Here is a 63,747-nt window from a genome sequence, read left to right on the forward strand (position 1 = left end):
CAGAGGCTGGTGGATTATCTTGTGACTCTCACTGTAAAGGCAAATTCACAAACCTGGTGCCCAGGCTGTGAACCTTACCACGCTGGGTTCTAAGAGCTGCGTCCCCTTCAGTTTGCTGAGGACATGGGCTGATCACCAGCATGTCCTCAGTACAAAGTGAAGGCCTTGCACACTCATCCACTGTAAGTGATGACAAGGGCTACTGTAGGTGATGACAAGGGCTCATTCACTGTAGGTGATGACAAGGGCTACTCTGTAATAAGCAAGGTGCAAAGTCAACTTGTTACAAAAAAAGCATATCAAGCTGAAGGCTAACAGGCATTTTAATTACGTAGGACATATTTAAAGCACAAAGTTTTGACCATATTAGTTTTATTTTATTGTGATTAATTTCCTAGACACCCACTGCCATTGAAAAAAATTCAACAAGGTCCTTGTGATCCCTCTTGGAAACAGCCCAATGCTCCTCAATATTACAGTCTTCCTCCCATCATCCCTGCCAAGCCTCCCCACATTTTCTTATGTATAAACTCTGCCCCAGGGAAGAGTTCTGTTCAAGGACAAATGTAATCCTCAAGGACAGGTCATAGGTCACAGTCATAAGGGTAGGGCTTCCTGTACTCCCAAGGAACAAAAATGTCCTCTTCTTTCATCTCTGTCCCCCAAGGGTAACAAGCATAGTTGGGCACTTCCTCTTCCATAGGAGGCTATCCAGTGATCTTACCTTTGGAAGATCAAGCAAGGCCAGTGCAGGACCAGAGGAAATAAAGTTCTGTAGTGGTTTGTTCTAGGAGAAAGAGGCCCTTTTTTCACTGCTTGGCACTTGATGATATAAAACAGGACTGGGGCTGCATTTTACTGGTAGGCCTCTCAGGCCTTGGAAAGTCAAAGAGAAATCAAATAGGAATAGAACATGCATATCTAGAGAACCTTAGCAGAGGCAGGTCAGAGATTTGCATTCTGGGCCACATATGAGACACAACCAATAGTAAATGAGGAGGCCAGAGGCAGGTATAAAAAGTCAGGGGTCAGGAACTATAGACATTCCTGACCTTCTGTTTTGGGTTGACCCTGTTCCTTCCTGTAGAGACAAAAAAGAAGACATTTACATTGTCAAAAAATTAAAAACAGTTGACAAATGGCGAACTTCTCAGAAGGGAGACTCTGCAAGTAGAGAATAAAGTGCAATAACATATTTGTGGAGTGTACTTTTTTCAGTGGAAAATAACAACACACAAACTTCCTCAGGAAAAACAGACTTAATATATCACAATTTAAATAGCTGGTTTCAGGGTGGTTAGTCAGCAATATCAGATTTCTAACCGTAATTATGGGAGGGTGGAGGGATGCATCTTCTCCAATGCTTTACTCATAACATACCTTAAGCCTTATGTTTGTTGATATAGTAAGCAGTTGGAAGGCATGTGTTATTAGTTTGAAGTGCCTCATCGTTCAGAATTGGCAAGAATTTTGGCTCCCGTTTTGCTCTTTCTCCTTTTTTATTGGGGAATTAAAGCAACTTTAATTTGCATGACTCTTAGTTCTCACGTCTCTCTCTTTCAAAATTCTAGCTGTCCACCCTTAGACAACTGGCCTTTTGTGATATATCCATTTTTGCTGAGATCTGACTTTGTAATCAAGTAGCCCGCTCTCCTGAAGGATGTAGAAAGAGGGATTTCATTTCACTCTGCACAGATGGAGTTACAGGTCAACTTGCCCAATGAAAACAAATCCTGAACCTGGTCTTTTTTCCAGCACTCCCACCCTCCTGACTGGGTTATTAATTCATTTGGGAAACTGAATATACATACACTGGTTCCATGAACCTAAGGTGCCATCTAACAATAGCATCCATAAAAATGCTAACATCCCTGGAACTCAGACACATCCTGGTCTCAGAATCTATCTGATTCATAAAAAAACAAAAACAGTAACACTTTGGTGGTTGTTTCCCACTGAAATGAAGATGCTTCCTTTCAACAGGGCAAATCCAAATAGTCTGTGGTGAAATGACTCATCTTTATGTACAAGGACTTTGAATTTACCCCATGATAGCTCAGAAAAGAGAAGACACAGGATACTAATTCTTCTTCCTTTCCTTTTTCTCACATGCGCTGAAGAAACAAAAGAGAAAAAAAAAAGAGGAATCTATTTCTGGCCTACCAATTTAGCTTTCAGGATGAAAAATCAGAATATTATGTAGGGCAACAATGATCCCAATTATACAAATATGAAATCTCTTATTTGTACTATCATCGAATGGTTAAGGTAACCATAGATATAAGAATTGCTTAATAATTTTCAGTAACAGAGCAGGAAATCTCATTAATAGTTTATAGGTGAGAAAACTAAGGCAAAGAAGAGTGGTGAGTTACATATATTTGTCCGAATTAACTTATAGTCACAAAAGTACTTCTCAGTCAGAGTCAAAATCAGCTCTTTGGAATGGGCAGGGCAGGCATTCACAGCAACAAGCCTGTCCCGTAGCTAAATAGCAGACACACCACCCCTCCTCACCTACTGGAGGGAACACAGGATGGAGCTGGCTGTCTCATTCAGAGTGAGGTTATTGTTCTCCCATCTCTTAGCCTCTGGTTTCGGAATCAAATATCACTCCATTTTCTCTCAAAAACATCTATGCTCTATTTGTGCCAGTTAAGCTTAAATAAAATCTTATAGATATTATAGCAGTGGTTCTCAATCAGGGACACTTTTGCTTTTTTCTGCGACTGGTAAAGGCTTGGGGTGCTGCTAACCACTCTAGGACAGCCCATACACAACAAAGAATTATCTGGCCCAATATGTCAACAGTGTCAAGTGTGAGAAACCCCGTATTAGAGGAAAGCTGACAAATGTCCCTTTTCCCCAATAAGTTTGTGAGATATTTCTACCGTCCAAATCATTCACCAAATATTTACTGACCATCCATTATGGCACTGTGAAGAAGAAAAACAAGGTCACTGCCTTCCTGAGCCATACAATTTAAAGAGAGGAAATAGGTAAATAAACAACTAACTAACTAAATAAACCCTGTAATTTCAGAGTGTGGTATAGATGATAAAGGAAATAAATGGATGACAATAGAGAATAACCAGAAGATGCTTTTGATAATATAGTCAAGGAAGACCTACCTTGCTGAGGAAATGAGGATGGTTTTAGCCGCGAATAACAGAAACTCCCAATTCAACCTGACTTAGTAAGGAGAAATATGGTTTCATTTAAATACAGAGGTAGGATGAGTCTCAGAATTGGGTTAATGCCTAGGCTCTAATTTCCATCCAAGTGTCTACATCCAGCTTCCTTTCTGGATGGCAGTTAGGTCGGTTGTAATCATGAGGTCTCATAACCTCACATAATGGGGCTTGAGGGAAGGCAAGGGAGATGGAATGGGGCACACAGGTAACAGTCACACCCCAGTGCTCTAAGCAATAGCACTGAGAATCACCTGATTGGACTGTGTAGGTCACGTGCCCACCCCTGAACCAATGACTGTGGCCAAGGGGAATAGAATGTGCTGGTGGGGTTAAGCCAAACAGTGCCCACCCTTGGCACGGGGTCAGGCATCAGCTTCTCCTTAACAACTAAGCAAACAGTGGGAAGAGTGAGGTACTGACTGGGTGACTTTCAGAAACTTTCTCTGTAGAAGATGAGATTCAAGTTGTGCCTTGGAGAATGAGAAGGAGCTGGTAGTGAGGGGCCCAAAGAAGAGCATGGGGATGGGGGAGGGACACAAAGGCTTTGAGATGGGGAAAGTGGTCCTCAGTAAGTTTGGAGGGGCAGATAGGAACATTATCCTCTAATTTGAGTTTTTGCTAACCACATTTGTTATAAAATATGGTGATCCTTTTTAGGTTGGAAAAAAAACAGTATTTCCTTCAGGATTTTTCCCTGCATTCCTACTTTTAAGTAATCGTTCTTTCTAATGGCACTTAAAATTAAGGCGAAGTAGGTTTTATCGGAACTAATTAACTTCCAAAGAGTAATTTTCAAGTTAATATATGAAAAGAAAAAAATCCTTTAGAAAGCAAATATTGAAAGAAACTCAAGTGGATGAGATTTCAGATATTTGAGCATTCAGATGCATGGGTATTCTAGAGAAGCTATACAAAACTCATCTTGATTTAGAACAAGTTTTACCTACCTCTGTAACCCCCGGCACCTGGCACCGTACTAAATGCAGAGGCGGCCACAATAATACTGATTCACACCAGAAGTTGAAGATCACGAGCACTTTCATGTTCATTATTCTACCTACATATCCACTGTTTTGACCATCTCTTCCTTCCTTGTAAGGAAGCCCATCACAACTTTTTTATATTGACTGCACATTATCTCTCTGAATGACACTCTGGTTTGGGCTTTTCTTCTTTTGTCTTTGCATTTTTGTTTTATTGTACTTTGGGAGCTGTTTCTGCTCCTGATTTTGATGACTCTGTCATTCTCCAAGACAAATATGAGGAAAAAATCCCCAGTAACTGCGCTGATAGCTGCTAGCAGATTTAGGATAAAGTCACCTTAACTTCTTGTTTACCTTTGACTCCATAATTACATAATAATGATGTGTTGGAATTATGTTTATCATTCTTAGTTTCATCCTCAAATTTCTTACACCATGACAAATAGTGTGAGAAATTATATGTATTAAAAATGTAATAAATAAAATGATAAAATCTGATAAAGTAATAAAAACAAGGATTCTAATTAGATAATACATGTAGCATCATCTAATTAGAAAATAAATGTGGCAGTTCATATTCCCTATTCACTTGTCTCAACAATTAATTAAGGTGATATAAAATGTTAAATAAGGTTAAATAAAAGGGGGCTATAAAAATGTACAACTCAGCATTCACAGCAGTGTGAGCTGAGATATAAGTTCTGGTACTGGCTTTTCTTGAATAATATTACTGTTGCTACAATATATTGAGTGCCTGCTACCGTATTAGATGTTTTATTTACATGCAATCCTTCCAAACTCCCAAGGAGATAGTATGATCTCCATTTTCACATATGAGGAAACCGGGGCCCAGATAAGAACTAGAAGATTACACAGCTATCACATAATAATGACATATGTTTGGTGGTTTATAGACATTTTCAGTCCTTATATACAACCTATCAGGCAGAATTCAAGAAAGCTTAATAATTACCTCAAGTTCTCACAGCTGGCAAATTAGTGAGTCTCTAGAGCCAGAATTAAAGCCCATGAAGTCTAACTCTGGGAGGCTGGTACTCTTAGAAGCTGTGCTATAAAATATCTTAGTATTGCCCAGGATTTGAACCTGTCTGCTTCTAAAGACCAAGAACTGTTCCTTTCTCCTTTCTGCAGAAGTTTCCTCATATACAAAATGTGAGAAGACCAAAAAATCTCCAAGATCTATTTCTGTTCAAAAATGCTACGATTCCATGGATTTTAATATAGAAAATTTTGTTATGCAAACAACATGGAGGCAAGAGATGCCTCTCATACAACCTTCTAAGAGTTGTCATACTCTTCAGAAGACAGATTTTTTTTTTTTAATCTTTGGGTCACCACTCCTAACTTATCCAGTTACACATCTTTGAACTGTGCTTGTATTTCTCTGTGCCTGAGGGAAAGTGAGCAGAAAGCTATCAGGAAAACTTGAAAGACACCCAAGTGTATGAAAGACCTGATGATAGCAGCAGAGTGCCAACTTTTTTTCTTTTCATATTTGTCTCTTTACTGAAAATAAGTTGATAGCAACATCACTGTTCAGGGAAAGAAACAAAAGCTGTTTTCTGATCAAAGAAGCAAAACTTAATATGGCTAGGAGAGGCAGGGTAGAACAAGGTCCGCTGAAGTTAAGACATCAAAAATAAGCAGCAAGTGATACCACAGCCTCCTGTATTATGCCACATCTAAAAAACGCTTGCCTTAAAAACAAATAACAAAAAACCTTTTACATTTTATTCCACAAAAGAATATCCTGCCGACCGACGAATACAAGAACATTTAACACACACCCTGTGCCTATTAGCGGCTTAAACGGAAATTCCCTCCTCTATTTCGTAATTCCCCAGTTGTGGGGTAATCTGTACAATAAAAAGAACACAAAACAAACAGCAAACAAAATGCCACTACTAAAGCACTAGAGGGAACCCAGCCTCCCCCGCGAGTCTTCCAAGACAAAGCCGGGTCCCGGCACGCACTGCGGCCGGGACCACACATCCCAGCATGCAAGGCGCACTCCATCTCCCAGCTGGACTACGGTTCCCGACATGCTCTGTTGACAGCTGGTCGGCCTCCTCGGGGTCTAGGGTCTCCGAAGAAGTGGGGTTTGTCTCCGCCCGATCAGCCTGTCAGGGCCGGATACCATCACCCAGTAGTAAATTGTGAAGATTACGATTTTCCATTCTTCATTGTCCGTTTTATCAGGACAGCAAAGAGCCTGTAGGTGGGTCAGCCTCGCTGGCTTGAGCCAATAGCGCCGGAGCGGCTTTTCTGCCACTATGGCAACCGCGGCCGTCCCCAGAGGGACCAGCCACCCATTGGGTAGAATCTTTCGAGAAGGCTCGAGAAGAAGGAAGCGGAAGTGGCACGTGGAGGGGCCGGTGGAGGCGCCGGTGAGTAAATGCCGCAGATTCTGGAAAGTTCTGATCAGTGCGATACATAAGGCTGAGGAATTGGGACCTCCCCTTCTGGGTCGGTAGTTCAGCGCCGCGCCGGTGAGCTCTGGGTGCAGATCGAGGCAGTCAGCCCGAGCTTGCGGAGCTACCTGCGGAGACCGATCGCCTCTTTACCCCGTGCTTAGTCGTCTGGGAGCTGCCACTGTCCCCAGGAAGCCGGAGGCGCCAGCCAGGCCGACTGTCCGTGTGTCCGTCCGAGTGACAGGGGAGCGGTCGGACTCCGCGGGAGCGGCGCGCGGCCGGGCAAGAAGCGGCTGCGGAAGGAGCGGGCGGGGGGCCGGAGGACGCAGACCCAGACCCAGAGCCCAGGCGGAGGCGGACCGCGAGCCGGCCATGTCGGTGGTGGGGCTGGATGTGGGCTCGCAGAGCTGCTACATTGCGGTGGCCCGGGCCGGGGGCATCGAGACCATCGCCAACGAGTTCAGCGACCGGTGCACCCCGTAAGTGGGAGCCTGCGGGGGCGCTAGGAGAGATTGTGGAGTGAGGAGAGAAAGCCGGCGGGGGCTGGGGAATGTGGGGACCCGGGGCTTGCGCGCTGGCTGCGGAGCGCCGGGCCGATCGGAAGGCGATGTGGGGAGCGGTACGCTCCTCCGTAGGGTCTGGGTACCGGCGGCCGGGTAGGGCAGGACGCTTGCCCAAGAGTAGGGGTGGGGGCTTGCCGCCAGGATTGGGGGGGAGGGGGTCTTGGCGATTCACGGGGCCAAGAGAAGTCCTAGAGTGGAGTGGCCCAGGGTCGTCGCTTCGGAGCGGGCTTCTTACTGGGGGCCGGGCTGCGCATAAGCCCGCGACTTCGTTCCTTTTCTTGGCAGGCCTCAGTTCGCTCTTTCCGCGGCCGCCCCCGTTTCCCCACGCGGCTTCTCCTGGCTGCCTGTGCCGCCCCCAGCTTGTCCGCCTCCCGCGGAGCATATCTTTGCGCACCGCAGTTGCGGGCTGCTGAGCTTTTTCTTCCGCATTGTGAATCTCGAAATGAACTGGAAGCTTCCAGAGCCTGTATGCTGCTGCTTGTCCAGTGAGCGGGCGGTCTGTTGTTAGCGACCGCAGAATGCCTCCTTTCATAGATACCTCTTCGTGCGCACTTTGGTTACTAATGCTGTCCGCCTTAGTGCCTGGGATCATTTGTGAAGGTGTAAACGTTCTTTTGCTCATTTTATGAGAGCTATTCAAGGGGAATCCTAAATCGTGTTCTATTAATTTTGCACAATTTAAAGGAGCTAAAATGAGAATTGCACAGTTTTGTGCTAGAACTCGGAGATGAATGTTGTCACTGAATTAAATATTCTACAGCGGCACAGGGTGGGCAAAGGTAACATTTTATTAAAGCAACTTTTTCGAGGGGCTTATTTTCTGAAGATAATACATGCAAACATGCCTGCATGCACATTAATGAAAACAATTGCTTCTCGGGAAAATTAATGTAGGTATTTATTTTTTAAATGCCTTAAACCCAAGATAAAAAGCGTTGAATGAGACATTAAGGCCCAAAGGTAGAATGACTGTGTATGTCACAATTTGAGTACGGATGGCCATTTACTAAAGTGAATGGAAAATCAGAAAATAAGCAAATACTTGACAACGAGTAGCCTTGGGAATACTTATTCCATGATTTTACATATTTGCAAATTTAGTCTGTTCTTTAGCTGTGTAGAGGGCTCTGTAATTGGAGTATAGTAAGAAAGACACTATGTCAGGCTTTCGTGCTTAGGTACGGTTTACATCTTTGTTCTCTTTGATCCAATAAAAGGAAGAAAAGCTGTTCAAATGAGAGTAGGAAAAAATGGGCATGTGGCTGTATTGACCACTGTGAAATAAAGACAACAGATATGTCTCTAAAAAGGGTAAACAGATGGTAGTTTTGGAATTCCCTTTAGTCTTTTGATCTAATAGATGTTTGTCTCATTTGCGTTGGCCAGTATTAATTTCAGTGTGGAAAATGAGTTAAGTCATTCTGCAAGTGAATAGTTACTCTGAGCCTAGAATGATACAGTGTTTTTGGAAGGTTCTAGCCTTTGCTTGAACACTCCTCTAGCTTTTAGGATGCTGTTTAGCACCTGCCAGATAATTTAGATTTAGGGTGTTTTCCTTACTAGCAAATTTAAAGTTGATTTAGCCTGATGTTTAATGCCCTAAGCATATTCCCATTTTGTTCATCTCACTATTACTCCTACCTGCTCTCTGATTGAAAACCTAATTTGCTTACCTCCTCCTGACAAGATTTTGAGTTTCTCTCTGCTCTGTGCTGCCATTCCATTTCTGTTGCTGAGAAGGCTATCTCACAGAAGTCATTTTTCATCTCTTCTGACTTAATGTAACTGATTACTCACTGCTTTCTCTCAACTCTGTTCTGCTGGGGTTCTTGCTCTGTGTCATTTTTAGTTGGCTTCATTAAGTAGAGTCTTCCATGTAAGACCCTCTCTTGTGCTTTTAAGCTCCAAAAACCTAACTTAGGCCCACTTGTTTGGGTTTATATAAACCCTTTGATCCTAAAGAGGCCGATGGTGTATCAGAACAGCAATGGGTATGACAGTGATACTCAGATTTGTACAGAGTTGCTAACTGAGAAGTGGAATTACACCATATATTTTGTTAATTATGTATATAAGGCCAAGTTAATGATACCTTTTATTCAAAGTATTTTCAGAGTTCATGTGCACTTCCTAATGATTGGGGATCTGGAGAATTATACTGGTACTTGAGGTATTGGAAAATGCCCCCTGACCCATGAGCAGACTTTTTTGGGTAAAATGGCCACCTAGATTGGATTCTCAGAGTAGAGATTAAGCAGACTTCCACTGAGTATCTGACCAAAGCTTTAGAGTCCAAAGTTGTGCTATAGTTATGGTGTCCTCCCACCCCCCCATGGGTAAGCAATTTATATTTTCTTGTCAGTTAAAGATGTCCGCACCTATGCCTTTTAACAGTTTTGAGACATGTGGTTTGTATATCTTCTAGATCAGTCATATCATTTGGATCAAAAAACAGAACAATTGGAGTTGCAGCCAAAAATCAGGTATGTTCTTTAAGAGAATTCTGGTCATTTTTAAGGGGGAGAATTTCAAGGTAAAATATCAAGGGCATACAAGAGTATGAAATATCTAAGCCTATATATTTTTGAATTTTAGAAGTGTAATGCGAGTATTTTTTATGAGCCCTTAGATGGCTATTTTTCCTTCTTTCCCGTTCTTCTTTTCCCAAGATCTACCTTAGTGTTCTAATCTTACAACCTTAATATTTAGTAATTTGCTACCTTCTAATTTATCTAATTTTTAAAAATTATAAATAAGACACTTGAAGTTCTTTCATGTGTAATTTCTTATACACGTTTAAGAGTTAAAGATTCCTTCTAGAAGTTCTGTATTTAAAAGCATTTTCAGGTTATTTAATAATTAAGATAAGACTGGGAGAACTTTCTGTATAGACCTGTGCTGTCTTATTAGGGTAGCCGTTAATACACTTGAAATGTACAAATGTGAAGTAAGTATGAAATACACATGAGATTTTGAAGTCTTAAAAGGAAATAAAGTATCTCCTTAGTATTTTATATTGAGTACATGTTGAAATGACAGTATTTTGGATCTATTAGGCTTCAAAATAAGTTACTGAAATTAATTTCGCCTGTTACTTAATGTGACTAGAAAATTTATGTATGCCCCTCCCACGTGGGCCTCACGTTGTAACTGGTGAGCCCTTAGGTTTGGGGAGGAAAAACTAAAGTAAAAGAACATGAAATATGAAATCTCTTCTGAGAGGCTTTTAAAGAGAGACTGAAAAAGTTCTTTCAAATACAGAAAACAGTATTGCTGAAACAGAAACAAAATTCTAAACCCTGGAAGGCTATAATAAGGCTAGTTGGAAGAGAGACAAGATAAAAGAAGAAAAAAAAACAGAAAAATAGCTGTGTACACTCAAAATAACATACTCAAAAGGAAAGAAACACATTAGTGAAGTAACTGTCTTCCGGAATATGGCCATTTAGAATACTGATAATTCCAGACCTAAAATTCTGTTGAATTTTTGGATATTATATGAGGAGAGTCAGTAGAGGCTCAGATCTAGCCTATAGGTTACTAGATCTACCTCAAGTCAGTTTCAGAATCAGAGGGAATTTTAGTATATAAACATACTTCAATTCTGTGTTGTTTGAAAAACTAGTAGTGCCAACTTGTAGTCCTCCCTTTAAAAGAAGTGGACCAGAGAAAACAGTAAATAGTAAACTGTTTTGGGATTTTCATTATTTCAGAAGTCTCAGTTTTTAGTCTTTGAATTATTTCTGTATTTTAAATAAAGTTCCCATTGCTGACTTCTGTGAGTGAAACATACTGTGGAGTGTGGGACTTTTCAATCCAGAGCCTACTCATCAAAAATATGCAGTTGAAAGCATTAGGTCACTTAGAAACTTCTTGAATTATCCTCGCCTCTTTTGCTTTTTGGTATAGATAATTAACATTCCATTATTGTCCCAATCCATGTATTTTGTGGCACAAAATGTTTACCACTTAGCAATTTATTAAACTGTAACCACTTTTTTTTTTAAATGTAATTTGCCCTGTAGTGCTTCTAGATCTCCTTATTCATTTATTCATTGGGTATAAAACTTACAAGTTTAGTGGGGGGTAAAAGGAATGAAATAAAGGGATGCAGTTCTTGGTTTGTTCAGGGCTTTAGTGGTAGTTTGACCATCTTTGATTTTATCTTGCAGATTTTGAAATCTTTTTAAAAGTCTGTGATGACAGTATTGCCTTCTGTTCCCTCTCACTGCCTACCTTCTGGTATTTCCCGGGGTTGCAGAGAAAGTTATTTATGTTCTTAATGGTTTGAGTTGTACAAGTAACTTTCTATAAAATTGTAATAGCCTGATAGATGTTCCAATTAGGAAAAAAAATTTTTCTAATTTCTTTTGCAGCAAATCACTCATGCAAACAATACAGTGTCTAACTTCAAAAGGTTTCATGGCCGAGCATTCAGTGACCCCTTCATTCAAAAGGAGAAGGAAAACTTAAGTTATGATTTGGTTCCAATGAAAAATGGTGGAGTTGGAATAAAGGTAATATAACTGAGCACCCTTAGAGTCCTTAGTAGGAAATGGAATTCACCTACAGAAAAAAAAAAACAAAACCCTTAATTCTTAAAAAACATTTAATTTAAAGTCCTTAATTAGATGAGATCTTTTTTTTTTTGGTCAAGTTCTTATAAACGGTAAGTATGTTTTAATGTCTAAAAATTATTCAAATGATATATACTGCTATAACTTAAATTGTCTCAACTTTTTTATAATTATTGAAATTTAGGTTTTCTTTAGGGGTGGTTAAAAAAACCTCAGTTGTGTTGTTTTTATCATACAAAAGCCATGACAACCCAGTTGCAGTTGTTTGGAGAGCAATAGTCTAATACAACCAGAAATCTGTTTTTAAACTAGCAGAAACGTTCCTGTCTTAGGATCTACACCAAATAATATTTGTCAGTGATTCATCTCCTCAGAGTGGAAATTCACTACTTTCTATAATGTTTTGACTAGTACTCTGGGTAGAGGAAAAATCTGCCTTAGCTTTTTTCCTTCTCTTCATCTCTAAAGAAAAGTTCTTTCTTCTTTTTTTTCCTACTCTTTCCTTTTTTCTTTTCTAACAACTGTAACAATAAAGGTTTTCTGGAAGAGAATACGTAATAATATTTGGAAGTTAGTGTTAGCATGTAGCTTTAAGTACTACAATGTTTAAAACATTTTCTTTTCTCAATATAGGTAATGTACATGGATGAAGAACATCTTTTTAGCGTGGAGCAGATAACAGCCATGCTGTTGACTAAGTTAAAGGAAACTGCTGAAAACAACCTCAAGAAACCAGTAACAGATTGTGTTATTTCAGTAAGTAGAATTCAGCAAGGCAGTGTGTTTTATTTTAATTTGCCTTTTTTCCTACTCTTAAGTATTAAATGTGTGAAAGCTGTTCTATTACTAGAGATCAAAATCCTACTGGACTACATTAGCATAGTGTTTGGGAGCATTTCAGAGTATGTTTGAGTGGTATTTTTAGCCACAAGTTGCAGAGGTTCTTGACTGGAGGTGCAAATCAGAATCTCCTGTGGGGCTCCTTGGAAAAAGAGACTGATTGGTTGAATGGGGGGATGTTCTAATACACTCAGTTAACCATATCCTGTTAGTTTGTATACTTAATGAGAAGGTTTCAGAATTCTGTCCGTTGAGAACCAGTTCATTAGAAGTTTACAATGTCACCTCCCAGTAGTGACAAAACCTAAGATGTTTTAAGATTTTATTTATTTACTTGAGAGACAGAGATAGAGCACAAGTGGGGAGAGAGGCAGAGGGAGAGGGAGAAGCAGACTCTCCGCTGAGCAGGGAGCCCGATGCAGGACTCGATCCCAGGACCCTGGGATCATGACCTGAGCCAAAGGCAGATGCTTAACTGACTAAGCCACCCAGGCGCCCCAAAACTTAAAATTTTTATGGACAGTTGGTAGGTTATCAAGGAGTATTTAAAATGGACAAAAGTCATCTTTTATTTGGACACCAAAAAGGCAGCTGGACATTCTCTCCCAAATGTCTAGGGTCTCTTTTTGATCATCTGTGATAATGCCCTGGACCAAGACAGTCTGTGATGGACTTACCTGCATCATTCATGGTCTTTGCATTATAACCATGGGCAGCATGGCCTGCTCAGACCATTCAGAAGCTTTTATGGCAGTGTGTCCTAGGATATGAAAGAATAGAGGCAGAGGCTTAAAATTTCTCCTATTGCCCTTACAAGACAGAAGGTGTTCTGAAAGAGTATCTGGCTGTCTCTTGGAAAAAAATCTTAATATCTGGTAAAATTAAAGAATTAGGTTATAAGTCAGTGGTTCTTCCTTTTTTTTTTTTAATAAGCAATATAGAAAACTGAGTGAAAGCAGTGTTCCTGATTTGAAAGGTGAGCAGAGACCCACTTTTGCTCTTGCCTGTCTTTCTGAAGCAGCTACAAATACTTTGGGGAAAAAATGAAAGCCGCTGTACTAAGTTTTCTCTTCAGTACTTTCTAGTTAAGTGATTCTATGGCTGTATTGTTAGATGCTCCTCCTGAAGAGTGTCCTAGTTAAAGTGATGTCCTAGAAAGCGATAAAAAGAATTAACCTAGCTGGAAGCATAAGTCAGCACCATAAGAGACTTCATCCCATCCCTTGAGCTTGTTTTTGCTTTTCTTTCTTTTAAGAATATCAACAGGCATTGCCTAAAAATGTTTTTGTAATCTTAACAGGTCTACAGAATTAGAAGGTCCCCCATCATCTATTAACGCTTAAATGCAATGAATAGCAAAACTATAGGGCAGTGGCATATGCTAGAATTAGCTCTGTATTATCTTTAAGTTCCTGAAGTATTTATCTGTAGTGCAATTATAATTGAACATTAAGTGTTGACTTAACGTGATCTCCAGCTGTCAGAAATCTAAGACTGGCTTAGAAATAGTATTCATACGCATAAAGCTTTCTGTTAGATAGAAGTAATTGTCATTGTATCTTAGTGAATACTCCTGATTTTTATTTTGGATTAAAATTTGGTTACAGTAAAGATTAAATTTTGGGGCAATTTTTTTTAAAATAGTTATTCTGAAAGTTAAGGAACTTGCTAGACATTAAGTCTAAAGTTCTATTTATGTTTATGACTTCACTAGGCACCTATTTATTTGAACTGTTGTTAATTCATTACAAGTGGTTGTGAGGAATTTGTATGTGTATATTCTAGACAAGTTAAAATTCTTTCCTTTCTTGTTGCTAGGTCCCCTCTTTCTTCACAGATGCTGAGAGGCGATCTGTATTAGATGCTGCACAAATAGTTGGCTTAAACTGCCTGCGACTTATGAATGACATGACAGCTGGTAAGGAAAAAAAAACTGTCTTCATGTAGAAGTGAATATACTATCAAAACTAGAGTTAAGACACATCAGGTATCATAACCGAACACTTTTTCATGTACTTGTAGAAACATAGCCTAGTATAAAAAGTAAGGGTTAGATTTGAAATTAAAGAATTCTAACTTTTCAGATGCTTATGTCTAATGAGAAATTGGCACTTTGTCAGGTTTATGATTCTGTTTTCATTAAATTCTTTTATGTATATATTTTAATCTTTTGAGTTATGTGTGTTGGTTTTGGTTTTTTATTTCCTTACGTAGTTTTAATAGTTAAGTTTTCTCAAAACCTTAAGATTTGGGGTTTCACAACTGCCCTGACTATTAAGCATTGATTAAAAGTTTTTCCCTTCTACATTTCCTGAATACATGCAGTTAGTCATTGATCATTCATCTTCTATCAAATATTGACTTAAACTGTATCATTTGCTAGGCCTTGTGTAGATACAGATATAGTGGTAAACAAAACAATCACTGTTCCTTCCTCCTAGAGCCTTTACTAGTTTTTTATGATTACAGGTGAACAAAAGGTCAGTTACAATTTAGTGTATTCAGACAAAGCAAGTAAGACTTTTTTCCAGTGTATATCTAATATACACGTGTTTTATATCTGATGCATATATGTCTTCCAAATCTAATACGTGTTTTAAAACTCCTAAAGTATTGATAAAGATGTGTTCTTAGGGTATATGTATTTAGAAATACAGTGGTTCCAAAGTTCAGAAAAGGCTAACAGTCTCTTTAAGGTAGATCAGTTATTTGCCTTGGACCTAAGAAGAAATTGGTAGGAACTGCAGTTGCTGTAGTTGTATATTAAATTCTTAATTTTTTTGGATAAGCAGTCTCCTGGCAGGTTGTGGTTCAAATGTAAGTATTGTGTGATGAGCCTGCTACTGTTTGTGGTTACATTTCATCGTATTCGCACCTTGTACATTTTCTCTGTCACATCTCTTCATACATTGAAAAGTGATAGAGCATTGTTCTAAAATCAGAAAGGGAAAAAGTTATTGATGCCATGGAAATTAGTTCGAAGTCAGGTATAAAAGGAACGTGTTCACCTTTAAGTGTTTGATATAGTCCAGTTTCCTGCATGTATAATTATTTTGGTAATGATGAAATTCCTAAGAAAATGTGAACCAAAGAATTAAAACAATTATTTTTTTGTAGTGGCTTTGAATTACGGAATTTATAAGCAGGATCTTCCAGGCCTGGATGAGAAACCTCGGATTGTGGTTTTTGTTGATATGGGACACTCAGCCTTTCAAGTCTCTGCCTGTGCCTTTAACAAGGGAAAATTGAAGGTAAAGTCATAAACTGGAACTCAATGACCAAAACCTATTAATAGTGTTGTATTTGTCATTACTTTAAGCAACTTTGCTTCTTGGCAATGAAGAGTTTTGGGTAACGATATTAATAAGGAATTATTCCCAAGGTTGCTCTCCATAATAATGATGTAATTATCTTAGCATACTCCTAAGTATTCTTGCTTAAGAAAGAGCAGCTTTTTAAGATTATCTTCTGTGTAATCATTAAAAGTAAATCAGAAATTTAGCATTTCGTTTGGCTTTGGTAGTAACATTTCTCTTAACTTGGATTTCATGTAGTATTTTAAGTAGAAGTCTTGATGTCTTTAGTTGTTTGAGTAGCAGTATTTAAGGTTTTAGTTAAAAATATGATGAAAATAACCAGATTATTTGTTTTAACTCAATTAGATACTGGGAACAGCCTTTGATCCTTTCTTAGGAGGAAAAAACTTTGATGAAAAGTTAGTGGAATATTTTTGTGCAGAATTTAAAACTAAGTACAAGTTGGATGCAAAATCCAAAATACGAGCACTTCTTCGTCTGTATCAAGAGTGTGAAAAGTTGAAAAAGCTAATGAGCTCTAACAGCACAGACCTACCACTGAATATCGAGTGCTTTATGAATGACAAAGATGTTTCGGGAAAGATGAACAGGTGCGTCTTGAATTCTGCTAGATTAAATAGAAGAAATTTCTTGCTGATGAAACTATAACCCAGATGTCAGTTTAGCTGTGGTGTTGAGAGTCTTGGCCCACATTTCAAGATTATATGCTACACACTAGGACTGTTCACACCATTAGAAACTAGGATCACTTCTGCAAAGAGGTTGTCTTTTATTTATTTGAGAGTGGGGGTAGGGGCAGAGTGGGAGAGAGAATCTTCAGCAGGCTCCATGCCCTGCAGGGAGCCCGATGTGGGGCTCAGTCCCACAATCCTGAGATCATGACCTGAGCCGAAATCAAGAGTTGGATGCTTAACCAACTGAGCCACCCAGGCGGCCCATGCGAAGAGGTTTTTTTAAAAAGATCTTTGCTAAGTGCCCTCATGATGGAGTTTTTTTGGTATTTATCATCTCTTAGTCTTTCTAGGCCAGTAATTGAATAATGGTTTCACAAAAACACTTTTAGGAAGAAAAGAGCAGTCTTTTTTTTTTTTTTTTTAATTAAAAGATTTTATTTATTTGACAGAGAGAGACACAGTGAGAGAGGGAACACAAGCAGGGGGAGTAGGAGAGGGAGAAGCAGGCCTCCTGCAGAGCAGGGAACCTGATGCAGGGCTCGATCCCAGGACTCTGGGATCATGACCTGAGCCAAAGGCAGATGCTTAACGACTGAGCCCCCCAGGTGCCCCTAAAACAGCAATCTTAATTTAAAAGTGATTTTTCCCCCCAGTAATGCCAGTAGAACTTTCTCCCCCATTTCTTTTCTGCACCTGTTTTGTATATTTATATATTTTTTAAAAGTTACAGATTACAGTACAGTTAAACTTGGCCCATGTGGAATCGAGGTTGTCGAAGGAAAAAGAAATTCATTGGATTAATATTATTTAAAAAAAAAAACAGGCAGGATATTGGCTTTAAGATAATGTTTCTAGAGATTTATAGTGTTCCTCTTACTTGGCAAGGGCACAATTTGAAGAACTCTGTGCTGACCTCCTGCAAAAGATAGAAGTTCCCCTACACTCTCTGATGGAACAAACTCAGCTCAGAGTTGAAGATGTGAGTGCTGTGGAAATAGTTGGAGGCACTACGCGAATTCCAGCCGTGAAAGAAAAAATTGCCAGATTCTTTGGAAAGGATGTTAGCACAACCCTCAACGCAGATGAAGCAGTAGCTAGAGGATGTGCACTACAGGTACTGTTTTCTCAGCCCTTCTTTCTCTTGGTGCTCGTTCCTTAAACCATTTCTGCCGTATTTCATTGTGGTGGGGTTATATAGTAAGCAAAGCCCTGTGTCTAATTAGCTATCACAAGGGAGTTCACTTCCAAACACATCCAGAAGGCTCTGGGGAAACAAGGATCTTCAGATCTGGAGCATCCAGGAAATTTTTGATGAAAGGAAATTTGCAGCTGATGTTTTTAAACCGCAGATCAGGAGCAGGCATGATTCTGAGGGGACACAGGAAACAACAGTGAAGCACGAATTAGTAATTCCAAAGCACTTAGAGGGGAATTAGAACGGCAGTGTGGTGTAATGAGGAAATGATTTGAGGGAAAATTTGCAGGGCTGACAGTATTAACAAGTGGTTTTAGAAAATAGCTCTTCTTCCTCCTCCAAATGGATTGTAACTTGCTCATCGAGTAAGAAGGCCACTCAGAGGCTTAAGTTTGGCAACGCGAAAGCACCAAAACTAGAAGTTATTGATAAGAGAATTAATCTTTATACTTAGGATAATATTATAGTCACCAAGTAGTTTTAACTAAAGTTTCAAGGTATCTGTGCTTAAATTTTAATCTAGTTAGCACAATTATTTTTAATACAAAACAGCAAGAGTTTCTGTACACAAAGATTTTTAGAAGGACTATATTTAATACTTTTTTTTTTTTAAGATTTTATTTATTTATTTGACAGAGAGCACAAGCAGACGGGGAGTGGCAGGCAGAGGGAGAGGGAGAAGCAGTCTCCCCATAGAGCAGGGGGAGCCTGATGTGGGACTCGATCCCAGGACTCCGGGATCATGACCTGAGCCGAAGGCAGTCGCTTAACCAACTGAGCCACCCAGGTGCCCTGGACTATACTTAATACTCTAAAAAGGAAGAATATGTGCTCATTATGGCTGATAATCCATTGTATCCATATGATGCATCATGGGGTTTTTAGTTTTGCTTTTTCCTTGATAATGGAGTGTACCTCCTTAACTAAGTCTCTAATTCCCCAAAACATTGGAAGTTGATCATTTTGTTAGAGAGGTAGAGCTTATTTTGGCCTCTCTCTTTTTTTTTTTTTTAAAGATTTTTATTTATTTGAGAGAGAGAATGAGAGAGAGAGAGCATGAGAGGGTCAGAGGGAGAGGCAGACTCCCCACTGAGCAGGGAGCCCGATGCGGGACTCGATCCAGGGACTCCAGGATCACGACCTGAGCCGAAGGCAGTCGCTTAACCAACTGAGCCACCCAGGCGCCCTTGGCCTCTCTTTTGAAGGATCCTGTGCTAATCAGAGATTGACCTTTAGTTTAGTCGTGTATTTAGTCAGTTTTATGTGACTAGTCTAAATCTACTTGTTGGTTGGGTGTTTTCCACCTCAAATTTGAATTTACCACTGCTTCCTTCATAAAATTACCTGAAAATAGGAACATTTTGGGTTTTATCCTTTTTCAGTTTCTTAGACATTTGAAAGGTGATGTGGACAGAGCTGTGTGTGGATATATACACAGATTCAAAAGTGATACAGCTTGTAATTGAAATTGCTATCAGGGCATTTCTGGCAGGGCCGGTATTTTTTTTTCCTAAGCTCCTATGAAACTTGTTACTAGTCAACAATTGTTGTCCTAAGATTCATTGTATTATCGGTCTATATTTAGCGATTGGCATAGTATTTAGATGTTAAATCCTTTGTACTTAAGAAGACGTATACTATAAGCAATTTTGATTTTGAATTTAAACTTACCATCCAATTTGAATTGAGTTTTATATTAAAAGGTGAGTGCAGTTATTCATGATCTTATGATAATCCTTTCTTTTTTTCTTTTAAAGTGTGCAATTCTTTCCCCGGCATTTAAAGTTAGAGAATTTTCCATCACAGATGCAGTCCCTTTTCCAATATCTCTGGTGTGGAACCATGATTCAGAAGATACTGAAGGGTATGTAGCAGAAGATAACTTTATTCAGATAACTATTTTAATATAAAGATGAAAAAATTAAATGACTTTTACATTTGAGGGTCTGATTAATTGGGATCTTTGAACAATCAAACCTTTCGAAATACTTCTCTCATTTTGGTGTTAATAAATGGTGAGATAGAATTGGTGGAGATTTCAGAGCATTTATTGCATTTTGTGTAGCATAGTAAGCTTAAGTGCTTGGAATACTGAATGCCTTTTCCTTTCCTCTAGGGTCCACGAAGTATTTAGTCGAAACCATGCTGCTCCTTTCTCCAAAGTTCTCACTTTCTTGAGAAGGGGACCTTTTGAGCTAGAAGCTTTCTATTCTGATCCTCAAGGAGTTCCATATCCAGAAGCAAAAATAGGTAAGCAATTAATTTTGTGGGTTTACGCTTTTAAAGACTTAGTGTACCAAAGTAAAAATTTTTCTTCTCAGTGACGTTGAGTAGAACATAATTCCATGTAAAGACACTGTCAATTTATAATAATGGTGATGAAGAAATCTCTTCCTTTTATTGATGAATAAATTGGCGTGTAGAGATGGAATGACTTGCTTAGTGCTGCTATGTCCACGTTATTTGTGTTTAGGAACATGTCAGTCTTTTTTCTCTGCTGATACAGTCTCTACTTAAAGGATTACCACCTGTTTTTAATGTTAACCTTTCTTCTATATGGAATGTTACTTCTAATTTAAAACCTGGCTTAGAAACCATTGCAGTAGCTTCTCAAATGTACCTTTCTATTGTAATCTCTCTCTCTTTTTTTTTTTACTTTTTATTTTATTATGTTAATCACCGTACATTGTAATCTCTTTTAAAAGTACATCTTTTTTGGTACGTTTTTCCTTGAGAGGTTTGGCACTATCCATCTGTTTTTACTCTTACTAACTGGAAATTTATGGGAGACCTACAGATCTCTTCCTGAGTGGCCTTGTGTCTTTCCCAGGCTGAGGGTAAAGTTTGCCAATATTACAAGATCTGTTCAGGACTCACTGTTGCCCCACACCTTTTCATAATGAAGTTGTTTGAAGAAGTCTAACCTGACCATTTGTGTTTTCTTTCTTACCACTTAAGACTAAAAATGTTTGACACAGAAGAGGTTTTTTTTGTTGTAGTTTTGTTTTGTTTTAAACAGTTTTTACGAATTTATTGCTAGGAAATTAGCTTGAGAAATTGTTGAATAGAGAGTGAAATTTTAATAGGTTGGATTCTATGCGTTAAATCCCCATTGTGCAAAGGATAAAATCCAAGCTTTTTAGTATGACATCAAATCCATATGTTATCACCAAAACTGAAAAGCTCGCACATACTTAAAGAACGAACTTACATCTCTCTCCGTCCTCTAACTCATCTCGGATACCCCACAGTAAATGCTGTTTCTTTAAATGGGTCTTACAGTAATCATTTCCTGAGCTCCAGTGATTTGATAATTATTGAACATCTACTCCAACATCTTTCACTGACCTGGTAATTAAATCTGTAACTTTCTGTGTTTGTGTAAACAGCACCTTAAATATAAAAATGTCAAATCCCATATAGTGCTTTACACATACTAGATTCAAAATACTTAATTTTGGTTTAGTGGCCTCTGGAATAAGAAGGCTGTTAGTGGAGATGATATAGCTAACACATAGCACTTGGTACTGCAGTTTTACATGCTCATTGTAAACACCAACTCAGTCCACAGAAGCATAGATAGCTGAAATAACTTGCAGTAGGTTACACGGCCAGGATTCAAGCCCAGAGACTGGGTCAGAGTCCATACTCTTAACTCCTACTCAGTAATGCTCTGGGACTGCTGTATTTTGCATAATAATTTCAGGCTTTGGTAAAAGGTTTTATCAAAACCTCTCCTATTTAAGACCTAGGAAAATGTTTTGATTATTCAGTCAGAAAAACACTATTCCCTAAAGACCCTGTAGGATTAAAATGCATCTGGTTCTTGGTATCATTTGAGAACTCTGCCTTATACTTGCTAACAGATTTTCATGTCTAGTTTGTGCTTACCCATCTGGAGAAATAGGGTAGGAGGAGGCAGGGACTTGTCGTCTTATCTTACAGTATCTGTGCTAAATAAAAACAATCACAAGAGTGCTTTGCCTTTGAAGGTTTTACAGCATATTAAGACTAATTCCAAGTATTGAAGTAATACCATACAACTAAGTTTATTTTATGTCAATAGTATATGTCTTAATTCAGTTAGTAGAGAAAATGGGAAGATTTGGGAACAGCAATACTGTGAAGCTATATTTCTTGGTCTTTGTCTTCTTTACAGACATTTAGATTCACTTCAAAAATTGTCAATTTCTTTTTGTTCTAGGCCGTTTCATAGTTCAGAATGTTTCTGCCCAGAAAGATGGAGAAAAATCTAGAGTGAAAGTCAAAGTGCGAGTCAATACGCATGGCATTTTCACCATCTCTACAGCATCTATGGTGGAGAAAATCCCCGCTGAGGAGAATGAAGGGTCTTCTGTTGAAGCAGACATGGAGTGTCCAAATCAGAGACCAGCAGAAAACTCGGACACTGATGTAAGTGTGTGAATAACAAGCCTTTGAGTTGGAATATATAGTTAACTCTATCGGAAAAGAGTAGGGTAGGGAAGGGTTCAAACACGGTTTTCTTAATTTTATTTAGAATTTTGGGGAATGGTGATAGCAGTTGCTAGATGATGATAACATATGGCCCAGAATTTGGTGAATTATGCTTAAATTCTATACAGTTAATTTGAACTGGCACGTTACAAAATAGTAAGAGTGTAATAACTTATTACAAAATAATAAATTGTTTTTTTTAAAGGCATTGACCACATATTGAGAAGGCAGTTTTGACTGATGATTAAGAAAAAAAGAAAAAGACTTAAAAATATTAATTTGGAACATATACCAACTATTAAAGCTGATTCTTAAATTACTGCAAAATTGGCTTGGGTATTTCAGGACTTAACTTGCTTTTATTTACATGATTTGTTATATTATGGGAGGGAAGGAAAAGAAGTATCTGCATGGAGTACAGAAAGAAAGTTGTTACTGTGTTCATGTTCTTCCAATTAGCATGAGTGCAGAAGAATTTTAAGAAACTTTAAAATAGATTAGCTGTTACAGTTTACTTCTGGATAATAAGCAGAAATAGCTTAAATGAAGAGGCGAGTGAACAGTGTTTTAGTCAAGATGTGAGAAAGTGTGGTATCCTGTGGTCAGACAACTGTTATCACTATTATTCCTAGAACATTTAAGGAATATTAATATCTGAGCCTTAGCTTTGTTATCATTTTTAAAAATTTCAAAATAATGTGTTAAATGACCAGTGCTGTATACTTTTCCACTTGGCTACGGACACCATTATTCTAATGCCTGTTTTATCAGTCTCTTAGTACCTTTTGGATCTGTTACATCATGAGTGCCTTGTTTCTGAATACTTCTGTGTCTGCCTTAGAATCTTGAAGCTCTGAAAGAAAAATTTGAGAGACTTCAGGGTGGACAGAAAGCAGTTAAATTAGAATGTTTCAGGCTTCTCCCAAAGATGGAAAAAGACTAGCGCAAGCACTGAATTATCGGGGATGGAGAGGTCTACTAACATGTAGCATATATTCTTTATCCTGCTGTCTTCTGAGGTGGAAATAGCTGGATCACAAAAAGGAGGTGGGGACAGGAGTCTTGGGTATCTGTAAGCTGAAATGATGAATCCCTGAACGGCTGACTGAGAGTTGGCTTTTTTATGCAATTGTTCAGGTCATTGAAATGGTGATATGTTGAGATGCTGATGGCTACTGGTGAATTTAAGTTTTGGAATCTTGTTTCTGGGAGAGAGGCCTGGACTAAACCTATTTCTTGTGCTTTTGAGAGTTAATAGCTGTACAAGGCTAGATCAAAATTTCTTAAAGGAGAGTTCTTGATTGTCATCACATCAATCAAAATGCCTACTGCTTGGTTATTTAACAATATTAACTGCTTTCATTGAAAGAATTTCTTACAGGTTTAAGATTTGTAAGGAGTTTTCAAATATTTTGTGTTTATTTTGCTTTTATCCATTATCTTTTCTCCCCCACCTATTAAGATTTCAAAAATGGAGTGTACTGTCTTTGGTGCCCTATAACCTTTTAAATTTATATAAGTACACCTGCTTTCTACATCCTTTGTGCCTGGGCTTTCATTTCAGAAAAATATCCAGCAAGACAACAGTGAAGCTGGAACACAGCCCCAGGTACAAACTGATGGTCAACAAACCTCACAGTCTCCCCCTTCACCTGAACTTACCTCAGAAGAAAACAAAATCCCAGATGCTGACAAAGTGAGTGACTCTTCTAGTTCATTCCTTTAGACAATGTTGCAACATGTGATCATTAATGATATCATTAAATCTGCAGTTTCAAGAGCAAGCACCAAGTTATCTTATTCTGTATAGGGTTTTTCTTTTAGTTTTTTGTGTTTTTCAATTAAAATTAGAGGTACTCAAGCTCAACTAAGAGAATTGAATATCCTGCTTTAGACATAAAAGCTTCTCTTGATTAACTGCTACTCCAAGCAACAAGAGGCAAATGCATGGCATTTCTTGTCTTCTGTAGTGCCGGAGGTGTCTGCTAATGTGAGGGGCAGAAATAGATACATCCCAGTGCTGTGTGATGAGTTTTCACTTGAATTAGTCTGATGATAAATACATGGGCTATAGGAGTTTAGTAAAACTTTCTCTCCTCTCAAATCACCTATCAAAATTAAGTTAATTATGATGGTCTGCTAATAATCAGATTGTACTTCAAAGTCATTTTTCTTTGCCATGCTTCCACAATATGTATTGGAAGCTTAATTAAATATTTGTGCTTTGTCCCTTGAAAAATGACAGCTTCTAATCAAACCTTTAAAATTCATGGTCAGATAGATATTGGGAAGTTTACATTGTTACCGTAGATCATTCTGTGCTTTTCAGAACTTCACTCTTTGTACACATTGCATGTAAGTTATTAACCTTTCATTAGTGGTTTGGTTTTTTCTTAGCTTTAGATGAATTGCAGAATTGTTCTTTGGCCAAAATACATTTTCCACTTGGTGGTAAAAGTTTCCAGTCCTGTGGGGATCCTAATATGAGCTTTAGTTCCTGACTCTGAAAGCTGCCTTTTTCTCCTCTTAAAAGAGTTCTGTGATGATCATGGTGGAGCAGCATGGCTTTCTTTGCGACAACAGCTCCTTAATGTCCCGCCCCTCCCCTCACTTAGTGTTGAGTATTAACAGGCTCGTGCTGTTAGTCTCAGTGCCTGTCTGGAACATGATATTGAGCACCATCTCATGTTCTTCATTGTAGGTGGGACTGCTAGCGTCAAGCCCTTTGGAACATTCTCACACACCCCTTTGGAGGGTTCTTCATCCATCCCTTGTCGAGTGCCATTTTGTGATATATCGATTTAGTCAGTAGTTGGTTTGATGTTGTACCGTCAGAGTCTTATTCTGACTTTAACTGTCACACGTGTACTGTCATCGATTTGTTTCCCAAATATCTGTTGTATTCCTGTGTTTTGCGAGGTGTGGGTGTCCTCTAATTCATTTTCCTTGTGGTCTGTGCCCCAAGAGCATGCACAGTATAATGGGGGGTTCTCGTGTGTGCTAGAGTGAAGAAGACATGGGGACTGCAGGCTGATTGACTAGATCCTTGCTGGTGAGACAGCTGGCTACACTTCTGAGACATCTTGACTTTTAGGAATCCTGAACTAGAAGTCTGGGAAGCATGAGTTCTAGTCCCATCTCTGTCTTTGTCATTTTAGGCAAGCCACTGAACCTTTTTCAAGTCCCAGTTTTTCTGTGAAGTGCCTGGATTTCTAACAACCTTTTAACTTCCCAGAATTACCCAGTGGCGGTGCTCATTGTACCGATGGGCTAGTCCTTCCTATCTGACCATCCCAGCCGGTCAGGGTATATGTTTTATTCCCTTGGTTATTTTCTAATCTGTTCTACAGCTGAGTTTCCTAAATTGTGTTCTTTGTCGTCTCAGCTAATAGGAACCTGTAGAAATGGAAATACATGGAAAAGTCTTGGAAAATTAAAGGCCATAGGAGATACTTACTTCTTTAGCCCTGTATTTACGTATTTTGAAAAACCTGCAGTAAGCTGTTAGCATTTGCTGTGTCATTTCATTTTCTATTTTAAGGTTCTTTTGTCTCTTTTTACCTTATGTTTGCTTTGAAAAGGGGTATGACTCAAAGGCAGATAGTAGGAGTAAGGATATTTATCTGCATATATACATACATGTACGTATGTGTGTATATACATAATCCCCAAATTCAGTAGGAAACTTTAAAAGGCACTCATCAGTATAGTGCTAATTGTAACTGAAGCAGGTATAATAGTGGGCTAGAGGGACTCACGTATAGAGGAGGAATAGAAAGAGATCCTAATGTGTTTAGCATTGGTCACAGTGTATTTTAGTTACTGTTAGATTCTAGACTGTTATTTAAAGATGTGGTAATTTAATAATAGTTTTGACTTTTTTTGGAGTCCTAGATATTGCTTACAGGGCTTAAAAATTAAAAGACCTATGAAGAAGAGTTTTAGCAGGAAGGATTGAATTTAAGTTTAATATGCAAAGAGAAAAATATTCTGGTGAATTCTTGAGAGAAAATATGACATGTTCAAGTTGTAATTGCAGCCCGGTTTAAAATGAGTGGGTGGGAAAATTAGATGATCTTCACTCCTCCAATTTAGGATTTTAGGGATTTTGTTTTTAGTAAGTATGGTAGGGAGATTTTGTTGTTGTTTTCAAGAATTGTTTAGGAATTTTTCCATTTCTTTTTTTACCCCTTCCTAAGGCAAATGAAAAGAAAGTTGACCAGCCTCCAGAAGCCAAAAAGCCCAAAATAAAGGTGGTGAATGTTGAGCTGCCTATTGAAGCCAACTTGGTCTGGCAATTAGGGAAAGACCTTCTTAACATGTATATTGAAACAGAGGTAAGTACTTCAGGTAATTATTTTCCATCCTGGAATGTATTTAGTTGGTTGGCCCTGTTACCCATACCTCTGATAGAGAAATAGCTGTACTTCTTTCCCATACCCCACATTTTATACAGTTTTAGGACTAGGATGAATCTTCAGTTTAATTTTTTTTAACAAGTTTTGTTTACATTTTTCTATCCTTATGAAAGAGATCTATACCCTAGATCATTCTGCTTGGTATATAATTGATTGCCCAAGGTCTTGGAAGAAATTAGATGCCACTATATCCTAGCACAGGGCACAATACAGTTGGTGTCTCAGGCAACACTAAATATTCCTGTTAAAATATATAGTGCTTCTTTGTAGTCTAGAATATGTGAAAAAATTTGAGATTCGGTTTTATTGTTTTTGTTTTATTGAGATGGCAACATTGTGTTTTGAAATTTAATAATAAATTATATCTCATTAATATTTCATAAGTAAGTGGATAAATAAGTTTACCTAAAGCCCTCGATTTCAAATACGGTTGCAGCATCCTATGATGATTATATATTGGCCAATATTAATCCCAATATGAGATAAGTGTAGTAAATGAAGAGCTTTGTAAGATTTGTTATAAGCTTTATGACGTATAAATTAGAACTGTTAACACTAATTTTTTTTTTTTTTTGTATAATTGTTGATTTTAACACTAGGGTCTAGTTGACATTTAGTTACAAGTAATAGAAGACCAAGACTGAAATTAATCTTTTCTGTTATCTGACAGGGTAAGATGATCATGCAGGATAAATTGGAAAAGGAAAGAAACGATGCTAAAAATGCAGTGGAGGAATATGTGTATGAATTCAGGGACAAGCTGTGTGGCCCATATGAAAAATTTATATGTGAGCAGGTATGTGTAGAGCTCTGTTTTTATTCAGATAATCTCATAAAGTGTTTCATATCAAATTTGACATTTAAGTCTCTACTAGATTATGTAACGAGCTTTTTGAAAACAGAAAACTTGAGGGGCGCCTGGGTGGCTCAGTCATTAAGCGTCTGCCTTCAGCTCAGGTCATGATCCCAGGGTCCTGGGATTGAGCCCTCCATCGGGCTCCCTGCTCAGCGGGAAGCCTGCTTCTCCCTCTCCCACTTCCCCTGCTTGTGTTCCCTCTCTCACTGTCTCTGTCAAATAAATAAATAAAATCTTAAAAAAAAGGAAGAAAACTTGAAATAGGAATTATATAAACAGAGTCCTGGAAAGAGGCTCATTAGTAATGTGCAGTTTTATTCTAACTTGTCCCAATGACTTTTTAGTTTTTACCATCCAGAAGAAAGAACCTATCAAACATTTATTTAGAGTCTATGACACTAAAGGTATGGGGGCTAGAAAGATAAATAAGAGAAGTCCTTGGTTTTAAAGACCTCGGACTTTTTGTTTTTTTTGTTGTTTTGTTATGACTCTGGTTCCCTTGGTTGCTCATGGTCATTGTTGTATCCCCTAAGACTTGTTCATCCAGTCATTCCAGAGTTTATCGGGTACGTTATTCCCCTTAGCCCTTTTCTAAGCTCCCAAAGTCAGTGTGGCTCTGAGTAAATCCCAGAAGCACAACTGTGAAAATGGGGCTTAGAAAACAATTGGCTAGATACAAATCTGGGATGGTTTCGGGATTAATTCTGAACTTAAAAGAATTGAAACTTAGGGGTCTATTTTAGTTCTAAGATCCCTGGACTACCTTGTAATAAGCATTAGTTTTTGGCTCTGCCCTGACATGTCCTGGATTTCTTATGGGTGGGATTCTGAAGGAGAGATAACCTAAGGAGGGTAGACCTCCTAAGGCTAGACTAGAAATACATTATGGGAACTGGTTCAGAATGGCTTATTTCAGGTTCAGTGATTGAATTGTCAACTTGTCTATTTCCCTTTGATAGTTGTGGGAGTGAATAGAAAGTTACTTCATGAAGACCTAATTGCTTTGGAGAGTGGAAAGATAATTGCTCTTCCGTAACCCCATTTCAGTGTATAGATTGTTCAAAACTGGACTTCTGAGATACATTATTGTTACGGCAGTAAGTGGTTTACCAAAACTTCTCACGTGTCCACATGTAAAAGAGAAGCCAAAGAATTACTGTTCATCTCTCATGTAAAATCTACTAGTGTTCATTATTCCTTGATACTTTACAGTAAAGAGAATCCAGCTAATCAGAGTGCCTTCCTAGAAATAAGATTGGTGACTTAGTGTTTAACACTTCTGAGGATGACTCTGTTTTGTTGTGAAAACTTTTAAAGTAAAATTGCCCCTGATAGTTTCTCTTGTTTCATATACAGGATCACCAGAATTTTTTGAGACTGCTCACGGAGACTGAAAACTGGCTCTATGAAGAAGGAGAGGACCAAGCTAAACAAGCATATGTTGACAAGTTGGAAGAATTAATGGTAGGTCCTTCTCTCCCCCTAGAAAGTGGTACATGTGTTTTAGACTACAAACTTTCGAAATGCAGTTAGACAAATGTTAATTTATTATGTCTTGTTTTAGAAAATTGGCACTCCAGTTAAAGTTCGGTTTCAAGAAGCTGAGGAACGACCAAAAATGTTTGAAGAACTGGGACAGGGACTGCAGCACTATGCCAAGATAGCTGCAGACTTCAGAAATAACGTAAGTCTGTTTGTATGTTGCGAGGAAGTTACCCTAGATTTTAATAAGCTGATACCAAGTTGAGGAACCTTCACTGTGAACACATCTTAAATGAGAAATTTGTTTTTGGTATTTGAGACCACAGATAGATTTGAATTTCATGGAAAATTCAGGCAGGTTAGAGGTTACTGTTAAATACTTTTTTTTTTTTTAAGACTTTATTTGAGAGTGAGCATGAGTGGGGGTAGGGCAGGGGGGGAGGGAGAAGCAGGCTCCCCACTGAGCAGGGAGCCTGAAGTGGGGCTCGATCCCAGGACCCTGAGATCATGACCTGAGCCAAAGGCAGTTGCTTCACCGACTGAGCCACCCAGGCGCCCCACTGTTAAACACTTACTTAAGTCTATGGAATGACCGTGCCTTTTTCCATTCAGGATGAGAAATATAATCATATTGATGAGTCTGAGATGAAAAAGGTTGAGAAATCTGTTAATGAAGTGATGGAGTGGATGAATAATATCATGAATGCTCAGGCTAAGAAGAGTCTTGATCAAGATCCAGTTGTACGTGCTCAGGAAATTAAAGCAAAAATAAAGGTAAGTATTACTGTCTGATGTTTGCTGCTGTGTTTTCTTAGGGACTCAAGTTGCAATCCTGTGAACCTTAAACATAGCTTTCTTTGATCAATCTTCTACCTCATCCTGATTGAGGCCAGATTTCTTAGTTCATTACTGATACTACAAAACACAGAAGACCTTATATGTTTCTCTTAAATTTCCATTTCTTCATTATTCATTCAGTTCAGCGAATACATTTGTTGAGTCCCTACCACGTGGCAGCCATTGTTCTCAGGTTAAACTCTGAGTGTACAAAGTCACTGTCCCTGTGGTAGTCACCTGCTGGTTTGAGGAAGGCTTGACAGCAAACAGAGAGGAGAGGAAGTGTATCAGATGGGGTCAGGTGCTGCGGGCAGAAATAAAGTAGTCATCAAAAGGGTTAGGGGATTCTGGGCACTGGAGAAGGGCCCAGATTGGTATTTTATCAAGGAAGGCCTTGCTGAGTGCTGTGAGGCTTTGAAGAAAGTTGAGACGAAAACCAAAGAATGTTTTCCCTCTGGAAGAATGTTGAAGCACAATGAAGGTTAAAGAACCGTGAGCCTTTTTTTTTTTTTTTTTTTTTTAATTTTTTTTTTTTTTTGGAGAGAGAGTAGGGGGGGGGGGAGGGGCAGAAGAAGAGGGGGAGAGAGCATCCCAAGCAGACTCCAAGGTGCGGAGCCCAGTGTGGGGGTCAGTCCCAGGACCCTGAGATCGTGACCTGAGCCAAAGAAGGCAAGAACTGGAAGCTCAACCAACCGAGTCACCCAGGTGCCCGAGAATTGTGAGCCTTTGAAGTCAGGGGGCTATAATCTTGAATCCCAGTTCTTCGCTCACTAGTTTTCCTGATCTTGAGGTTAAGTTAACCAACCTCTCTGAACCATCTTTCCTCTTTCCTAGGTGGGGATCATAATTTCTACCTTTTTAATATTGTTGTGAGGATTAAATGAGGTAGTAAGATGTGAGGACTTTTTTAAGTTCCTGACTCATCATAGAAGAATATTCACTGCTCTTTTTTGATTGGGCTTCAAGTCATCGTTTTGGGCAAGTGTCATGAGGAAATTGAATTCCTCGAGATATGTGTTATTGGAGTTGATAGAAAAATAAACAGTTCAGGTGGTGTGTTAGGTAAGTAATTGAAAATGACTGGGTGGTTTGGAGTTGACCTGATTACCAGTTTTGTTTCCCTTGCTTAGGAGTTGAATAACACTTGTGAACCCGTCGTAACACAACCTAAGCCAAAAATTGAATCACCCAAGCTGGAAAGAACTCCAAATGGCCCAAATATTGATAAAAAGGAAGAAGATTTAGAAGGCAAAGAAAATTTTGGTGCTGAGCCTCCACATCAGAATGGAGAATGTTACCCGAATGAGAAGAGTTCCATTAATATGGACTTGGACTAGATAACATTGCATTGGCGTAGGCCTTCAATGAATAAAATATTTTTGCCATAGTATGTGATTCTACATAACATACTGAGACTATTTATATTTTCTTTTTTAAGGATGTTTAGAAATTTTGTGTATTATATGGAAAGAGAAAAAAGCTTAAGTCTGTAGTCTTTATGATCCTAAAAGGGAAAATTGCCTTGGTAACTTTCAGATTCCTGTGGAATTGTGAATTCATACTAAGCTTCTGTGCAGTATTACCATTTGCATCACTGAGGATGAAACTGACTTTTGTCTTTTGGGAGAAAAGAAAACAAACTGTACTGCTTGTTCAAGAGGGCTGTGATTAAAATCTTGAAGCATTTGCTCCTGCCAAGGTAGTTTTCTTGCATTTTGCTCTCCATTTCAGCATGTGTGTGGGTGTGGATGTTTATAAACAAGACTAAGTCTGATTTCATAAGGGCTTTCTAATATTAATTCTGTCCAATAGAATATGACTTTTTGCTTTGATATTAAAAATCAACGAGTAAAGCAAAAGCTAGTGAAATGTGTTAGCAGCATGCAGAACAAAAACTTTCAACTATATCTCCTGTTATACAGTACATTGTCATGTGAAGGTGTAAATTGGAAGAAATGTTGATTCTGTTTGTAACTGATATTGTGAAGCCTTTTATGAGCTTTAAAATAAAGTTCATCTTATGGTGTCATTTCTAAACGGTTTTGTCATTAACTCAAAAATGGGATTGGGAGGGGGAAGGTGTATAAATGGTAGCAGAAATGAAGTTACTTTGTATGCAAATCCAATTTTCATTTTTTGCTACTCCTTATGTATGCTTTCTCCTGATAGAAAAGTGGCATATTTTTATTACATTGAACTTTTTTTTAATATAACGTTGAATATAACTCAAACACCGGGGAAAAAACATTAACTTGTTGCATATCCTTCAAGCCTTGTCCTCCTAATGATGAGGGTGTGTTGGGACAGGTATGCGTGTTATACTGTTGTGTAGGCTGTTTTTTTAAAACTATATAACCAAGGAAAGATGTAAATTTAGTCAGGTGTTGTAACTGCACTGCTCTCCTGAGTTCCAATATGAAGACATACAAAAAAATATTTTAACCAGTCCCAGTGTCGGTGGAGAGAGGTTTCTCTGGGTTTTGCTATCTAATGCTGCAATGAATCCTATCTATCTGCTTATTTTCTAAGGACAAGAAGTGTTGGGGGTATGTGTGGGATAACAAGTAACCACACTACCCTCCAAGGGGCCACAGTTTTACGTTCCTTTAATGAGGACCAGCTTTCCCTCACCAAGGGGCGGAATTCGTGTTTTATCTGTTGCCAGTCTATTATAATACCTACTATTTAGCTACTATGTACCAGGTATTTCAGAGTTTAGTCCTCAAAACATCCTGGGCATCCCAGTCACTCGAATTTTAAAGCCCACACCCCAAACAGCCACTAAGCACTAAGTAACCTGTCTTTGTGTGTGGTGTGCAACTCAACATTGTAAGTTTGTTTGCCTGTTCCTATTTCCTAAATACTTTATACTTATTTGTAATGTTTGAGTGTTGATTTTTTTTATAAAATGTTCTTATTAAGGATCTTAACCATTTGCCAACATTCAAACATTTTCCCACTTTGTAATTTCATTTTTTTTTAAACCATTTAGAGTCTGTTTCTTTTGTGGTTTTTCTTAGGTTCTCTTAATGCATGTTAATATATACTCATCGGGTATATGGTCCCCCATTGAGAAGTGAAGATAGGTTAGTGTTCTGTGTACAATTGGGAAGCTCATAAAAAATGAAAGATTTTTAAAAATATGAATGGGAAAACTTTTTTTCTTCTACCCCAAAATAGTACCTGGTGATAATGATAGAATAACTACCAGTCTGGCCTAAGTCTGTTTTTGTCATTAAAGGTTAGAAATTATCTGTAGTATCACTTTTCTGTAAAGATGAAGTATTTTTGAAAATGGCTCAACTGAGGGGCGCCTGGGTGGCTCAATCAGTTAAGCGTCTGTCTTCGGCTCAGGTCATGATCTCAGGGTCCTGGGATCGAGCCCCACGTCGGGCTCCCTGCTTAGCGGGGGACCTACTTCTCCCCCTTCCACTGCTTCTCCCCCTGCTCATATTCTCTGTGTGTGTGTGTGTGTGTGTCTCGAATGAATCAAAAAAAAAAAAAAATCTTTAAAGAAATAAAATGGCTCAACTGGGGCACCTGGGTGGTTTAGATGGTTAGGCGTCTGCTCAGGTTATGATCCTGGAGTCCCGGGATCAAGTCCCGCATCGCGGTCCCTGCTCAGTGGGGAGTCTGCTTCTCCCTCTGACCCCACCCCCCTCTCATGCTCTCTATCTCTCTCATTCTCTCTCTCAAATAATCTTTAAAAAAAAATAAATGGCTCAACTGGCTATAGTTTGCAGACCTCAAGACTGCAGTTTTGGATGTGGGGAAAAAACACATTGTCAACATTGACTACTTTATGATATATCTAATATAGGGTCACACTATACATATATATATATATATATATAGTAATCACCTAGAATTCTCAGGACATGGACTAGTTTGGGTAAGTTCTCTAATAGAGCACTGAATTTTTATATTTAATTTTCACTTAAGCTGTTACTTTAATGGCAATTATTTTTAAAAATGTCTACTCACTAGAGAACATAGGCAGTAACCTCTGACATTGGCCGTAGCAACTTCTTGCTAGATAGGTGTGAGGCAAGAAAAACAAAAGCAAAAATAAACTATTGGGACTTCATCAAGATAAAAAGCTTCTGCACAGCATAGGAGGAAAAACTAAAAGGCGACCTTTGGAATGGGAGAAGATATTTGCAAATGACATATCTGATGAGGGGTTAGTATCCAAAATATGTAAAGAACTTAAACTGAACACTTAAAAAACAGTCCAGTTAAAAAATGAGCAGAAGACATGAACATTTTCCCAAAGAAGACTTACAGATGGCTAACAGATGCATGAAAAGATGCTCAACATCAGGGAAAGTATAAATCAAAACTACAATGAGTTACTACCTCACACCTGTCAGAATAACTAAAATTAACAATACAGGAGACAACAGGTGTTGGTGAGGATGTGGAGAAAGGGGAGACCTCTTGCACTGTCGGTGGGAATGCAAACTAGTGTAGCCGCTCTGGAAATAGTATGGAAGTTCCTCAAAAAGTTAAAAATAGGACTCCCCTATGATCCAGCAATCACACTACTAGTTATTTACCCCCAAAATTCAAAAAATACTGATTTGAAGAGATGCGTGCATCCCGATGTTTAAAGCAGCATTATCAACAATAACCAAACTATGGAAAGACCCCAAGTGCCCATCGACTGATGAATGGATAAAGAAGATGTGGTATATATAATGGAATATTACTCAACCATCAAAAAAAAATGAAATCGGGCGCCTGGGTGGCTCAGTTGGTTAAGCGACTGCCTTCGGCTCAGGTCACGATCCTGGAGTCCCGGGATCGAGTCCCGCATCGGGCTCCCTGCTCAGCAGGGAGTCTGCTTCTCCCTCTGACCCTCTTCCCTCTCGTGCTCTCTCTCATTCTCTCTCTCTCAAATAAATAAATAAAATCTTTAAAAAAAAATGAAATCTTGCTGTTAGCAACAATGTGTATGGAGCTAGAGGGTATAATCCTAAGTGAAATAAGACAAATACCATATGATTTCATTCATAGGTGGAATTTAAGAAACAAAACAGATGACCATAAGAAAAAGAGACACAAACCAGGAAATAGTTAACTGTAGGAAACAGAGGGTTGCTGGAGGGGAGGTGGGGGGGGCATGGGCTAGATGGGGGATGAGCATTAAGGAGGGCATCTGTTCTGATGAGCACTGGCTGTTGTATGTAAGTGATGAATCACTAAATTCTCCTGAAACCAATATTGCACTGTATGTTAACCAACTGGAATTTAAATAAAAACTTGAAGAAAGAAAACTAAAAATACCTACTGACTTTAGTAATCATTAATGGACTTCTCGAGTCTAGTTCATCAGGAACATTGGTTAAGTCTGAGCAATGATTAACTCTCATGGGTAAAATCCCTAATATCTACTTGATTTTTATTGTCTTTGAAAAAGCACAATATGGCTCTTTAAAAATAGCTATGGAGAGTTACTTTTAGAAAGACCAAAAAGTAAACTTTAGCTGTTGCCAATGACTCACTTTTATCAGCAGTGTTCAATATTTCTATTTTGACATTACTACTTGTCAACTTGTACCCAGACTGTTGTCTTGCCTGTGGTATTTGTGCGGGAGTATCTCACTATCTATATGTAATCAGCACAAAACAACGACGTCATACTTTTCTGGAGAGATTGAGTCCTGATTTAATGATATTTGGAGAGATAGGATTCCCTTTCCCAAAGAACTGAGGAGTTTGGCCATGGTGAAGCTCTTGCAGGGGCTAGGGTGATGGGAAAGTGTCTCCTATGCCTTCGAGGCTAGCTGTGGCAAATGTGCTATGGTTTTCTCTCAGGGGATCCAGCTTCGCTAGCCTTGGCTACTTCTTAAAAGACAACTAGTCAAAATTCGTTATTTCTGAGTCTGTATTTGCATGTGTTTTGTAAATAATATGAGCATGTGTGACATAATTGAAAGCTTTAGAATAATTAGCTGTTCCAGTCTCTGGTGGTTTTATTTTCTCAGAATTGTCACATGGTGCAGGTCCCTTAACAATTACTCTACTTAAGGAGAGGTGGCACTATGATATAGTGGAAGGAGCACCTTTTGGGGTAAAAACGGATTTGGTTTCACATCCAAGGGTCCAAACAGTGCCTCCCTCAGCACCCTCCCCAAGTATACTATGGTTTTTAGACAGATACCCAACTTCCCTGAATCTCCCATTTCCCCATCCAAAGCTGTATCACTCACACTTGGCAGAGTCTCTGATGTTGTACACCCCTCGGTGGCAGGGTTTCTCTACCTCAGCACCACCGACACTCGGGGCAGGATAATACTGTGTCGTGGGGGGCTGCCCTGTGTCGTGTATAATGTTCAACAGCATCCCTCATCCACTAGATGCCACTAGATGCCCCTGTTGTCACAACCAAAAATGACCCCTGCCCCTTGAGATCCGCTCTAGGGAAAGTGGCTGAACTTCAAAATCATACATAAAGAGAAGATTGGAAATTGGCACCGAACTGCCTTGGAGTGTCCCAGCACTCTGCTAGGTGCTCTTACTCAGCCTTCACAATCCTTCCCAGTTTACAAGTGGAGAAATGGGGAGGAAGACAGTCTGACCTAGTAAAAATGTTGATCAGAACTTAGATCTGACCGACTCCAAAGCCCGTGTTCTCTCTACAGCAGTAGAGTGACAAAAGTTAGCTCTTACTCAGGTGTAAACGTTGGTCAGCGCGGTCAAAATACACCTGTATCATCATTGCAAATACTTCATGAGAGGACTCAGAATCTGGTTTTTGAAATTATCTGTTGAACTCAACCATATTATGATTTGCTGTTTTTTTCCACCGGACTGTATGTAGCTTTGTAAACTCATGCTTATATGAAACACCAAAGCTTTTCTTTACCAAATACAGACTCTTAATCCAGTATTTTCAACCTGGGTCAAGAGACAGACAAAGAGAAAAGGAGAGGGGATAGGGGTGAGGGGGCGTTAAGCAAAATATCAGTGTTTGATCAAAAAAGAGTCAAGATGAGTATCAGTCCTGTTAGACAATTGCAATTGTTTATCATGCTTTTGTAAGGCTATTGCAACTGTTCATTAAAAAGCAAAACAAAAAACAAAAACCAAGCTTGCCTTTCCCTTCAACTCTGGCCTAGAAACAGTGATTTGCAACACTGGCTGCAACTTAAAATGTCTCAGAGGCTTTAAAAAAAAAAAAAATACACCCACCCTCAGAAGTTCTGATTTAATTGGTCTGGGATGGGATCTGGGCATCAGGATTTCCAGCGCTTCCCAGATAAATCTAACATGCAAGCTCAAGAACCACTGAGCTCGGGCGCCTGGGTGGGTCAGTCCTTAAGCACCTGCCTTTGGCTCAGGTCATGATCCCAGGGTCCTGGGATCGAGCCCTACATCGGGCTCCCAGCTCGGCGGGAAGCCTGCTTCTCCCTCTCCCACTCCCCCTGCTTGTGTTCCCTCTCTCGCTGTGTCTCTCTCTGTCAGATAAATAAATAAAAAATCTTTAAAAAAAAAAGAAAAAAGAAAAAAGAACCACTGAGCTGTTGACTCGATATGTGGCATCAGTGATAACTGATTTTTCAGCCCTAAGAATTTGAGGTTTCATTTTCCGAGCATTGATACTACGTTCTGTAAACTGATATATGCTCATCCATTTACCTTTTTCTGCATGTAGCCTTTTCTCGTGGGCTACGGATGTTCAGTTCTGGCTTATAGCTCCCCAATTTCCTTCTACCCTTCCTGTCCGCTTCACACTAGGGGCATTTGGGGACCGATGTGAAATGGTTGCTGTACCTTTCCACAGGTCTGTGCACATCATTTTAATGGCTTCTGTTTTCATCACTTGAGGCTTGAGTCATACTGAGAATGAGCCACTGTGCAGCTCGCCGAACGAATGGTAACAGTTATTTGCGCTCGTACTCTTTTTTTTTTATAATTTTTTTAAAGATTTTATTTATTTATTTGAGAGAGAGAGAATGAGAGATAGAGAGAACGAGAGGGAAGAGGGTCAGAGGGAGAAGCAGACTCCCTGCTGAGCAGGGAGCCCGATGTGGGACTCGATCCAGGGACTCCAGGATCATGACCTGAGCTGAAGGCAGTCGCCTAACCAACTGGGCCACCCAGGTGCCCATGGCGCCGGCACTCAGGCGGCCCTTCCCTGCATCACCACCACCCCTCACCCCAGCATCCGCTGCATGTTATATTCCTACTCCATCCATCCCAGAGATTTCCTACAAATGTGCTCCTTTTAGATACTTTTGTCTTTTTTATTACTAAAAATAGAATAAGCCAAGTAGAGAGAATCAGGAAAACAACCCCCTACATCCCCAGTCCTGGATCTGGCTCCGTTGAGAATTGTGCCGGGTAATAAATTAAGGGCTTGCATAGCTTTTAAGTCAAACATACTGGAGGTTCCATTCTGGCTCCACTTTTTACAATCAGCATGGCTTTGGCATTGACATCCCCCAGCCAATTTCCTCTGTAAGCTCAGTTTCTCCCTCTACAAAGTGGTTGTGAGGTTTAAAGGAGTATATATGCATGAAATGTTTGATGATTTGGGTACAGAGCGGGCACCCAGGAGGCTTGCCCACCAAGAGGAGGGAGTGGCTTCCTCTTTGCTACTTTTCTTCTCCAATATCAGCATATACTGTTTACTCCTCAGCTGCAATCCCTGCACACACACACAAACACATCAATATTTTTAAATTTCCTCCATTTCATGTTTTCTGTAAAAAGCATGGCTTTTTAAATAGACATAGGCAGTCAAAGCATGCCTGTCTTCCTGCTCAGTGAACCAACCAGCTGCTGTGGGGTTAGTGGAAATTCAGCCTATTTATTATTGCTGGGTGCCCAGGACTGCCTCTTTGCTAACCACTTCCAGATTTGGGAATGTTCTAAAATCCAGATGGTGCCCAAAAATGGCTCTTGGGAATCTGACTTTATAGTCCATAAGTAGAGGACAATATTTTCCCAGTTCCAAAGAAGTGGTGACTGTCAGGATTTGTGAATTTTCCTGTTTACTAGTATAAAAAATGTCTGAAAGAGGAGTGTGCCTGAATGGCTCTGCTGGTTAAGTGTCTGGTTCTTGATCTCAGTTCAGGTCTTGATCTCACGGTCATGAGTTCAAGCCCCACACTGGGGTCCATGCTGGGCATGGAGCCTACTTAAAAACAAAAGAAAAGAAAAACCTCTGAAAGAGTTGCCTTAATAATATCTGTTTCCTTTAAAACAACAACAAATACCAGAGTAGCATTCTTCTTTCTTTAAGTGCCCCTACCTTTTTATTGAGAAAAGTTAACAAAATATTGCAGCAAACACTTGACTAGTCATGGCCACACTCACCTCTCTCTTCCCCACATACCTTCTCAGAACAGGGACCTCCTCTTCCCAAACCACAAGTCCATTGCCACATCCAAGGAACGCTTCATTGGCACAGTAGCGTTATCAAGTCCACTTGTGCCCTAGATGTCCTTTACAGCTTTTTTTTTTTTTTAGATCTAGACACAATCATGGATTATACACTTCCTTTGGTTGTCTTAATCAGCCCAACCCTTTTTTTTTTTTTTTTTTTTACAGATTTTATTTATTTGGCAGAGAGAGACGCAGTGAGAGAAGGAACAGAAGCAGGGGCAGTAGGAGAGGGAGAAGCAGGCTCCCCGCAGAGCAGGGAGCCAGATGCAGGGCTCAATCCCAGGACTCCGGGATTATGACCTGAGCCGAAGGCAGACGCTTAACGACCGAGCCACCCAGGCGCCCCAGCCCAACCCTTTTTAAATGATGTAAATTAAGTTTTATTTGAGAATGTTGGACATTTTACAGCATACTATTCATAAGTGTTTTGCCTAAAGAGAGCTTTATTGAGGAATTAGAAGATGATTCTTTATTAGTCAAATAATTAGACGGTACTTGTATTCACTTAGATCAACTGCATCTTTCTAAAAGCTATGGGGATGATCTCATGATTAGGGTCATAACATTCTTCCATTAGTAGGTAAGACACATCCAAGAGTCAACAGCCCTACTGCTCAACAGCTACAAAAAATCAAATCTAGAATAGCAGATCTCCAGTTTACAATCATTGTTTCAGTGGGACATAGGTGTGTGTCCCGCACACAACTGGTCCCTACATTTTCCACACACAGCTGATGTGTTGCGGTGCTGAGCCCTGCATCCTCAGGAGGAGGCACTGCCTTCGCGGTACTAATCAGGCTCCTCAGCTGTCAAGTGTAAGACACCCGACTTCGAGTACTTTGGTTCAAAGAAGGAATTTACAGGAAGAATGATTGCATGTAATTAAAGAGCACTGGACAACCAGCCTGTGGATAACCTGGGGTGACTGGGCTTCCAGAACGTCGGGACTGGCGTGAGCGCGGCACGCGTCTCCTCTGTCCTTGCTGATGTCTGGACCTCCTGCACGCACGCTTGCTTCCTGGGCGGGGTGGGAAGTCCCCCCGCACACTGTGCTGACACATGCCTCCCTGGGTCCAGGAGTCGGAGGCGGGGGACACTTGTGACGGGTGCCCTCCTGGCCACCAAACTGTGCCCGCGGGTGAGCTCTGTAAGAGTATGACCACTTCCATTCAAGCCCGCGGCGACGTGGCGGGAGGAACCCTTCCCAGGGCAGGAGCTTCTGCTCCCCAGAGAGCGGAGGGACGCTTGGCTCACCAGCCGCGCTGTCTGCCAGCTCCGAACTCGGGCTCCCTGGGCTCTCCCCAGCAGCACAGAGCATCTCCGTGGCACCCTCGCGGGGCGTGGAGGAAAGTGGCTGGGAAGCGATTCTTCAGCGCTTGGTGGGCAGCCTCAGGAGTCCACCTGTCCCTGACCGTCCCGGAGCTGTGCACAGTAAGGACAGGCTGGGATGCTGGGAGGGAAGCTGGCTGTTCTTACTCCTTTCCTGTCCCTGGGAATCACCGCAAATAGCCTAAGCAGTTCACGGCTCCTTTTCTCTGAACTCAGCCCTCGTGGTTTGCCCCAGAAGGCTCGCCTCCCCCGAAACCTCAGCGTGCTCATCTGTCGCTTCAGCTCCTCTCCACCCTGGTGTGCTGGTGGGCTCCCGATGAGCGGCAGGGACGGGGACAGGCTGACTGCCGTGTCTCTGACTTTGGTGTCATTCCTCAAAATAGAGCTCACAGGAGGAAGACCAGGAGACCGGAGGAGGTGAGGAGGTTTGTGCATGTTGAGTTGGAAATGTCTGCCGAGGGCCAGGGCCGGGGCCGGTGAGCAGGGGGCTCCCAGGTGCGGGACTCAGGTGGGAGGTCTGAGCCAAAACCCACCGCCAGTTAGCATGGGAGCCATGCCCCAAGCTCTGGGTGTAGACGAACAAGTGGGCCATACATGGAGCCAGGGTGAAGGGTGGGAGGTTGGAGGGTGGGGTGGGCGGGGCTACTGTGTCCAGTGAAACGGACACAGTAGGGTAAGGGGTGCACAGGGTCCCTGGGAGTCACTCCTTCTCTCCAGGGGAAGCCACCGTCTTGCTCCATCTCCACGTCATCCCCTTCTCCAAGGGGAGGCTGATCACGGTCTTAGGGACCCTCTTCTACAAGCCCCGACTTCCCCAGACAACTACCGGAGAATAGCCTCAGACTGCTCTCCTTGGTTGCCCAAACTGGCTATGACACCCTGACCTCTCCTCCTACAAGGAAGTGAGGATTTATTAGCTTATGTAAGAAATGATGCACCCTGTCAGGAACATGATGATCTGTGTAGGCTTCAGCCTGGAGTCAGTCCCAGTGGCCTGTGAGACCCCTCTGCAGACTTGTTTCCGGGCTCCAGTGGCAGCCCCCTGCCCCCCTGCCTGCCCTCTCCTTGCGCCCATGAGACAAGCCAAAAGCAGGATTGGTCACATGTGGATTTCTGTTTCCAGCTCTGTTATTCCAAAGAGATCTTTGTGTCATGCGACTTTATAGTGTCTGAGGGATGCAGTTTTGAAATGCGCTCTTGGCTAAAACCCTGGATAGCATGTCAAAGGGGGAAAGTCAATTCTCGGCTGCAGTTGAGATTCGGGAGGGTCCCAGGTAGGAAGCGGGCGGAGGCAATGGTGCGAGAACTGGGTGACACCAGATGGACAGAAGGGAAGACCCAGGATGCCCCGGGGTTCTTTCTGGGTTTGACACTGGTGGCAGAAACAGGTGCTTCTGATTTCCAGGGCCTGTTTAGCCAGCGGGACAAAAGGCGTACAGACACTGGAAATAATTTAGCCTTCTGGTTTACTGCTCACTCTCCGAATTTTACATGTCGGGGAGTGTTCTGCAAACACCGTGTCCATTGTTTCCTTACGCCCATTCAATCCAACTGCTCTGCTCTCAGGAATCACCGGTGAACTTTCTGGAGCTAAGTCTAGTGATCTTTCGTGGCTCTGTAGCACTCATTGCTCTCCTCTCATGGGTCTGGCGACCAGAGGTCTGAAATCAAGTTGGAGGCAGGGTCCCCCCCCTCTCCGAGGGCTTGGGGGGGAGGATCCTTCCTTTCCTCTCCTAGCTTCTGGTGGCTCCAAGTGTCCACTGGCGTGTGGCCTCATCTCTCTTTGTCACGTCACCTTTCCCCGCCATGTTCACCTTTCCCCCACATTCTCTCCTTTGCCTCTCTTACAACGACACTTGGGATGACATTTAGGGCCCACCCAAATAATCCAGGGCCATCTCCCCTTCTCATGATACTGAGGTTAATCACATCTGCAAAGACCCGCTTCCCAGTAAGGTCACATTCACACGGTCTGGGGATGGGAACTTTCTGGGTGTGGGCGGCTGTCATTCAGCCCACTGCCGTGCCCCACAGTGGACGAGAAGAAATAGTGCCTATGTCTTTCTTGCGATGTTTTCCTGTCTGTGTTTCACCGGAGAGAAATCTCCCAGATAAAATGTACTTGCTTTGTCACTGGGTAGGAATATTAAGCCAGTAATTAAAATTTGTAAGCCCTTAGTAATACCTCTGATGATCATAAAGAGGCACGCAAATGACATCTTTCTTCATGAGAGTCACTACAACAGGAGGCAGAAGTGAAAGGGGAGGCTAGAAAGTGTGTCTCAGGATGAGAGGGAGAGGGAAGTGTGATGTATCAAACCAGTCAAATTATTTCAGAGTAGCACCTAAACTATAGAATATTCTCTTTGGGATCTTGGAACTGAGGGCGAGGGGAGGACAGACCCAGGTTTAACCTGATCAGAAAGGGCAGGGGGTGGTATGAGGGATGGAGGGTGGCCTCAGGGAGGGGCCTGGGAGTAGTCCGGATTCAGGTAGAATAGAGTGGCTTCCAGGGTCTAGAAGAATGATCCTGCCCCTGTCTTGAATCTCAGAGGCAGCCCACCAAGCATCTAGGAGCTGTAGCCAGCCTCCCCCGAGCACCCGGAGTGGAGAAAAGACCGTGGTTCTTCTTTGATGGGCCCCTACCTTCTACCAGAGCAGCCTTGGAAGGCAAACAAATTGTGCTCCAAGACTTAGCCAAGTGGTGCTACGGCTGGGTTGTCCCCAACAGAGGAGAGAAGACAGTGCCATCACTCTAATACCACTGGTGAGAGACAGGGATCCTGACTGGGCTTCACCACTCACGGTGGGTCACTCACACCAGAGTCTTCAGCTCACCAAAGTCCAGGGGTAAGATTTGGGTAGGAGAAGGAAAGACCTGCTCAAGCTCTGAGCCTGTCCTAACCCCGGCTCAGCTTCCTGGAGCCGTCCATCCGGGGGACTACCAGGCATCTTAGCTAGCCATAAAATGGCACTTGCTTCCATCTTCCATTGTTCCTTGTTGCGTGTCTCCCTCTGGGATCTCACCAGAAGAAGGGGTTATGGGGGGGGGCAGGTTCGGACTCCCCAGGGCCGCTGCTCGGATGCTGGGCATCATCAGCATCTCAAATCCTATCCGGCCTCACCCTTCCCACCAGCTGCCCAGCACAGCACTTGATAGTCCATGATGCCTCACACTGTCGTTGATGTACAAGGGAAAGAGGACAGATGGAGGAATCCAGAGACATCGGTCCCAGACATGGCTCTTGCCACCTTCTTGCTTATGATCCTGAACAAGTTACTCTCTGTTATGGGCCGAGTGCTGGTAGCACCCCCAAATCCATATGTTGAAGCTCTAACTGCCATGTGGTAGTGGTAGGAGGTGATGCCTTTGGGAGGTGATTAGCTTGAGATGGGGTCAGAGGTAAACAAACCCAGTAAACTGTCTTTAATCCAGCATTTCCCAAACTTATTTCTGCAAGGCCCTGCAGGTAATGGCTGGACTTGTCCCTGTTCCTGCTGTGATGGGCAGCAGGCCTGTGAGAAAGCAGGATTCTAGCAGCAGAGGTAGGAGTGGGAAGGGGCAGAAAGAAGAGCTGGGTCAGCAAAAGTTCTGATTGTTCTTCACCGTTTTGCCCCATTTTCTTCCAACAACAAGGCCAGACCAATTGGAAGTTGCACCTGGAGGGATCTGGAACCGGCTTGGCATGATTTACAAGATGGGTTTTGTTTTGAATGCTGCTGACTTCAGATAATGGCATTATTTCCTCAAGGGATAAGTTAATGGAGGGAACACTGCCCTCAGCAAAACAGCATTAATGCAGAGCTCTCGATTCAAAATAGTACCAAGTAGGCAGGCTAGAACCCCGAGGATTAAGCTCTAAATGTTATGGTCCAAAAATAAAGGATTAAAAATGAGTACTTCATTAAAATAAGGAGAGATCCAGTGTTTTAAAGGTTTACATAAAGCAGGGTGGGAAAAGGGGTCTGGCCAAGGTAGGCTGGTTGCTTAGGAGGCTCAAAGACTCAGAAACAGAAGGGCAAAACCTGTGTGGTGAGCAAACTGCTCCCCCTTCCCTTTTTGGCAGCTGAGGATATTAAGGCTTAAGGGATAGAGTAATAATAGGCTCTGGCCCAACAGAGCTGCGAGCAGGTCCTCTCTGTGCCTCTGGGGCCTGGATTCAGTAGGAAGGAGAAAACTCAGGATTTAAACCCATGTCAGGAAGAAGGCCAGGAGAGAGGGAGGGAGGGAGGGGGGGAGGGGAAGGCGAAGGCAGGCAGATAAGCATAGTTTGATAGTCTGAAGTGGTGGGAATCAATAGTCTAGCTTTCGGAGACATGCAGAGGATTGTTTGTGTCCCCAGGCCCCTCCTCTTCTCCAAGGGAGCAGGGCCTTTGCATCACCGCGGCTCTAAGAGACCAGCCATGTTTAAAGGAACCAGTCCCCAGCCCTCATTTAGTTTGAGCCAAGGTAAGTGCTGACCCAAGATACCTCAGCAAGTCTCTTTGCCAGGGATTTGAGACTCGGAACCCAAGAGAACTTGAAGTCAGTCTCTCTGTGGAATTAAAGCTACCGATTAAACCCAGAGACTGTTGTGGCCATGTTTCCAGCAAGGTGGACAGAACTGGTCTGCGGAGAAAGAGAGAACAGGCAGAACCACCGGGACAAGGAAGGAAGGTCAGTCCTGATGAGGTTTGTAAGTTCTTGGTCATCGTTTTTCCCATGGTTCTACGAATCAATACATTTCTCATTTTGCCTAAGCTTGGATTGCCTAACGGGTAAGCAGGGGTCTTCACTGATGGGAGCGTTTTCCACGGGCGCCGGTTGGAGGTACTGCGGTCTGGGCTCCTGCGTGGCTGGGTCAGAAAAATGTCAGAGAACAATCAGGCAACTTAGCCAGAAAGCAGGGCAGCATCTCCCCTGGGGCTGCTGACAATACAGAAACCTGTGGAATGCCCTTCATGGGAGGGGGGGACGCAGGGGGGGGGCTCTAAAAAGCGCTCAGTGAGGATCCAATGTTCCTGGCAAGGGTGGAATAGGGAGTAAGGCCACAGGGACCTGGGGGTGTGGGGGACAATAAGAGTCTGAGAGTTGAAAGGGAAGTAGGGGCAGGCTCACCCCCCATACTTGGGGGGCCAGGGCAAGAGTACAAATGGAGGCTCAGTCTTTAAAAGTTAAATATCAAGTTAACAAAGTGTTCAGTAAAATCTTAACAGATGGGGAGTGTTCTCTCCTCCTACCTTGGCCACCCAGAAGGCCCCAGAAGGCCAGGATGAATGTAGAATTTTTGGAGTCCTCATAGTTCCATGGGGATGTGGCGATGCAGGGAGGGCAGCCTCTGGTTGCCCCAGCTCACCCTCTTTCTCCCTCCACCTTGAGGGACATATTTCTCCTTCCCACCGTGAGGGACATATATGGGCACCCCCGCCCCTGCCACTGTGTATCTGCACCCCAGCAAATACCCATCCCCTTTGCTGCCCTGCTGGGCTGGGACTCTGTGGTCTCTTCACAGATTGACAAATCCCTGAGGACACGGCATGGATCTGGACATGGATTCAGGGCCATCTGGGCATGATATTTCCAGGTCCCAGGACCCGCAGCGTGGTCCGGAAGCGGGACACTTCTTCTCAGTCCTGCAGACTCTTTGCCCGATGGGGAGGGGCAGAATGGCCATGACAGTACCCCTCCTGCCCTTCTGAGAAGGCTACTGCTCATGGGCTGACCAAAGAGCAGGTGAGTGGGTACTGCAAAGTACTGGACTGCGGCGTCAGGAGACTTCCTGTGTTTGCAGTCGTGGGTTCTGTACCGTACTATCCTCATTTGCAACATGATGGCTTTGAATGAGGGGTGGAGATTTATAGCCCTGTGACTGGGGCCAAACTAAGGTTTGAAGCTGGAAGATTTTGGCTTGTGTGACTTTGCGTAAAAAACCCGTAATCTCTGTAAGGACCAGTTTTCTCACCTATAAAGCAGGGATGCACCTTACCTAGGCTGCTTCAAGGTTAAACGATGCCCGTGAAGAGATTGGCATAGCAAGTGCGCTGTAACTGGCAGATGCTTCGTTATTCTTTCTCTACCACGGTTGGGAGCTCTGAGAGGGCCAAAGCTTCAAAATGGTTGCTCTGGGACCCCGCTTGGAAAGGAGAGGGCAATCGGCCTTCTGATTTTATTCCCAGAGCCCGCTTTTCTCAACTCTGATGGGCCGCATTGTTGGTAGTTAGGACTGTGGGCTCTGGACTTTCTTGTGCCATTTACTTAACTGATGGCCATGGGCCAGTCATCTCACCTCCCAGAGCCTCAGTTTCCCTGTTGGTGAAAGGGGGACACTAACAGTATCTACTCATAGAGGTGTTACTAGGAATAAAGGAGATAATACATTCCAGCTCTTAACTGAGGCTTGCCTGGCACAAAGCGAACTTTCCCCAAATTGTCGGTTTGTTACCAACAGTCTCCCTTTCCTGTCCGCTGTCCCGTCCTACCTGCGGGCGGTGGTTGTTGGTGATATCAGGGCTGTGGGTGGAGCTGTATGCAGGCCGTCAGCTCTGTCCTGGCTCTTCACTCAATGACATCATGGCTTCCAAGGAAAAATAACCCCGAATCCAACTCGGTTGCTTCAATTCAAGCTCTAATTGCTTTGGGAGGAAGCCCACATTGGCTGAAATCATTCCTTGCTCTGTTCTTCCTTATCCCTGTCGGGCAAAGCTTACTCTCCCTCAGACATCTAGGTTAACTGGGGAAGAAGAATTTGCCAAGACAATAGCAACCTGGCCCCTGCAGAGCCCAGACACGGAAACGGCTATGTGATCAGTGCTCCTCCTGGGCAGCTTCACGTCCTTCTTTATCCTGTGCGAGAAAATTTAAATTCAACGAGTCTGAGCCAATAATAGACAACTCTGGCTTCTCCCCAACAGCGGACACACAGGCGACCTCGTGGCACCGGAGGGCCTGGTAGAGGCTGGGCCACCCCAGCTCACACGTTCTCCTGGAAGGCTGGTTCTAGTCAAGCGGCAGCCTGGAGGAAAAGAACCGGGTGAGCATGCAGATTCCTTGGGCACCTGCTGCCGCCTGCTGAAATGTAAGCCCCCCTGCTCAGCCCGGTGGTCCTTCCCATCATCCCCCAGCTTCCATTAGCAAAAGCACGAGCATGTTGGTCTCTTCTACTTGACCCTCTATCACCAGCTCATCTCCCTCTTGTTTACTTCTCAACACCTTGGAAAGCCATCTACTTCCAACCCTCAGAATTTTTTCGTAGTCTAGTCCTTGCCACTGTCACCGCCCCCCCCCCCCCCCCCCCCCCCCCCAGACTCTGTGCTGGCGAGCTTCTCACAGTCCCCGGAACTCCTCCACCTTTCTCTCTTGCCTTGGCCCTTGCCTCATGCTCCTCTCTCTCTCCCCCTCCCTCCCTTCCTCCTCCCCCCTCCCTTTAACTTTTAATTGTGGTAAGATTCGCATAACACACAATGCGCCATCTTAGTCATTGTGAACTACAGTGTAGTTTGGTGGCATAAAACCCGTTCACACTGTTGTGCAACCATCACCACCATGCATGTCTGGAACTCTTTGCATCTTGTAAAATGGAAACTATCCCCATTACACGACTCCTTATTCCCCTCTTCCCCCAGCCCCCGGCAACCACCTCTCTGTCTCTGAATCTGACTCCTGCCAGGTCCTCCTGTGAGTGGAGTCCTGCAGTAGTCATCCTTTTGCGTCTGGCTTATTTCACTTAGCTTAATGTCCTCGTGGCCCTCCATGCCGTAGCTGCTCTTCCTTCTCTAAAGGTTCCCTTTCAAATGGCTACGTCCTAGTCAACTTTCAGGTCTGGTTAGGAATTCCATTCTTCCAGGAAGCCCACCCTACTGTTTCCACGATGCTTTGCACCCCTGCTGTCAGGGGGCAGCCAAGCAGTGAAGGGCTGGAGCCTGGAGACCCCCCTGCTTCCCCGAGTGTGAACTCCTTCGGGTCACAGACTCTTTTCTATTCCCACTGTGCCCAGCACAGAGTGGTGCTCAACAAACTGTGTAGCATGAATGCCAAATAAACTCTCTGGAAGTATTTATGGACAATTTCCAGCAAAAATCTTGAGACCAAGCCTAAATGTTCCTGATCTATCAGGGATAGGAGATATACTTCACTGCCCTTTGCTAGAGCAGTTTGTCTCTGTGGTGCTATTCTCCGTCTGCTTACTGGCTTCCATGGTCTCTGTCAGCAGCTCCTCCGTGTCTCTCAGAGTCCAAGTGTATCCTCTCCCTCTCCCTGCTCCATGCACGGCTGCTGGGTCATCCACTCGCCTTCCTGGTACCGAGTCTCCTCCCAGTCTGCCTCTCCCAGCCTCGCTTCAATCTGCACAGCCTGGAAAGCACCTACTCCTGGCCACCTGTTCACCCCTTTCTGTACAAGTGAACCCCAGCTAGTTAACAATAGCGTCATCACTCAGGCCTGCATTTGGGGGAGGGTGTTTGATTCCACCATAACCTGCCCATTGCCAACAGCTTCTACTTCGTATCTGGAGCATTATAAAGCTATACCTCCCTGGGCCGCCTAGGTGGCTCAGTTGGTTAAGCATCCAACTCTTGGTTTCCGCTCAGGTCATGATCTCTGGGTGGTGAGATGGAGCCCCACTTCGGGCTCCGTGCTCAATGGGGAGTCTGCTTGAGAATTCTCTCTCCCTCTCCTGCTACCCTTTCCCACTGCCTCAAATAAATAAATAAGTCTTAAAAAAAAAAAAGCTACAACTTCCTTTCTATGCTCATATAAAAGCCCTCCTCTGACGTATGGTCTTTTCACAGAGCAGTGACCACACATCAGTGGTTCGACTTTGGGCAAACTCCTAAGCCTCAGTTCCCTTATCTGTAAGTGTGGATAACATGCAGTACAGCTCCAGGATGTCGTGAGAATGAAACAAAAATCATTTAGGAATTCCTGCCTAAATATCAGAAGGGACCTGGAAGATCCTCAACATTTTTTGGTGTTGGATAATGTGCGTGCTATTTGAGAAGGCTGGGCCCCACTGAGAGAAGGTAGATGAGGTATCTGATGGGTAGACCAATGACAGGGTCGTCCCCCTCCCCCTTCCCTCCTGTGTTCTCTTCTTCTCGTCCTCAGTGCTACAGCCAGGCTGTCCAGGGAAAGCATCAGTTTGATTTGTTTTGATCCTTGCTACTCAAAGGATCACATGTGGCAGACGCCCTCCTAACTGAACGGATGGATTGACAGACTCTGTAAACACCCTGCCCGATGCCCACAGCCTCCCAATGGTCGTGATTGGTAGATGACAAGTCTGATCCCGATGGTTGAGTGTCGAGTTGTATGCTTAACAAGGACCCACTGTGTTTGTTCCCAAGCCTATTTATGCCAGTGGTACATTTTATTGTGATTATAAATCAATTTACCAGATATGAAAATTAATGAAATTAGGGTGAAAAAAACTTGTAAAAACCAAGATGAATTCTTTGGAAAGACCAGATGAAGGGTGATATTGAATTGAGGATAGATGGGACAACTTTTATTTTTTTATTTTTTATTTTTTATTTTTTTAAAGATTTTGTTTATTTATTTGACAGAGAGACACAGCAAGAGAGGGAACACAAGCAGGGGGAGTGGGAGAGGGAGAAGCAGGCTTCCCGCAGAGCAGGGAGCCCGATGTGGGGCTCGATCCCAGGACCCTGGGATCATGACCTGAGCTGAAGGCAGACGCTTAACGACTGAGCCACCCAGGTGCCCTGATGGGACAACTTTTAAAGTATGGGGAAAATTCTAAAAATCTAGGAGGCTACTGTGCTCATATTGCTTTGCAAGTATCTTTAAGTTCTTGCCCTACTTAAAAAGAGCAGAAACTGAAAGTCTTATCTAATATATTTATGGAAGACTGTGTTGAACTTGTCTCTTAGTTGAAGAAAAAGTCTTGGCCCAGCATCCAAAGATTGGGTAACAAATGCACATTTTACTGTTGCAAGTTGAAATAAAACATTTACTGTATGTACATGGGTTCCCTGCCTTAAAAAACATATATTTTTAAGTAGCCCAACAAAGTGGCGTCGATCCAGTTGGAGGAGAGTATTTCCACCGGTTCCCCTCCTGGTTGGGACTCTCTAAGCAGCCCCACTCTGGCCTCTTTTCTTCACTGCTCACAGCGCCCCCTTTATGTTCCAGTCTTGGGTCCATTCAGCAGAGAGCAGTAGAGAATCGGTACTGAGTCCAGAGCCGATTTTCGTGCTGCCCCACTTGGCATGGACCTAACGAGCGTGATGGCATCTTCCTGTGGCTGCCTCCTGCTGTTGGTTTATGTTGTTTGGCAGGCTTGCCCCACCTCACACCCACAGCCATCTCCGGTGATGGACTGAATGGTGTCCCTCAAAACTCAGATGTTAGAGCCCTAACCCCCAGTGTGATGCTCTTTGGAGATGGGGGTCTTTGGGAGGTAATTAGGGTTGATGAGGTCATGAGGTGGGACCCTTACGATAGGATTAGTGTCTTTAGAAAAAGAGGAAGAGAGATCGTTATTGTTTCACCCCATGAGGACACAGTGAGAAGGCCCCCACCTGGAACTGAGTTGTCCAGAACCTTGATCTTGGACTTCCACCCTCCAGAACTCTAAGAATAAATGTCTGTTGTGTAAGCCACCCTGTCTTGTGTTTTGCTACAGCAACCTGAGCAGACTAACACTCTGAGGAGAGGCAACTAAAACCCAAGCTGGTTCTATGAAGGTGTTTAAAGAATGACATTGATTCTGCTGCTGCCCATGATGACGATGATGAAGACGCTGGTAATGTGAAACCCCAGGTGTCTGTGGATGGAGGCGCCCCCTCCCTTTCCATCTCCAGACCAACACACTGTCATGCTCACCATCTCCTTAGAGTGCAGATCCAGCTGGGAGATCACCAGGTGTACCAACAGGAAGTTTAAATGACTTGCCTGAGGTCACACTGTTTTCAAAGACAGACCTATAACTGTAACCTTAGTCCATGTCATTTCTAACCAGCCAAATAGTCTCCCAAGCCAAACTTTAAATTCATGGCTGTCTGCCATGTTCTGGCATGATACACACGGTAGGGTTTCCATGTGTGATGCCCTCTGATTTCAATAGCATCTGAAACATCCTACTATTTGACCCACTCAAACAGAAATTGCTAGTCGTCTCCCAAAAATCCTTTGTTGCTTTCCTCCTTGGTTACAGAACTCTGAACTTCTCTTGTAGCTTGGTCCCGTAATCTTACATCCTGTTGGCCAGAACTTAGTCACACAGGTCCCGTAATCTTACATCCTGTTGGCCAGAACTTAGTCACACAGGCTGACTTAGTCCTGTGTGACTAAGTTCTGGCCAACAGGATGTAAGAGGAAGTGTGCAGGACATTCTGGAGAAGTCCATAAAGGGATCTGATCTGGCTGGGATGTGCCTCCCTTTTGTCCTGGACCTCTGTTCTCCATGCTCCTGTTTCTTCACACTATCTGGAAGGTGGGAGGCCCTGGCAGCTGTTTGTACCATAAGGTGACAGTGAAGACAGAAACCAGATCTAAGATAGTGGGCAGAAGTACGAAGAAGGGGCCTGGGCTCCTGATGACATGGAGCCACTGCACCAAGGGGACTGGGCAGGTCAGGATGGTGTCATCACTCATGCAGCCCCACAGTCTAGATCTAAATCCCATGATGAAAGGAGCAGCAGGGGACACTATAGGGGGTTTTCAGGCCTCTTGGTGATTGGGACCCATGAAGGCTGGTACAGGGCCTGGGGAACAAAACACCTTACAGAACTGGAGAGAGGCTTTCATTCATCCTACTTCTCTGTAGAACCCAGCCACATCCCAGTGCAGGGAGGCTGGAGGGCACACCGGGCCTTTGTGGTACCCCGTGTTATCTGAGCTTTGGACGCCCCAGTGCCTGCCCCCAACCCCATGCCTTCAGGAGATCAGAGCGGCTGCAAGAACAGTGCGGGGGTAGTGCCTCACGTGGTCTTGAGGGCAGCAACATCAGCCATGGAGCTGGGATGGCTAGACAAAACTGGGGCTCAGAGTGTCCAGTCATGCAGGTAGGACATCACACTGGTGAGATCTGAATGGTGACCTCATTATAGTCACAGGCTGGGGGCTTGGGGACAAGGGGCCCATGCTGATGACAGAGTGGCATAGGATGTCTCAGCCAGGAAAGCCTGCCTGACTTTAGGGGGGCCCTCACTTCGCCCTGCCTGCTCCCGTTAGGCTGACCTGCCATTGCGAAATGCACACCATCGATCTATGTCTTCTTTCATTTCAGCTTCAAGGATGGGGTCTTCTGGAGAGCAAGGGTTCGGGGTCTTTTCAGGCTGGAAGAAGAAGGAACAGTTACGGGAATGGGAACCCATGATCATACTGGTGATGGGGAACAGGGATAACTTGTCAGTTACATGAATTTTCCGTGTTGGAACAAGATCCAGGCTGGCTGAATCTGTTAGAAAACAAGAGCATTTTCCCCAGAGCTTTTACTCAGTTTTCAAACCACCAACTCATATGTGCTATTTTCCAGGTGAATGGTTTTCTGCATTCTGTCAACTTATTTTAGTTGTGGTTGTGTTTGATAGTCTGGCATTCTGGAAGAATCGCTACTGACACCCAGAATCCAATCAACACATTCAGCTTTGCAAAACAGACATTCAGAGAAACGTAACATTTTTAGGGCTGGAACAAAACTCACAGATCAGCTAATCCCCCTCTCATTTCAGAGATTAATGGGAGTGATTGCTGAAGGTCACACATCTAGTAAAGGTGAACTTGAGATCAGAACTCAGGTGACCCTACCTTGTAAAGAGTGCTGCAAGCACTTTATTCTGCAATTTCACAGTTTGGATTCCCATTGACTGGCCCAAATACACTATATAAGGGCTCAGATTCTTTTCTTTTTCTCCCCATGTATTTGTCTTGGGAAGAATTTACAGGCTGTTTCCTGAGGTACCAGCGGTCAAATTGGACAGAATAATAAACACAGAAGCACCCAATGGTTTATCTACACAAGACCAAGGTTAATCCTGGAGTCCACTGCCCCACCCCCTTTCACCTCAGAGAACAAACATCCTGTAAAATTATCTATTTTGATTTGTTGAACTGAAGAGCCTTCCTCCCCTCCCCGCCTCTCCCTTCCCCTCCCTTCCTTCTTCCTCCTGCTTTGCCCTCCCTCAGCTCCCTCCTTCCTGTTCCTACATTAGACTTGCAGTCGGAATTTCTCTCTAGGACTGCCTTCCAGCCAAACTTCCGCCTGGCTTCTGCGCACGTCAGCACATTTTCCCCCTCCTGGCCTTCCTCTCTTCCCACCTCCCTCTGTGCTTTTGTTTCCAAATTGCGGGTCTATCAAAATTAATGAACTCATTTATTTGCTCTATATCAAATGCACATGGAAATTACTGTATTTCCCAAATAGGCTGATAGTGCTGGGTAGACACTTTCTGATCTCCTGAGAGCCACCGCGGTACCTCTTTATAACCTTGGGAATGCTTATGAGAACACGATCATGGAAATGTGAGAGGCCTCTGACAAGACAGAAGGTTTTCTTGATCTATGCTTGCCTGGTCCCTTTATTTCCTATTTTGAGCATGTCTGTGGCTCTACACAGAAGTCAGTGACGGGGTTATACTGTGTGATCAGTATTCTAGAAGGCTGCCAAGGAAAAACCTGAGACACATTATTTTGCTGCCAGAGCAGGTGTTCTGCTCTGAGCTGTAACATAACCAGTGAGCAATAGCTCATGAAATGACCTTCTTTTCAGCTTATTAAAGGGCAAGCATTTCTTGGAAATCCATATATTTCACTAAGCTCTAAATCAAGACTGCCTCTACCAGACCCTTCTCAAAATCTCTTGCTCCAATTTTGATTTTCATAGACTAGGGCACTAACCCGACCATTTCTTCCTTTCACTTGCTAGGAAGCCAAGCTTTTGTGTGTATTTCTTAATGGGGAGTGTGTGCAGTGGGCTGAATTATCAGTCTGTCTTTCTCAGATGTGACAGCGGGGCTGCACATGAGTCTCCTTACATTCCAAGGCCAGGGACAGTCGCCTTTTTGTTGGTCAAAAGGAGGACAAAGTCAAGTGACACTGGGAGAGGAGCTTCAGCTATTCCCACAGACACCAACAACCCTCACCCACACCCCTGCCCCAGCTCTGGTCAGTAGCATGATCTAGGGACACATTTTTAATCCCCATATTTACTTGGTTCTCTGGGTCATTCCTTCACTCTTTCAGGATGCAGTTTCTATTCCATGCTAATCTGCCTGGAAGCCACAAAATTCCAAAATGCAAAAATGTGAATTGGATGTGCCAGGACCAACCTTAGCCTTTTCCTCCACCACATTGTCTTGCTCCTCCACTTCTGTGTGCATGGCAGCCACATTCCCTTCCAGCACCGGGTAAGCAGGCATGCTCTGGGGATCTGTCAAAATTTCATAGGGCACTCTAGGGTGGCTCCAGGAGGCGGGAGTGAAAATATCCCAGGAGCTATGCTGCCCAAAGGTTCCTGGAAGAATAGAGACAAATAAGCATAGTACAGAAGCTAACCTGGCTTCTAATCGGAGCAAAGCTTACTGCTAAGATTGTTAGGTCAACCTAATCAAATTTAGTTCTGCTTCTGTAGTTCTGTAAGAAACAACTCCAGGGCAGTTGGCTCTGGAGACTCAGGCCTGGTATGCCTTCTACAAAATGCATCACATGGGTGCTTAATCTACTCAGTAATATACTAAGGACTTACAGGACAAATTCTAAACAGTTTTAGCACTTGCTTCAAGGAATATCAGTTAGGGAAACAAGATGACCCGCTGAAACAGGTACAGAGTCTCTCTATGCAGTAAGTCGGGTTAATCTCATTACTTTAGCCTACTCTGGCTAGGCCTTTCCCCATGCACAGCTCGCCCAGTCCTGAATTGTTCCTACCAAGACATGACCCTATGGTAACACGGTTCCTTACCAAACTCACTGATTTCAGTCTGGCTGAGTTCTCGAAGTCTAAATGTCTTTGATTTTGCTAATTTTTGTGAAAGTAAGCTGAATTTTAAGGTATAGACTGAATTTTGTTTCCCCCCAAAACTCACATGTTAAAGCCCTCACCCCCCAATGTGACTGTATTTGGAGATAAAGCCTTTATGGAAGTAATTAAGGTGAAATTGAGGTCATAAGGGTAGAACCCTGATCTGACAGAGATCTGATAAGAAGAGATACCAGAGGAGTCTCTCTGCCGTGTGAAGATACAAGAAGATGGCCCTCTGCAAGCCAGGAAGAGAGCTCTCTCCAGAACCCAATCATGCTAGCACCTGATCTCAGACCTCCAGTCTACAGAACTATTCGCATGTTAGAAATAAATGTCTATTGTCTTAGTCACTCGGTGGATGGTGTTTGTTAGGCAGCTTGAGCTGACTAATATACTTGGCCTCAGAGAATTCATGACTCACCAGAGGCTACATCAGAAGCCCTGAACTGGGACTGAGGCAGCAGCCAGGGGGATGTTCGATACCTATGTACTCCCTGCCCCTGCTCCACAGGCACACGGTGCAGTCAAGGGAGGACGACAGCAGAAGCTTTTCTTCTATCAGCTCCAAACTAATGAGATAAAAAGGGAGAAGAGGTGCTCCAAGGCTGCTCCAGCATGAAAGGGACATTGGATCAATATGTCAATGCTCCATTAATTAGAGTTGGAATTTAGAAGCCAGGTCACTCTCCTGAATTATTCCTGGTACCATTCTTTCCTGGCCTCCTACCACACCACACTCTCCAAAATCTCCAACTTCAGCCCCAAGATAATCAAACAAGATACACTGGAAACCATCTTATGGATGATGGGTCTGTGGAGGGGGGGGAAGAGGGGGGGCAGGGGGAGATCAAAAGGTTGTAAAGAACAGCCCTGCCAGAGTTCAGGTCATGCCTTTAGCACTGACTCCTTTCAACTCAGTAAAAAATTAAATGAATAAATATTAATTAATTAATTTACTAAATTTCTAAACTTACAGTAAAATACCAGATCAGAGCTAGTCAAGGAAGACAAGCCACCATTTACAAGAAAAATGAAGACTTCCAATCAGTCCTGCCAACAGCAGGACTGTAATACCTTTTTCCTATTTTCACTAATTCTGAGAGGCCTTCTGAGAGGGTTGATTTGATCAAAGCTATGAAAAGTATTTTAATGCTTACAAAATCTTGAACTCTAAAATGGATGGTACTCATGATATCACCACACTGACATGGGCCCGCCAGAACGTCAAACCTAAACCGAAAGAAAGAACACACTTGAGGACGGTGGCAGAGTTAACCACCATGATGCCAGGTGCTGAACAATAGTTCCTACAGGACGGGGTCAGATCTGGATGAGTGACCGCAAGGGGAGAGGTAGTGGTGTGGTAGTTGTCGGTTTTGCTATATTAATTGATAAGTGTTTATTGAGCACCTACTATGTGTAAGGCCCTATGCCAGGTCCAAAGACATATAAAATGGGTCCCATGCAAGGTGCTTATGTTATGGTTTCCCTCAGTGCTTTGGGTTTGGTAAGCATGCAGGAGTAGACAAGTAATCAGAAATGATTTGTAAAATAGCCAGGTAAGAGCTATGCTCCCAGTACTTGGAGTAAAGGACCCAAGCTAGGCAGGTGGCTTTTATTTCTAAATTCCAGCTTCTCTTACTATAGCATTTAAACTTCCACGGCAAACAGGAAAAGGTGACCAAATGGAAGCATGCAAATATTTACCTCTCTCTTGGCTTTATAGAAACGTATTTAATGGAATTTCATATAACCATTTAAATATGGTAGATATTAAATATGCTAAATATGCTTAGTTAGAAAGTTGTCTAAGGGATACAAAGAAAAAAAACAAGTCCTGAAAATTATGTATTGTGTGTATGTAGGTGCCCCTGTATTTATATGGATAGAAACTTTCTGGAAGAAAATTAAAATTCATTAACAGTGTTCCTAGGATGCAGCAATGGCAAATTAGGTGGCAGAAGAGGTCAGAGTAACAGCTATTACTTTTCATTTCCCATTCTTTTGTGCTGTCTGATTTTTTTTTTCCAAACTTGAGCACTTTTACAATTGCATGAAAGGGTTTTAAATTCTTAAACATTTTTCTGACTGCTAATGCAATATGTTTCCGGAAAATTTAGAAAATATGGATTTCCAAAAATAAAAAATAAATAACCTCATCTACAAAGAGCTGACATTTGCTAAAACCTCGGTGTATATCTTTCCAGACATTCGGTCTTCCATGTACTTCTTCGTTTTAACAAAGACTTGTACTTTACTGTTTTGCAATCTGAATTTTTTCATTTAATAATTTACCACGAATATTTTCCCCATAAATATATTTTCATTTACAGCATTGTTATTTAATGACTAGATGGTATCCCGGTGTACTTGTTATACCATCATGTACTGAATCAATTCTCCTTATGTTAGGTATCTAGGTTGTCTCTATTGTCTTTCTTACAAACAATGTATTGATTCACAACCTGCTAACTAAATCTTTGTGCACATGTCTTATTATTCCTTTCAGCCAAATGCCTAGACATAGGACTGCTGGTTTGAAGCTTTAGATATGTATTGTCGACTTGCCCTGCAGATAGGGTATACCGATTTGCCTGCTAAGTGTATATACAAGTACCCATTTTCCTGTATCTGTGCCAACTGTGAATATTTTCATGAAAATATTTGTTCCTACATCCATTCTTAAAGAGTTTAAAAGACCCCTCCCATCCTCACTGGTACAATTTCATTTTACCAATGAGAATATTCAGTTAAAACTGAAGCTGTGCTCATCACAGTATTTAACATGAAGAGTTCATTGCCTACTCTTGGGGGACTGCAGCTCAGGTCCTTGCAGGCCATACTCTTTGATGTCATAGATGTGCACAAAGCCTTTCCGGTCAGCCACGTAGGCAAGAGCATCTCCTGCTGTCACCGCGATGCTGCTGACTTGCGCTTTGTCCCTGGACTGAAAGACACATGCACAGGGCCCATTACAGAGACACCCACATGGTCCATTATACATGCACACACACAAGCATAGCCTTCCACAGACAGGGACACACAGGGCCACTCCTAGACAGACAGACACACAGGGCCCGTGACACACACACACACACACACACACACACACACACACACACACACACGGTCCATCACAGATGCACATGGGGCCATTGCAGATAAAGCTTACCTGTCAGACAATGGCAAGGGGAATGCTGTATCCTATCTATAGCAAGAACGAATCACCTGCGTGTGTTAATCTTTCAGTGAGATAGGAATGCTATATAGAAAAATAAAGCTAAGAACTTGGAGCCCGTAAGGGTTGCTGTGTTTCATAGTCAGGCTAGTGTCAAAAAAGAAAAATACAACAGGGGCGCCTGGGTGGCTCAGTTGTTAAAGCATCTGCCTTCGGCTCAGGTCATGGTCCCAGGGTCCTGGGATCGAGCCCCGCATCGGGCTCCCTGCTCAGCGGGGAGTCTGCTTCTCCCTCTCCCTCTCCCGCTGCTCCTCCCCCCCCACCTCGCTCCTGCGCGTACTCTCACATTCCCTCTCTCTCTCTCTCAAATAAATAAATAAAATCTTTTAAAAAAGAAAAAAAAAAAAGAGACAGAAAACAACAGACCCAAAACACGGAAGCGATTTCCAACCAACTGCCCGACTTACGGGACTGAAGTTTGCAATGGAACAGGCCCCACCGCACAGCCTCCAGAAGGCGACAGAACCTGTGAGGAGGGGACAGCTGGAAGGGCACCTTGGGTGTGCACTCTGCCTGCAGCGCTGTCTCTGAGCCTTTGCTGACAGGCACTGCAGCCTCGCCACACCAGGGCCTTTTTCTTTTTCCCTTGGCTACCCGATCAGTTAGAATTATCAGTAAATATTGGGGCAGGGGTTCCGTTTTATGGCTCAGTAGCCTTTTCTTTCTCCACTAACCTGGGCAGCTTTTCTGATGGGAAGGGCTCCAGCTTTGACTATGGAGGAAAGGTCCAGAAGTTTGGGCTACAGCAATAATCAGCATGTGTGTGTGTGCCTGTATGTATAAGCACTTACTTCAAATATACTGTGGCACTTGCCTAGTCAAAGGGATTCCTGGGGGCCGGCGGGGGGCTCTTTTTGGCCTACCAGTCACACACAATTCTTGACTGTGTTTTATATATGGGTGTTCATGTAGCAAGCTTTTGTGAAGTGGGGACGCCACGTGTATTGCTTCCTCTTGGGAGCCCCCTAATGAATGCAGTTTCCTCTTCTTCTCTCAGGGGCAAGGGCACTCTGTGCTCCCACCAGGTAAAGCAGAAGACATGGATGCCTCAGAGTGGAGGGTGGAAAGAAGCTTCCAAGGGCATCTGCAGCTTGGGGACTGCTGGGGCCGTGAGTCTGCAGCGTCCCTTACTACTTAATGAGAAGAACACAAACGACCGAGTACCCTGGGACCAATACACACAACTCGAGCCTCCCCTTGCCACCAGAACACAGGTGGCTGGCTGCTTTCAACTCGTAATTTTAATTAAAATCCTAGAGCTTTGGAGCAGGACTGTGACCCACTTGTTACATTTTACTAAAGCCCAGGGGGCGCGGTGGAGGGGGTCATGTCATTTGTGTAATGTCACCAAGCTAGTTAGTGGCAGATCTGGACTCAGAAGCTCATCCTCAAGCTCTCGGGAGGGCCCTGGCTTCTTCGTCCTAAAATGAGCAGGCTTCATAGCTGATCTCCACTTAGGATTCTTTGTTTTTCTTCCTCAGGCTCTTTGGTCAGACTGTCTGCGGTTGCTTGTGGCCTTCCCTGTATAGGCTTGCTTGGTGTTTACTCAGCCTGACTAAATGATGTCCTCTGTGGCCCACTTCACTTGCAGAGGGCCTCTGAGTGGGCAGCTGGGGCAAGGAAACTTGATTTGGAGGAAGGAGGGTTAGGCCCTCACTCCCCTCGTGACCACCTCACTGGCTGGCAGGACTGGGCCAGAGCAGGCCAGGATGGGGGGCCTTAGTCAGCCTGGGCTCCCAGGAGAGACAGCAGCCAGAGGGAGGGATAGCAGAGGCTGTGGAGGACAGTAATGAATGACTAGGGACCCTCCCTCTCCAAACCTGGGCCTGCAGTGACCAAGTCTTAGAAAAGAGCCGCCCAGCATCTGGGGGATGCCATTCTCACCTCGGGGCCTGTTGGCGATGAGGGAAGCAGCCACTGATTCAAACTTGGCGGCCCGAGTCTTCAGGAAGGTGAGGCAGGAAACACTCCGGTTTGGGCCTGGTGACCAGGGAGAATTTCGTTGTGCTTCCCATCAGGCTCACAGCCCTATCTTTCCCCCTCTCCTGCGGCTCTGCCCCCTCCACACCCCACTGCGGGCTGAAGCAGGAGTGGGGCACACAGGGGTGCACGAGTGGGCAGGCACCCTCGCTGGTTAAGAACCGACCCAGGGAGAGTCAGGTGTGAAGCTTAACGACCCTGGCAGCCCAGGAACCCCAGCACCACCCAAGACCCTAGGACTTTAGGAGAGAGGCAAGGATTTGGGAGACTTTGCCTGGGACTTTACAGATGCTTCTCAAGAAGTCCCCACTCTCCAGAAATTCCTGGATTGGAATAATACGATTTAACCTTTATGTCACCTTTGACATTTACCAAGATGGAAAACCATGTGAAATCCCATGGTTTATAGGATTATTAGTCCCATGGCCAGATGAGAAAGTGGAGGCTTAGAAAGGTGAAAAGCTTCACTCAAGCCATAAAGATGTTCATGCTTCTATTCACTTGTTTTTTTTATCAACATCTGTTAAATCTCTGGTATAGCCTAGGCACTGTGCTAAGGGGAAGCAGAGAGCCGAACCAAAGCAGAAGAGCTACCCCTAGGAGTGAACAGGATGCTGATGGCACCTGCAGGATGAAGCCTTCTCAGGGGAAGCAGCATCTGATCTGGAATCTTGAAAGATAGCACGTTCCCGGGGCAGAGAGGGCTCTCCAGGGAGAGACGTCAATCCCCAATGTTCACAGCACAGCCAAGTGTTGGAATAACTTCAAAGCCCACCACCTTGCTTCGCCTCGGTCTTCTAGTCCCCCTGCTAGACTTTCAGCAGGGGCTACATCAATCCCCTCACAGTGCTTGGTACACAGAACTCAACTATTTGCTGTTGAACAAAAATCCAGCAACCAACCTTAGATGCAAAGCTGTGAGAGCCACAAAGAACATTGCTACTTGAGGTTCCGGGCAAGGAATTCTCTTTATGCTTTCCTCCTTGAGTCTGTGGGCTCCAGGGTACATACGTTGCCCAGACTGGAGGCGCAGTGAATGGTCTCATGTAAAGAAGGGGCCATATAAATAATGTGGTTGGTGCTGGAGTTAAATACAATTGGTGCTGCTCCCAGGACTCACACCATGAGGACACCTGTGTATCAGGCTGTTAATCATTCAGCAATATTGATTTTGGCCTGACTCTGAGCTGGGCCCTGTGCTGTGCACTCAGGAAACCACAGTGGACATGGCAGGCTCAGGCCCTGCCCTCAAGCTGTCATAATCATTGTTACTGAGCTCTCTGGCCTCAGTTTCCTTATCTAGGAAAATGGGTGCAATAGCACCTCTCAGGGTCAATGTGAGCACTAAATGAGATAAAATATTAAAAGCACTCAGGAAAATGATGTAGATGATTAAATATATTATTTTTATAATATTTATATATTGTTATATTAATTATAATATATTATTATTAAATACTAAATTATTATATTTATTAAATATTATATTGTTATAATAAACAAATATCATTAGTTATAAATAAATATTTTTATATTAGTTTCCTAGTTAAAAAGCCTTAGTATCTTAGAACTAATAAATTAACTCAGTAAATTAGCAGGATACAAAGTCAACCCACAATAATCAGTTGCATTTCTATATACAAACAAGGAACCATCCGAAAAAGAAATTACAAAAACAGCCTCATTTCCGGTAGCATCAAAAAGAATAAAATACTTAGGAATTAAGGAAGTTAAAGACTTGTACAATGAAAACTACAAAACATTGCTGAAAGAAATTGAAGATGTAAGTAAACGGAAACACATCCATGTTCATGGATTGGCAGATTTAATATTGTTAAATATTTAACATAAAATAAAATAATTAAAATATGCAAAGCAATCTAGGAGTGCCTGGGTGATTCAGTCAGTTAAGTGTCTGCCTTCAGCTCAGGTCATGATCCCAGGACCAGGATCGAGCCCCATGTTGGGCTTCCTGCTCAGAAGGGAGTCTGCTTCTGCCCCTCTCCTCCCCATTCTCTCTCTCAAATAAATAAAATAAAATAAAATAAAACTACACAAAGCAATCTACAGACTCAATGCAATCTAAATGGTGTTTTTTGCAGAATTAGAAAACCCACCCTAAAGTTTGTATGGAATTTCAAGGAACCCCAGATAGCCAAAACAATCTTGAAAAAGAAGAGCAAAACTGGAGGACTCACACTTCTCAACTTTAATACTTTCTATAAAACTACAATAATCAAAACAATTTGGTACTGACATAAAGACAGACATGTAGACAAATGTAATAGCATAGAAAGCCCAAAAATGAACCCTCACATTTATGGTCAAATGATATTTGATAAGGGTGCCAAGACTGTCCAATGGGAAAAGGACAGTCTTTTCAACAAACGGTGTGGGAAAACTGGATATCTACCTGCAAAAGAATGAATTTGGACCCTTATCTAACACTACATATAAAAATTAACTTAAAGTGGATAAAAGACCTAGATTTAAAACCTAAAACAGTAAAACTCTTAGAAGAAAACATAAGACAAAAACATCAGGACATTGGATTAGGCAATGATTTCCAGGATATGACACCAAAGGCACAGGTAACAAAATTTAAAATAGACAAATTGGACTTCAGGAAAATTTTTTAAAATGTGCATCAAAAGACACTACCCAGAGTAAAAAGGCAACCTAAAGAATGAGAGAAAATATTTGCAAATCATATTTCTGATAAGGGATTACAAGCCAGGATATAGAGTGAACTTCTAAAACACAACAACAACAACAACAAAACCTGATGCAAAAGTGGGCAAAGGACTTGAACAGATGGTTTGCCAAAAAAGATATACAAATGGCTGATATGCACATGAAGAGATGCTCAACATCGCTCATCATTAGGGAACTACTAATCAAAACCACAATGAGATAGTGCCTTACACCCATTAGGATGACTATGAGAAGAAAGAAGAAAGAAAGAAAGAAAGAAAGAAAGAAAGAAAGAAAGAAAGAAAG

At 42.5% G+C, this 63,747-nt stretch overlaps 2 protein-coding genes and 1 long non-coding RNA gene across 4 annotated transcripts in view; 1 reads left to right on the forward strand and 2 right to left on the reverse strand.

Moving 5' to 3' along the window:
* Window positions 1-964: 964 nt before the first annotated feature.
* LOC141373072 (uncharacterized) lies at window positions 965-3,881 on the reverse strand. Its single transcript, XR_012378703.1, has 4 exons — window positions 3,132-3,881; window positions 2,046-2,114; window positions 1,381-1,653; window positions 965-1,081 (listed from the first exon to the last, which is right to left on the reverse strand). It is a non-coding gene; the product is annotated as an uncharacterized lncRNA (long non-coding RNA).
* A 2,792-nt stretch (window positions 3,882-6,673) lies between these two features.
* On the forward strand, window positions 6,674-31,468 carry HSPH1 (heat shock protein family H (Hsp110) member 1). 2 transcript variants are annotated; one of them, XM_025875091.2, is made up of 18 exons: window positions 6,674-7,088; window positions 9,598-9,655; window positions 11,549-11,689; window positions 12,383-12,505; window positions 14,408-14,507; window positions 15,707-15,840; window positions 16,252-16,496; window positions 17,466-17,694; window positions 19,533-19,639; window positions 19,892-20,025; window positions 21,980-22,188; window positions 23,816-23,947; window positions 26,451-26,588; window positions 27,340-27,465; window positions 28,882-28,989; window positions 29,090-29,209; window positions 29,620-29,781; window positions 30,975-31,468. In XM_025875091.2, exons 1-18 carry the CDS (start codon window positions 6,982-6,984, stop codon window positions 31,179-31,181), a joined length of 2,580 nt encoding a protein of 859 aa, XP_025730876.1. In that variant the 5' UTR covers window positions 6,674-6,981; the 3' UTR covers window positions 31,182-31,468. The 2 variants fall into 2 exon arrangements, with proteins under 2 accessions (XP_025730876.1, XP_025730877.1); XM_025875092.2 differs by lacking the exon at window positions 23,816-23,947 and having other exon boundaries at window positions 6,851-7,088.
* Window positions 31,469-47,353: 15,885 nt separating this feature from the next.
* LOC112826383 (cilia- and flagella-associated protein 337-like) overlaps window positions 47,354-63,747 on the reverse strand; it is a 42,424-nt gene continuing 26,030 nt past the window's right edge. The window contains 9 exon segments of the mRNA XM_025874513.1: window positions 47,354-47,539; window positions 51,705-51,726; window positions 52,748-52,845; window positions 54,838-55,022; window positions 56,013-56,098; window positions 56,699-56,759; window positions 58,335-58,476; window positions 59,175-59,233; window positions 60,652-60,747. Coding sequence (XP_025730298.1) covers window positions 47,354-47,539; window positions 51,705-51,726; window positions 52,748-52,845; window positions 54,838-55,022; window positions 56,013-56,098; window positions 56,699-56,759; window positions 58,335-58,476; window positions 59,175-59,233; window positions 60,652-60,747 — 935 coding nt within the window.

This window comes from Callorhinus ursinus, unplaced genomic scaffold (assembly GCF_003265705.2).
Source record: "Callorhinus ursinus isolate GAN/ISIS: 27379988/994484 unplaced genomic scaffold, GSC_fseal_2.0 scaffold7, whole genome shotgun sequence".
NCBI lineage: Eukaryota > Metazoa > Chordata > Mammalia > Carnivora > Otariidae > Callorhinus > Callorhinus ursinus.

Coding starts and splice junctions, on each gene's coding strand:
- HSPH1 (XM_025875091.2), top strand. CDS start 6,982: ATGTCGGTGGTGGGGCTGGATGTGGGCTCGCAGAGCTGCTACATTGCG. Junction 17,695..19,532: donor CTAGAGGATGTGCACTACAG/GTACTGTTTTCT, acceptor TTTCTTTTAAAG/TGTGCAATTCTTTCCCCGGC. Junction 28,990..29,089: donor ACAAGTTGGAAGAATTAATG/GTAGGTCCTTCT, acceptor GTCTTGTTTTAG/AAAATTGGCACTCCAGTTAA.